The sequence below is a fragment of the Neophocaena asiaeorientalis genome, unplaced genomic scaffold (assembly GCF_003031525.2).
Source record: "Neophocaena asiaeorientalis asiaeorientalis breed wild unplaced genomic scaffold, Neophocaena_asiaeorientalis_V1.1 scaffold5, whole genome shotgun sequence".
Taxonomy (NCBI): domain Eukaryota; kingdom Metazoa; phylum Chordata; class Mammalia; order Artiodactyla; family Phocoenidae; genus Neophocaena; species Neophocaena asiaeorientalis.
Genome location: NW_020174698.1, coordinates 13,020,510 through 13,079,552, shown reverse-complemented (window position 1 = coordinate 13,079,552; position 59,043 = coordinate 13,020,510). Strand labels below are relative to the sequence as shown.

The following is a 59,043-nucleotide window of genomic DNA, read 5'->3' as shown; positions in this document are numbered from 1 at the left end:
AAAAAAAAAAAAAAAAAAAAAAAAAAAAAAATATATATATAGGCCCTCTTTCTGTGTTCACACAAAATATCATATAATAGTGAGTGTAATAACTGTGCAAGTCTTACTAGAATGGAAGGCTGAATATAGTTAGTACACTGAGAGAGAGATCACTTTTGTATAAAGAAGGTTAGAATTATAGAGCATGCTGACATAATCTTATGATCTCTTAATAAGCCTTCTAGGAAACAAAAGTAAAGAGAACAAGTTGCAAAACAGACAAGTTGTTGTACCTCATTGGTGTAAAATATAAGAATATTTATGTATTAAAATATGAGGGAATATCCTCATCTAAGTCTCGATACTGGCTACCTCTAGGTAATGTTAGGAAGAGTTGGGGGCAAGCTCTTTATTGTTTTACTTTCTTTTGTATTAGCATGTATTTCATTTATAACTTAAAATTGATCAGGAGGATAATGAGTAGGAAGAAACTGAAAGAGAAAAAGAAAGGGAAAGAAGGAATTTTTCTCATCTGAACATTTGCTCCTCCCATTTCTTCAAGGCCCAACAGAGGGCCTGAGGTCTCAATAGAACTCTGAACTCCAGAGGTATTTTACTTATTGTTTACACTATGTATTTGGGATTTAGAAAAGTCTTCCTTGAAATACTAAACCCTGGGATAGCAGGGTTCTCAAGAGATGTTTATCATGGCAATACTAATACGTTATATTTGCTAAAAATGGATTGTTCACAAAATAGCTGTACCATATTGTCTACCACAAAGAGAAGAATAAAGAAGATCCTAATTTGAAAAACACAGACCTTAATTAAGTACCACAGTCTTAAACTTCTGGGTCAATTAGTCATCAGAAGAAAACAAAAGGCAACCTTAAAGAATTACTCAGATTTAATAAAGATTTTAAGGGTTATTTGAATACTGCTACCTCTTTTAGAAAACTTAAGTTTTAAAAATTATTAAAACTCAGATTAACACCTAAAAAAGGATTCTGTCCAGCCACACCAGTCCAGTGCTCACCAATCCACTGCCGTACCATTTCTTGCAAAAGCCTGCCCTGCACTCTTGTGGTAGCTTCTGTCCTATGCAACAAACGGAAGAAAATTAATCCAAACTGTATAAACCGCTGCATTCAGACTTCCCGTATCTTTCATTGATGTTAGGGAAGAGATGGGAATTACTTAATGTATATGAAGGCACAGCAGCAGAAAACACCTCTAAGAGCTAATATGAAGTACTTGAATGTAGATTATTTTGCATTTTACATTGATAGTGGTATGGTTAATGATGGTAATGATATTTGAAAATGTATGATTCACTTGAAATAACTAAAAGAAATGGATAGGATATATTACATTTTTCTTTACTGAGGGCTAGAAATTAATTTTATAATAATACCAAGGAAAAAATTATATCTGCATTTTAGTATACTCCAAGCAGTTATTGTAATCATGCTACTATCTCAAAGATATGACAAAATGTCATCTCAATTATTAAATTATAATAGATAGAGAAGATTTGATTTTATTCAGATGCAAGATAAAATCGAGAAAGGCTTTAGTTTTCTATTGATTTTCCAACAACAACAAAAAAAACTGTGCTTTGTGCACCACCTAGAGGAAATATGTAAAATTTATATTGAACATAGTTGCATTGGTTATAGAGACTGAGTGAAAAATCTCATCATTAGAGTTATAAAATAGAAACTACTTTCATCTGCCTGAGGTGATTTTCAGGCAGTCCTGCTGGAATATGACTTCCAATCTTATCTAGATGATGTAGATGCCAGTTGGAGTCTAGCATAAATACTTATAGTTGCAGTTACTAAAAACTTTTTCTTGAACATAATTTAAACTCGAATTTCCCTTCGTAAATTGGAAAGCCTACAGCTAGATTTTCTTCTAACATTAAACCAAAGTCTATCTATTTAAAATTAAATGTAACACTTGTGTTACCAACAAATAATTTAAATAACAAGGAAAAACCTCTCTCTCTTTTATTCTCCTTACCAAAAACAAAACAAAACAAACTGTATTACTGAAAGGGAAACTGAAATGCAGATTATAAAAACTTCCAAACCTAAATGTTTTATTACCAAAAAAGAGAAGGAAAAATAACTGAATTTCATGACCATTTTTACCAGATATCTTTCTGGGCCTCGTAGCCTCTATGTAGCAAAGTGTGTTCAATTAATAGTTACACTAACCTCTATGAGTAAACATTTTTAATATGCAACTCTGTCTTTATGGCATATATTCAACTTATTTTCTAGAAAAATTATTGATATTACTTATAAACACAATTTTTTTAAATGAGAAGAGGGTCCTTACTATACTATATTGAAAATACTTAATCAAGACTAAAACGCTATGCCTTCAACTCTTCTCACTTATACTCTCTTCCTAATTAGTCTCATTCAAAAATAAAGTCTCAGTTAATAGTTTTACGTTATTGACTCCAAATTAGTATCCGTATACAGTATACAGATCTTACATCTACATGTTCAAAAGCCAACTCAGTATCTCTATTTGCATATCTCAAGGACAGTTCAACTCAACCTGTTCAGAACCATTATGTTCTTTCCCCCCCAAGCCTCCTTCTCTTGCAGCTCCCCTTTGTTTAGGCTATGACACCATGAAACTTGAAAGTCAACCTTAAAAACTGCCTCTTCCTTGCTCTTCAAATCTACTCCACTGTCCAAACCACTAAATAACTCTGAAATCTGTTCACTCCTGTCCATGTCCACTTCTGCAGCCCTGGTTCAAACAACCAACACTTCTGAATTGGGCAGCTGTCCTAAGGTCCAAACTCATCTCCCTTCGTCACTCCCACCCAGGCTCAGTTTACCACTCAACAGCCAGGCCATTCTCATCACACTGCTCCCATCCCCGAAACCCTCTTATAATCCTTCAGTGGCTTCCCAGTGCTCCTAGGGATCAATACTCCAGTCTTAAATCTACCTAAGAAGGCTAGTTTCACTGATCTTATCTGGCCAGTACCTGCTTTATCCATCTCAGGTCACGCTGCTCCCCTTGTCCTCCACATTGTAGCCACCAGAATTCTTTCAGCTCCTCTAAGTGCCATTCTCTTTTCCCAGCCTGGACCTTTGTAAATAACTTTTGCTTTTTCTAGAACATGCTTCCTCTTACCCCATTTTAATCTAATCACCTCATTCTCAGCCTATTCCTCAGATCTCAGCTCAAATTCACTTTCTCAGGGAAGCTGCCCTCTGAGATTAGGCCAGATCCCCTCTCTTATCTGCCCCCTTTGGTGTCCTCATGAGCATAGGAAAACTCTCTGGTTTTGCTTATCATTGTATTTTCAGTGCATGGCATAGAGTTAGCAAGCACTTAATATTTCTTGAATGAACAAATAAATACATGAACGACAAAGGCCATTTTTGTCTTCATTCCAAGAAAAAAAAATCAAGATGAAAGACAGAGTACCTATGTTTATCTCTTCTCTTTCCCAAGACTCAATAAAAGTAATATAGAGGTATACACAAAAATGATATACATGGACAATGAGAAAGAGGATCAAAAGTATGGCACTCACCAAATGATTGCAACAAATTTTGGGAAGACTGAAAGCAGATGATGATGAACTAACGACTGATAAACCAAGGCAAAGGAAGATGCTGTAAGTATGCACACAGAGTGAGCTGTAGAAGAAAGCTAATCTGCCCGGTGGAATCCAGATGACTGAGAACTTTGAAGTGCCAACTACAGTGGAGAGCAGAAATGAGGCCTGGCTATAAACGAAGAGATTCATTGAAAGACTTCAGAGAAAACATGTTATCTCCCCCTACACCCTCCTCTCTCAGCCAACATCTTTCTCAGAAGGTCCAATTACCTAGCATTCACCCTCATCCCAAAGCTGGGTGAAAGGAAGAAAGAAAGAGGAAGGAAGGAAGGAAGGAAGGTGGGGGGAGGAAGAGGGAGAAAAGAAGAAAGGAAGTAGTAAAAGTAGCCATTCTTCTCTATAAAAATTGAATACAGTGCTTGAGAAGAAGTAGGGCAGCTTGTGTAGGAGTAGGAACTCTGACATTTAAGAGTCCCAAATTATAATGTTCATCTCGGCACCCACACACCTTCAACAAGGCTTGTCAGGGCAGTACAGCCTTTGACAAAAACTCGCTCAGCTTTTCTATTACCTCTTTCTAAAATATAAACGAACAAGCAAGAACCACCAAATATCTGAAGGAAAAAAAAAACCTGCACTATGAATGAGAAAGATCAAAGTAAGCAAAAATGGGGCTTCCCTGGTGGCGCAGTGGTTGAGAATCCGCCTGCCGATGCAGGGGACACGGGTTCGTGCCCCAGTCCAGGAAGATCCCACATGCCGCGGAGCGGCTGGGCCCGTGAGCCATGGCCGCTGAGCCTGCGCGTCCGGAGCCTGTGCTCCGCAATGGGAGAGGCCACAACAGTGAGAGGCCCGCGTACCACAAAAAAAAAAAAGCAAAAATGACTCTAGGAAAAACAGAGCTAATTCCTCAACAAGGGGATTTAAAAAAAAAAACTTGTATCCTCAGAAATATTCAAGAAGATACCATATCTATTGCATGTATAAAGCAAACAAAAAAACAAGAACAGGATACTATTAAAGATTAAATATCAGAAAGCAAATGTGTTACAATATATGTCAAATTAAAATATGAATACTAAAAATCTTCCAGCATAATAGAACTAAAAGTCAAGAAATAGAAAATATAAAACAAGATGCCCAACATTAGAAAGAGAAAACAGATATCATAGAAGAGAGGTGATAATAATAGTAAATACTAATAATCATCCTAGAAGAAATCTCCTACAGCTAAAGTACTTCAGTGAAAGTCTGCTCAATGATATGTCTGGCTCAATTACTAAAAGGAAGACATTCACTGAGGCATAGCATTTTAAAACCTCAAAACAATAAACTAAGAGAATACACTTTAAATTTCTAGTGTGGAAACAAAAACAAATTCCATAAAAAGGAACAAAAACACAGACTGTCATCAGAATTATCAGCAGTCCCCGATGATAGAAACCAGCGGATGAATGTTTAAAATTCTGAGGGAAAATGATTTTCCACCTAGACGTCTGTATACAGCAAAACCACCCATGAACTGTGAGGGCAGAAACAAGGAATATTTTCAGACATGTATGCAGTCGGAAAGTTCAGCTACCATGGTGCTTTCTGATGAAATTCCTTTTAGGATATATGCCAAAAAAAAGAAGGGATAATCCAAGAAAAAGTAAAATACCAGCAAAGAGTAGCTTCTTCTCAGAAGGGCAGTAAAGATAAGCCGCAGGATGACAGTGGAGCACCGGAACAGCAAGTCATACTGGCTAATCATGAGGATGGTGGAGGGCTCCAAGCAGGAGAGCTTGGCGGGAAAAAGTGTTCACAGTATCATGGACTGCGTGATGGGTAGTTTGAACAAAATGTAAAATATAGTAAAGGTAAATGATCAAGGGAAAAACAAAACCAGTTAGAAACCCTACAAGAAAGAAACAACTGTAAAAGGAAATATAAATCGAATGCACTACTTGCCTCTTCAGGGAATGACATTTATATTTTACACAATCATTAATAACATGAACAGTGTCTACTGAACTTTATATTTTAAAATCAACTTATGGACAAAGTATAAAAACATCGTGGTTATAGCGTAGAATGTATGTGGTGTGAACCGTGAAAAAAGTAAAAGTGCAGTGACAAAAGGTGAAGGCGGAAGGGAAACTAGGAAAACTGAAGAACAGGGCTACTGTTTGTGTTTATAGAAAAGTGTCAAAAGATACTCTATAGTTGCAGAAACAAGAAATCAAGATAGTAAAAATATTATACTAGCTAAACTAAACTAAAGCTGCTACATAGAAGATTAAATTTTTGATAAAAATATACTGAGAAGCAGGGGAATACTGGAAAGCTTGGCAAAAATGAGCTAAATCCTGATCTATCATAGCAAGAAGTTGATAAAGAATAAAACTGATAAATCTAACAATAGATATATAAGCATATTTTAGCAACAGAGATTTACTGTGTGAGAGCTAAATTAACTTAACCACTATGCCTGTCTCCTCTTCTGTAAAATAAGAACAATAATAGTACATACCTCATGGTGTTTATCGTGAGGATTAAATGAGTTAATATACGTAAAATCCCTTACCACCCCTCGGTGTCTTCAGGGTATTAGTTCTGGAACCTCCTGGGATATCAAAATCATACTCAAGACACTCAAGTCCCTAATATAAAATGATGTGATATTTGCATATAATCTACCTCATCCTCGTGTATACTTAAATCATCTCTAGAATACTTATAATATCTGATACAATGTGAAGGCCATGAAAATAGTTATGTGTGCATGGCAAGTTCAAGTTTTGTTTTTTGGAATTTTCTGGATTTTTGTTTCTAATATATATATATATTTGTTGTTGTTGTTGTTGTTTTCTTTTGTGCGGTACGTGGGCCTCTCACTGTTGTGGCCTTTCCCGTTGCAGAGCACAGGCTCCGGACGCGCAGGCTCAGTGGCCATGGCTCACGGGCCCAGCCGCTCTGCGGCATGTGGGATCCTCCCGGACCGGGGCACGAACCCGTGTCCCCTGCATCAGCAGGCGGACTCTCAACCGCTCTGCCACCAGGGAAGCCCTATTTTATTTCTTTTAACAAGAATAAGTATCGCTCTGATAACAGGAAAAGTACTTGTTTAAAATAGCTTTCAAAATCATGTCTTACCATTGATTAAGGTTAATTCCAAAGCTTAGAAAAGCCAAATTTAAATTTATATGATGAATTTTTAAGCTCTCTCATAATAGTAGTAAACATCTCTATAAAGTCAAATTGAATTAAAGGATTAATATGAGTGCAACTAACCCAAATTCTCATCCTTCTATGATCTTCCAGGCAAAAATGTTTTGGTGCTCTATTCCCCTTTGCTACATACACCAGTTGTTACTTTCTTTTTCCCCTTCATTTCCTTTCATTCCCCACCCCTACCCCTACCCCCAGAACCCACCCATCTGTTTTTCTCTTTCATTGTCTTCTCTCCATCTATACTGGTTGCCCTGCCTAAGCATTAGGATGTTAGTGGCCTGTCTTACAGTGCTTATTTATCCCTCTTGGGGGTATTTAATACTCAGTGGATTGGTGACCATGGAAATAGTTTGCTCAGAAATTAAAATTTATATTGATAATATAACATAGTTATTGTAACACAAATTATAAATGCAATTTATTCTATATTATAGTGCTGGTATCGTTTCCTAGGATCTCAGAAATAACCACACTTTTAAAATGTAAGAAAATAACCTTTTAAAAATGTTTAAATAAATATTAACCATACTCTAAGGGTATTACAAAACTCTATTGTTCTAATGAATCATTGAAATACTCAGAGAAATCATGTGCCTTTAACATCATGTAGACACTTTAAAAAAAAAACCTACAAATAGAGTCACTTGCTATGCATTCATGTCTTATCACTAAGTATAAAACTGATACGAACCAAGGTGAGAAAAATCTGATCCTAGGAAACAACTCTCTGAAGTACAATATTCAGTGATGTGGCTTTGCTAAGAATGAGCAATTCTAGTGCTGGGATAGTGGAACTTAGGAAATTAATCAAATTAAATACCATTTGGGGCCTCTTAAACTGAGATTCATCTTTCTTTAATAGACATTTTTTCTTATAAGTAGCCTTTTTCTGCTGTATGTATTTTTCACTGAGCGGCCAAAAATAATGCGTGGATTCACAGGTCGCAGCAGTAATGCAGCGTGAACAGCAGAGGGAGCTAGAGGCACAGGCCAACCTGGGAATGTCAGTGAGCCTAGTGTCTCACCACTACAGCTGAACCATGCTCGAACTCCTAGGAGGCATGCATATGCAAAACTCCGCACCGTGAGGGTGTACAGTGCGTACTGGTGGAAATAATTGAGAGATTTCTTTACTCTCAAAAATAGTATGAAAATTTCAAACTACCCTTAATGGAGCTCATTCTTGCCAAATATTATTTCTTAGGCAAATATAATTAGGAAATTATATTTTTTAAATATTTTGGAAACACAATTAACAAATATTTCACCACCTCCGTGATCGTCATTGTGAGTATCATCAATCAGTGCAGAGTCTGGGATACTTTTATAAAGACTTGACGCCCTGGTGGGGGAATTAAGCCAAAACAAATCATCTGACTCATGACTTCTACTAAGAAGTACTTGCTAGAGTGGCCCGGTTACAGATTTATTCCCACAAGTGAGGCAATTTAAAATGCCTATTCACTACTCTCTATTGTCTCATGTTTTTCTCACTTATTTTTTCATATATTTCTTTTCCTTTGTATTTTACTTCTTTTAATCTTTCTTTCATTTCTACAACTCCTTTTCTCCAAATGACACCTATGTTTTCTTTTCTATTTTTATCCTTTGTTCCAATCACATTTTATTTCAACCCCTATTTTTTTTTGGCGGTACGCGGGCCTCTCACTGTTGTGGCCTCTCCCGTTGTGGAGCACAGGCTCCGGATGCGTAGGCTCAGCGGCCATGGCTCACGGGCCCAGCCACTCCGCAGCATGTGGGATCTTCCCGGACTGGGGCACAAACCCGTTTCCCCTGCATCGGCAGGTGGACTCTCAACCACTGCACCACCAGGGAAGCCCAACCCCCATTTTTATTGCTCTTTAATTTCTTTTTCATAATTTGTTCCTTTTTTCATTCATCCTTTTCTTCCATCTGCAAGCTTCCCCTCTTTTATAATCAGCCATTGTTTCAAAATTTTTCTTTTCCTTTTTCTCTTTTCATATTTATTGAAAAAGCTACCTCTTTTCCACTTTTGTGAAATGGGAATAACAAAATCTGCTGCTGTAATCACTGATTTACTTATTTTATAAATGCTTAAGGCATGCCTACAGTATGAAAAATATGTAGTAGGCAACAGGGTTGCAGGGCGGGGTAGCAATAAGGAATGAATGAAAAAAATGAAAAAGACATTATTCATTTCCTTTGCTGCTCATAATATAATAAGAAAGAGACACAAATAAATATCAAGGCAGTATAATATCAGTACTATCAGGAAAATATAATATTTTTCTATGGGGATATAAGGGATTAACATGAAAACTTTCTAAGGACACAACCTCTGAGGAATCTTGAGGGATGTAGGGTTATCAATGAGTGTAAATGGAGAGAACAAAATGAATAATAACACGAGGTGAGAGAGGGAGAAGTTTAAGCATGTTAAAGAATAACTGGGGGTTTTGTACGTTATTTGTCAAACAATGAGGATGGTCCGTCTGCAATATTCATAATAGACTCTCCCTTTCAGTTAACCTCTTCCACCTTCCTGTAGACTTGGTAGGAAAGACTGAATATCACAATTACTAATCCTCACCCTTCCTTTGCCTCTTTCCCCCTTCATAAAATGGGATTAAAATAGTACTTAATTCATAGGGGTTTAGTGAGAATTAAGTGAGTTAATAAATATAAAGCACTTTAATTGTTCCTGGAACATGTTAAGTGCTGTAAAAGTATTTCTTACTGTTGGTGTTTTTGTTATATTAAGAGTTAATTGAGGCCAATTCAAATAGTACTCTACACTCTTTCCATGAAGTTTTTTCTAATCTCTCCAACTCACTCTGACTTTTAATTTCACTGTACTCCTAGACACTGTTACCCAGTTAATATTTATTCTCTAATTATTTTATGTATTTTCATTTTGTGTCTTCGTTGGATCACAAGTTCCTTTTGGCAGGTCCCACAAAGTATTGTATGCTTGCTTGATTTGTCCATGAAACTAATATAATTGAGGACACCTAAGAAACACTCAAAGAAGCATCAGCTAAACTAATGAATGTATTCCATGTCTTAGAAGTGAATAAGTGACTAGTATGACATGTAAGCCTGCACATTCGTTAGTGGAAAGTGAAAATTATAAGTAAGCTCAGAAGAAACCTGAGAACTGCTCAAATAAATAAACAGTATTTCACTGTTTCAGGGTTATTTGACAGTATCAGGGAACATTTGTCAGATATTTACTCTTACATACCTATTTATCCACAATGAATTCATTATTTAATTGAATTTTCACAACCACCTTATGAGATTTTGTGAGTGAGGCTCAGAAAGGTCTACAGTCACACTGTCATTAATAATGACAGAACTGGGGTTCAAATCCGTGTCTACCAAACTCCAAGTATGAGCTCTTCTATAACATCTTCCATTAATAGAAGTAAGATAAATTGGAGAAATAATTTTTTTGGATTAAACAGTTATATTACACAGGCAAAACAACTATGGAAATACTGATAAAGTGAGAATAAAAAATCAAAATGCATATTTCTAGAGTTATCCAAGGAAATTTAGCAAGAATTATCAAATGTCAAAAATTAACTAATATAAAACATTAGAACTCTGTAAATTTATTGTAAAGTCTCAAATCATTACTACTGAAAATTTTTTTACAAGTGGTATGGAAAATCTTAGATACATGTTTATTGAGGGAACAAGTAATAGCAATACAGTACCTTGATTTGTATTTCATGTTTTTAAGGGTCAACCTAAACTCTTTATTGACCCCATTAGTGGCTCATTTCTTTGATAACTTGGAGTAGGGTTAATACATTATTAAATGGAGCCTGTCTTTCTGCCAGTTCCATTTTTTTCTTTTTACATATCAAGTATTGCTTATTCATTAAACCTTTTCAAGCTAATGACAAATATCGCAGAGTAAGGTGAACTTCTTCCTTACCTGGGCCAGGACTGATGCCCAAGAAAGCGAACTCAAGGAGTAGTTGGGGTGCTGTAATGCTCACCTGAGGTATAGTTTGCTAAAACTGCCATGACAAAATATCACAAACTAGATGTCTTAAACAACAGAAGTTTATTTTCTCACTATTCTGGAGGCTAGAAGTCCAAGATCAATGTGTTGGCAGGTTTGGTTTCTTCTGAGTCCTCTCACCTTGGGTTGCAGATGGTCACCTTCTCATTATGTCCTCACATGCTCGTCCCTTGGTCTGTGTGTTGTCTGTGTCCTAACCCTCTTCTTATAAGGACACAAGTCATATTGGATTAGGGCCCATCCATCTGACCTTATTAATTACTTCTTTAAGGGCCCTGCCTCCAAACAGTCACATTTTGAGGTCCTGGTAGTTAGAATTTCAACATAGAAATTTTTGGCAGGGGCGGTGGGGGAAGACACAATCCAGCCCATAACACCTAGCATCAAGATCTGAATCATCTATCCGGTTAAAGCAAGACTTGAACTGTAGCACCCAATTACCTAACTAAGCACTAGGCAAAGCAGGAGAACCAAAACATGTTTTTGTTTGTATTTTGGGGTGTTTGTTTTGTTTTGTTTTTGCAGATTTTGATATTTTTAAAAAGCATCAAAGCAGTCATCATGGAAAAAGCAGAACTTTTTTGCATTTTCTTATACTTATTATAACTTACTGTTATATACTTATTATACTTATTGTACTTATGTTATATATACTTATTATACTTATTGTTACTTGGCCTCTAAGGGTCTTAGCCAGTCTGTGGCCAATCCTGGCTAAGGGCTAAGGGACCAGCCCAGGTAAGTGGATGGGCAGCCAAGGCAGGGCTCTGACCTAACATGGGAATTAGAATGCAAATCAGAAGTCTATGACTGAATTCCAGTTATAGGGTCCAGAGGAGTTAAGAGAGTTGAAAGGGAAGGCTGCCACTGTGGACGGGGAAAGCCACACCCTCACTCCACACACATCAGATAGGAGACCTGGGATACCAGGTTTGGTTTGGATTTCTTTAGAGTCCCCGAAGGGTAAATCCTAAACAAAGTGGTGGAAAGACATCAGCTTTAAAGTGAAAAAGTTCTGAAGCAAGACACTAAATATGAATCATACTGTTTGTGAATCTATGAAAATGTGATCACACCTCTTTGGGTCTCAAATTCAGTAAATATCTCCATAAACACTAGTTCTTTTTCTTTACCCTTTTTGCACAGCTGAGTGGGACTGGAGGAGATAATTACCAATTACAAATGTAATCTAGTGAAAAGTAAACCAGAACTAAACTGGGCCAGTAGCAACATGGAATGTATCTTCAGCCACCAGTGTCACAAAGTCACATGTAATAAATCTACAGTTTCCTGACTTTGCATTAATATGTTATGGAAGTATCTAAGAACAAAGGTGTCTCCTTTAATGTCTATCTAATAGTCAAAACTTCCCTGAACACCACATATTAGAGTATTTTCTGTTAAGCTTAAACATTTGCTTATTGCCATAGTAGCGTGGTGTTGACATTTCTGGTTGCTAGGAGCGTCATAGTGTTGGGTACGTATACAATAGCATCTGTCAGCTCAGATGTGGGACCTTTTAATCAGCAGGACTTTCTTTTTCTATGCTGGTACAATAATCAAATGTATAGATTTACCATGCAAATTATACATGAATATCTGAACTCACTAATCCAGAGAAATAAAACACGAGTATTTAATAACTTATATTTAAGGATTTTTTTCAGCATCTTTTAGAGCGAAAGAATAAATAAATAAAAGCCTTGAAACAAAGTGGATGCCCGCCAGTAACATAATGGCTGAATATATTGTGCTGCACACACACCACGGATACCATGGAGTCAGTAAAAGAAGTAAATTACAGCTACGTCAGTTGACTTGAAAGAATTTCCACCCTGTGTTGTCAAGTGAGGAAAGCAAAATGCATAAAACTATGTATCTATAGTAATGTTCATAGCAATGCTATTCACAATAGCCAAAAGGTGGAAGCATTTAAAATTTGATTATGTAATTCTTAATATTTTATAACTTTAAAACATATTAATATAACCTTAATTTTAAATACTTTTACATTTATTTTAAAATACATTTTGTAAAATATATTCAAATTTGGATTTTAAATGCAATCATGCTTTGAATACAATTACATTTTTAATTATTTGATCATTACCATTAGAACACAGATTATGCAAAAATCTTGATCTTGACAAGATCAAATCTTGACAACCTAACTAATGATTTTGTTAAAATAAAGGCAAGAAAAAAAGTTTATAGAATAAACATATAATGATTTATGAATTATATATGTCTTTATTTTATTAGTCATCTAAAGCACTTCCTATTCAATGGACACCAGACAAAACTAATTAAATTTGGTCCTTTGGGTATTTTGCCAACTTATTGTCATTATAAAACTGTAGTTTTACATATATCTTTCAAATGTTATTATGAAAATATATTTGTCAAGGTAGGAAGATTTCTACCTTGTTTTTAGCTTGTTAACTTGATTTGTGATGTTCAAAGGTTCTAAAATGTATATGCGGGCCTCTATTTTTACTTTTGACCCAGGCTACCCGAATCTCCTGAATGGGCCTGGAAAGCACTCTGAATACAGGATTTATGAGAGTCCTAAGGTTAGAGCACCCACGGAACAGCAGAGGCTACTGGCTCAAGATATCTTGTTACTCAGTTCAGTTGAGAGTGGAGAAAGCCTGTTGGCTTTCTGTTTCTAGTGGATGTTTCTAGTCGATACATGTATCCTGAAGTTCATTCATTTCGCCAAGGAAAAATCACGTCCACATCCATTTTCCTAATTAACAAAACTTTTGGTGTTGGTTAATTTTTTTTTTTGAATGAAATTAAGATAAAGCCTTCAGAGAGTGAGCTTTGCTTAAGCTTTCAAGTGCTAACTAACACCCCCGGAGTCTGCATACCTAACTAGGGTGATTCAAATGTTAGCTAACTGCCCTTAGGGTGCAAATTACACTGAACTATCACACTATATACCACTGTTTAAATAGCAGTATTTTAAAGTAAATTATAGCAAATGTAACAATCACCATATATAAGGGCTTTATAATCATGCGTTCTGCCATTAACTAGCAGTTCTTTAATGTGTTCTCGCATTCAGACAATGCCCAGACTTTTCTCTGAAAGGTCAGAAGTCATTCAACTCTATCCTAACAGACCTCAATTTGATATCTGCTGTTCAGAACCCACACTGTGAGCCCAGAGACTAGAAAGGACATCTCCCTTTCCAGCTGGTCCCTCGATGCTGCTCATAGTAATTGGCTAAACTGTAAACAGGTTAGAAGTGGTTGCCACCTCTCCCTACACACCTCTTAGATCATGGCCCACATCTCTGACAGTGGTACCTCCTCACTGAAGCCAATTTCTCCAGTTCAATCTTGTGTTCAAGGTATGGGTAAATTTCTGTACACAAGCCATGTAACCCAACACATTTACTCATTGAGGGGGCTCAGATCTCCACCATCAAATGATTTGAATAAAATGATCATTTAAACCCCACTATCTAGAAAGATGAAGTCCAAACACCTATCTTGGCTACCACCTCCACGTGGAGCAAAACCAGTCCCAAGGGAATGGAAACCGGCCCCCTAGCACGATGCTATTCTAGTGGAAGGCTTACATCACAGGCCATGTCGCCAATCTACTACATTTTTCTAATGCTTCCAGTTCTTTTAAGTTTTCTGGCCTTGAGTTCTCTTCCTTATCAATATCTTTCAGCTTGGGTCTGGGCCTCCTCTAGGATATTGGTTTGTGGGATACATAGATTCCTTCTCTTTATCAGCTATCTGTTGGGGTGCCTGTGAAAGAGTACCTCCACATTGCTTCCAGAAAGGCTAAGAACTGCATTAAAGTTGTAGATCTCTCATTTGTGCTAGCTGCTATACAAGTCACCTGGCTTAGCTTGATAAATCAATGCTTCCTGTCCAACATCAGTAGCTTGAAGAGGCTGGAGTTACGGTGACGAACCATCCTGGTTTGCCTGGGGCTGAGGTAGTACCCGGGACATAGGATTTGCAGTACTAAAATGGGAAAGTCCTGCACAAATCTGGACCAGTTTGTCACTGTCGTTGGGTGATTGGCTGGATTTTAGCACATGTGGCATACAATGGAAGTTTCATGTACAGCAGTGCCAGCCCAAGGCTGGTACAGTGATACTAACACATTTCCTACTTAAAAATCTCCTCCGGCCAGTCCCTTTTACATCCAAGTTGTAGCCTTAGAAAGAAAGAAGACTCTTCTTTGACCTTCCTGAAAATTTTAAGAAATTAACTTTCACAGTCTCCTAGCCCTCTACTTATTCAAAAGCCATAGGGTCTTTAAACATTTTGCTGCTCTCGCCAAAGGTTTGTTTGTTTCAAAGACAAATGACCTCAAGCCTGGGACTCTATGACATTCCATCAACGTCTGGCATTTCCAGGATTCTGATACTTATTCCACAAATAGCTCCTCAATCACATACCTTTCAGCTGAGCTATCCTTAAGCTCCCCTTCTCTTCATTTTCTTCTCCTATAAACTAAAAAGTTTGTATGGACTGAGCCCTAATAAGTTGTAAGGTGTTTCTTTATTATTAAGTAGAGTACATTTTATGCAAAATGTATCAGAAACTAAAATTATTCATTAACAAATATTTATTGAGCTGTTGCTATATTATAGCACTGTGCTAACTGCTAAGGATGCAAGAGTGAACAACGCAAGCACAATCTGCTAGGCTAGTGAGGGTTGCTGAGAAGTAAATGAGCAATGCAATGTGGCAAATACCATGAGGGTCAAGTTCCACATGCTATGGGGGCGCAGGGGAGGAACGAGTCATCCAAATTTGGGGGTCATGGAAGATTAAATGGTTGGTTAGCACTCATCTGTTCACATATTCATTGCTTAATTCAATATTTATTGAGAGTCTTATGTGTGCCAGCACTGTGAGAGCCATTTTAGATGAGAATAAATGTAAATATGACTTAGTCTTTATGCTGAAAGTGTTTCATAGCCTAGTATGAAAAAAACACATGTAATAAATGACAAGTAGTTATTTATTTAGTTATTAATAAATGTTATTATAAAGGCCTCCAGGGAGAGTTTGACTGAAAGAGGTGACTTCAGTATGGAATTGTACTTGACCTTGAAGGTTAAGGAGGAACTTTCTTTTGGGATAATGGGGAAGAAGAAGGGCTCTCCACACAGAGGCAACAGCTCATGGACATACGTAGAGGTATGGAAGCACGTGATCTGCAAGGTAAGTACAAGATTTGGGTGTGGCTAAGGGTTAGGTGTTTGTGGAGAGTGGTAGACAATGACTGAAATTGTAGGTGGCATCAGATCACGGAAGGTCATTTTATGCCATCTTTAAGGGGTTTGGATTTATTCTGAAAATAATGGGAAGCCGCTGAACAGTTTTAAGTCAGGAAGTGACCTTTTCAGATTTGTGTCTTGGAAAGATCTCTGTAAAGATTGTGAGCGTGGACTGGAGGAAGAAGCAGTTTATCAAATTCTCAAAACCACTCTGTGAAGTGAGCATAACAGGTATTTTTACTCACATTTTACATGGAAGAATTTCCATGTAAAAAGAGATTTAGAGGTGTCAAGTGATTGGCTTAAGGCCCCATAGGCCATTCCAAAATTGACGAAAATCAACACTTGGTCCAGATAGGAATATAAATAGCTGGAAACCTCTATGCAGTTAGCCTTTGGCTTCAGTCTTGCTATCCTTGAAAATAATAATTACAAGCTAGTTCTGGTTGTAGTGCCAACTCCAAGTAGTTCTGCATAATAGATTAGATAGAATTTATACAATTTGAATCAGACACTTTGAAGTTTCAAAGCACACCACAGTATGCTTTTCTATTTCCTAGGCAAAGGCCTGGGTCACTCATATTTTCTAATGTTATTCTATATCTTCTAAATCTTACATTCCAGGCTGCAAGTGAGCCATGGAAATATTCCAACTTTTCTAATTTGTAGCCAACAGGAGGCAATTAACTTTAAGAAAGTGACATTTTTATCCTCTAATATTGTAAACATTTCAAAATTGTTGACACTGGCTCAAATATGTTTCTTCTGATATTTGTGGGATATTGTAGGTGGCAAATAATTGTGAATTAGTTTGATTTGGTTTTCTTCCCTTCTCAGTTTTATATTTAGGTGCAAACGAGCCAATAGTGATTTTCTTTTCCCCCAAATGTCTCTAATCAGTACTTAAAGTTTTCAAAGAGTTTATTAATTACAATCAATATTAAAGATTATGTTCATAGAAAAAGAAAACACAGTAGTTTAAATTATTCCTGGAAAGTCTGGATTTTGTTGAGGTGAAGGGTGAGTAGCAATAAGTCTGTAAATGTTAGTGAGGGAAAGTCAGTTTACTAATTTTTCCTATATAACAATGATTCTCAAAGTGTGGTCCGAGGGCCAACAGTTTCTGCGTTACCTGGGAACTTGTTAGAAATACAAATTCTTAGCCTGAACCCCAGATCTACTGAGTGGAGCTGGGGAGTGGGGGAGAAGAAGCAGTCTGTTTTTTCAGAAGCTCTCCAGGTGATTCTGATGTAGGTTAAAGCTTGAGGCACATTGGTATAAAGGAAGAAAGCATATGTTTCAGACTATGAAAGACATGGTTTCCATTCCAACCCCAGACATTTGATTTTAGACACATCATCTATTTCCTGGTGCCATCATCACATTATCTGGTTAATAACCCCATAGCTGGCCTTGTGAGTATTATAAGTGGTAACTGATCATCTGTTATATTGACAGTCTTCCTCCTCCAAGTGATTTGGATACATGCTTAAGTTTGAGAACCACTGGTCTATAAGTGTAATATATTGGAAGCAGACCAGCTATGTAATTTGAGAGGCCCAAAGCAACTTGAAAATACAGGGTCCTTTGTTCAAAAACTAAGAATTTCAAGATGGTGACAGCAGAGCATTAAACCAAGTAAGGGGCCCTACTAAGCATAGGCCTACAACTATACAGGTTGAATGCCCAAGAGGAGTTTTTGCTTGTATCTAACCACACCATTTTGTTTTGTTTTTAGATGGAAACAATACAATGCCATGAAAGTGGGCCACGTTTTCTCCTCAGACACTATCTCCTGTGCTGTCAATCTCCACAGGCAGACGGTGCTTATTGGCCTCCCCATCTTTGCTCAGTGCTGTTTTCTTTTTAGCTAGCCAAATGCGTTTGTACTTCAAGACCCAACTTAAGGTCCCCATCCTCCGAGAATTCTTCCCTTACGACCTTAACTCACTCAACTCTGTCTTTCTAAATGTTTCAGTACTAGTTATATGACAAACTTAGCTATTTTTAAAATATTAATGATTGCTCATCATTGTGTTCGTCTTGTGTCTTAAGTCAGAGTATAAACATCTTAAGTATTGAGATGGTGTCATCATCATAAAACGGAAAGAACGTAGGCTTTCGAACTCAATAAAGCCTGAGTGTAAATACCCTCTTGTTTACTAGCAGTGATATAGGTAAACTTGCTCTTGAGTCTCAGAATCTTCATTGGAAAAACGGGATAATAAGACCTACTGCACTGGGTTGTTGTGAGGATTAAATGATATAATATATGTAAAACCCTGGGCATATTTAAGTGCTCATCAAATATTAGTTCATTTATTGGATGTCTCCCACCACACATCTGATTTTGTTTCAGCAAACAGATCATTGCTAGACACAAAGTCAAACACAAATTTCAATAAATATATGCTTGTTGGAAATTGTATGTATTTTATTTTTTATTGTATTAAATTACATGTACCCAGGAGGTAAACCAATCCTATGTTGAATTTCTTATAAAATGTTATTATCTCTGACTTGTTTGTACATTCTTATGTTTACATTCTGACTCATAAAATATTTTAAATTTTGTACAATTCTTTATATTTTCAAACCTCCTATGTTATTAATGTTATCTTAAGGGGTGAAAAGAGAGACAGTTTTATTCCCAATGAGGAGGTGGGAAAGACCGGCACAGACAGATTAAGGGATAGCTCTAATTACACACACTACCAGTGTAATTAAATATCCACTAATGTGTCCTTGAAGCTGGGTCTAAACTCATATGCTGACTCCTTGTCCAATATTTTTTCCACTATACCAAATCTGTAAAGGACATACAGCGATAATTATCTTAAGAACATACCTGTAAAGTACCTACAGGAACAATTATTTTAATTGATTAAAACAGAATAAATGATACTATTTCTTTTTATGCTGCGCACATAGTGCGCATTCCATGTCTGTTAAACAGCATGTAAGCTGCCTATTACAGGTCTTGGTTCACTGTAGTACGTGCTTAGTAAAGAGTGACTTACTTAAATTCCTCTATTTGATAAATGTGTTTTATAGGAACGATTTTTTTCCTAATGAAAATTTAAGGACAAGGTTCATTATTATTAACACAGTTTCAATTTGGGGCCTAGCAAATCATGCTTGAAAGCTGTTTTTCCCCCCCGTGTGAAGTATTACACTCCTTCCTCCTGCCTGACTGGCTCAACCCACACTTTGCCTACCAAACTTATGACTCAAAGGCCCCTGAGGACTTTCTGTAGCCTTCCAGCCATAGCCCAAACAACCAAAGCTGCTTCCACGTGAAACAACCAAACACAGTCCCCCAAGCAGAAGATCCGCTACAGCGAGATCTCCTATAGACAGGGAGAATGAGAAAGCAGCGTCCCCCTTTGCTCCCACCCCTCCCCATCTGCAGCATCCAATTGCTTTCCTCTGTCGTGCGGTCGGCTCCTGGGATTGGTCGGGAACGGGACCGGCGCGAGACCAGTGAGCACAGGCCGAGCGGGGAGACTGGTCAGTCACGTGCGGCCGCCCGGTTACCCCGCCTCACTGCGCGCCTGGCGGGGCGGGGCGGGGCGATGTGGGCGGGGCCCGGGAGCTGCTGCGCCTGCGTTGTGGGCGTTTTCGGGGAGCAGCTGCTGCCGCCGCGGCCGCCGCCGCCCCCGCCTCCGCTGCCGACGCCTCCGCCTCCGCCGCTACCGCCGCGTTTGGGTGTAGAATTAGGAATTCCTGCGCCTCGTTAACAATGAAGCAGAGTTCGAACGTGCCGGCTTTCCTCAGCAAGCTGTGGACGCTTGTGGAGGAAACCCACACGAACGAGTTCATCACCTGGAGTCAGGTAAGGGTGAGGGCACGGCGGCCTCCGAACCCCCTAACTAACGTCCTTCTCTCTAGCTCTCTCCCGCGGGGTTGTCTCTCGCGGCCTGCGGCTCAACGCCCTCTGTGAGGCCCGCGGCGCGGGGGTGGCGGGGTGGCACGGGCCTCGGCGTGCAGCCTCGCGGAGAACCCCGGTATTGTTCGCGCGGGGAGCCGCGGGGGTCCCGGCCGGTGCCGCTGGCTCAGGCCGCGGTGGGGGAGGGGTGGCCCGCGCGGGGCGCCGCGGCCCAGGAGACCCCGTAACGGTCCGATCCGGGCGGCGTTCGGAACCAGCCCGGCGGAACGAGGGCGGCCGACGAGCCGAGGGAGCGGGAGCCACGTTACTGCACACTCATCCTCCGTCCTCCCGCCGGGCTCGCGGGCTGCGGCTCGCTGGGGGCACGGGCAGCTCTGGCCGGGATCTTCAACGCGGGGTTTATGTGAGGCAGTTTTTACCTTCACGACCTGATTCTCGCCGCTAAAACAGACACACAGTTCGCCTCGCATTTGAGATCTTTATGACGGCAGTCAGGGAAGGAGGCACATGTTCAAACGCAGGTTACTGCTTATCAGGAGGCTTGAAAATATTATATAGAAAATGGTACGTTATTCTTTCGCGATTCTGAGCCATTTTTATAAACGGATTTTTATGATTATTTTAATAAAAGTGCCAGTAGACAGGTGTTCAGTAACATAGTGGAGAGCAAAAACGAATCACTGAATTTCACTAAACAGTTGCCGGCTGTGTGGTGTATAGATGTCTTGATTATTGGTTTGATCCCAATTCTGCCACTAAACAGGCTCCTTATCTCGTCTGACCCAAGTGTCGTCGTCCATAAGATGAATGGGTTACTTAGGTGATCCAAGACCCCCCTCTAGTTCCAAATACTGATTCTAATTAGAATGATTATTACATAAACAGAGCATTTGCGTTACAATACACTTAGGCTATTGGAATCGTTTTGTGAAGGGGAGTGGAGTTCTCTTATTGTAGATGGTCATCTGTTTTGGATATTATCTTGTTTAGAGGCCTGGAAAAGAGTAAGTGAAAACTACCTGCACAGTGCCTGGCACCTGTTAAGTGCTGAGTAAATGTTATCTCCCCTCTTCCTCACTTTCTTTTCTGTTTCCTATGCTAGGAACCCTCAGTTTTACTATTTTATCTTAACAGGGAGCACTATATTGAGTACGTGAAGTTTTGACTACTGTAACACCACAGTCTGCCTTATATTGCTGTCATTTGTTTATTTTCTTTATCTCCCTCTAGGACTTAATTTTCTTGAAGGTCAGTAGCATCGAGTGGATGTTGTGCATTAGGCATTTGATGAATTCTGTACAGTTGTACAAAGAAGGGGTGGGGTGAAAATAAGGAAGCCAGCCACCAGTATACACTTAAAAATAAACAGATGTCTCATGCTTTTCATCAGTCATAAGGATTAAAAGTTGACAAGGATGGATCAGCACAGACTGCAGTTACTCAGCCTTGTGCATGTGTAAGAGATTGGACTGAGAGTCTCCCCACTCCCAAGCTGACTTTATTACACCTATTTGTCTTGGGTGGGCCTTCTTGTTTTTATTGCCTAGAAATGGTACCTAAATATATTGGAAATTGGTTTTAGTTAAGGGGTATTCTGTCAGCAAGTCTAATAAATTCTCATTAGCCAACATATTTTAATAATACTTTAATTTTATGGGCAGTATCAAATGTGTAGAGTTTCATACTAATCCATAAATGCATCATTTTATGAATTTTAAGCTCAATAAACCACTGAAAAATCATTATTATTTTTTTTCCATTATTAAGTCTAAGCTTATGTTTTGGCTTCTCATTTTTTAATACATAGTGGGAGAATTAAAATATAAATTCAGGGCTTCCCTGGTGGCGCATAATATATATATATATATATATATATAAAAATTCAGTGAGGACAGGGACAGTATCTGTGCCAAGGGATACAGTAGGTTCTTAATAAATGTTTGATTAAGCAGTGAAATCCTTGGACTATGTAATGGAAATGGTAGGAATGATAAAAGTGGAATGATGCCTGAAAACAATCTCAAAGATCATCTGGTTTAGCCTCATTATGTAGATTTGAAGCTTAGGTTAGATTATTTATCTATAATTACAAAGCTAGCATTATCGGAGGTGGGGCTCTAACATAGATTTCTGAGCTCCCAGATCATTCTTCCATCAACGGCCCTACACTTAATACAGGTCGTCACAATATTTAGTTTTTATACCAAAATGTTACTCCTCCACAAGTCAGTGGACAATTCTGGATTAATGTCTTAGGCAATGCTTAGTTGCCTAAGGAAGTTGTCTTACATTCCCACAGATTTTTCCGAAAACAGTGTTAACAATGAAAGGTAAAACTTTAATTGAACAATGATGTTAGATGGAAAAACCAAAATAATTCACTCTCTTCTTTTAGAAGTTGCTATTTATGGTTGTTTCTGGTTTCCTTCAAATTTGTTTTGCTGGACTTCTGTTGAGGTAATTTAGCATTTATACTCTCTGAGTGAAAATCATATTAAGACCTTTTAGAAGTAGAAGATGTTTTGGAAAGGAGGCAATCTTTTATGCAATTGTTTTCACTTGTGGAAAATAATTTACTCTAGCTAGAGTGTAAGGCAAGGGGAGAAAACTTACCAACTGCAGTTTGAAAAGCTTGGCTTAATATTCCTGAAGACATATAACTTTAGTTTTCCTTGAAATTTGTAGTATGACAGAAATGAACTAATACCCCCATTGATGTCATTGATTGTAGAAATATAATACTCTGAACAATCAAAATAATACTGTTATAAACTCAAGTAATAGAAATGTCTTTAGATTCTGAGTGTCTTTAAAACATACAGTACATCCCCCAAATTCCCCACTGATATTTCTTCTTCCTTTCTTTTTTGTCTGTTTTTACGTTTCCTATAGCTATTTTGGCTCTGGTAGGCACTCTGTTACCAGAATCGAGGACAGGGATAGTACTGTTGAACAACCTAAAGCTGTTTTAAATGTAACAGAGTCCTCAACAGAGGGCACAGGTTTAGCTTGGTAGCAACTGGGGAAACTTGATCTTCAGGGACAAGAAGTTGTGGAAGTTGAATGGAAGTTCTTGCAATTGATCGTAAGGAACAGCCTTTACTGTTACTGATCTATGATACTCAGTGTATGTTGAAGTGAAGCAATATTAAAAAAAGAAAGAACTGGAAAGTCACTGTTTTACCAGTGTTACTTCCTTTGTCTCAGCTCTTCAGGTTGCTTGAGAATACCAAGAAGTGATTTCCACCAAAGACTTCATACCCATCGGTTCCACCTTTTTGTGTCCTATGGCAGTCTGTACTTCCCTATCCATCTCAAGTCAGCAGAGACAGATCAGGAAATAGGAGGGAAAGGGAGCAAAACCAGAATTTGTCCAGTGTTTTCTAGCTGTTTTGGATGAATTTGAACAGTAGATCTTTAGACTTCCCAGTGTTATGGTATTGTTTTGAATTTCCCAGCAGTACTCTCAAGTGAAAACAAGAAAGGCCACAAGTGTGGCAGAATAGGGGTTAAATCCACATTAGATGGACCTACAGAAAAGTTGACTGATTCACAGACAAGTATTTTTTATTTGTATACGTAAGAGAAAGAGCTAGAGACTCACAAGGAATGGTTGGTAAACATTAAGAAATTATAGACGGGTTGTTTAAAAAAGAGACTTCTATTTTGGAAACTTTTAAAGTAATGGGGCTGAAGTATTAGATTATTATTAAGAGTATTTTGGATGTTTATAACCAAGAGTCCCAGTTTGAGCAGAAACAATTACTATTTGGAAGCTTGCTAACATTTATGGGTTAGGCCTAAAGAGAAGCTACCATCCTTCTCACCCTACTGAGTAATAGTGGCTTTTTGTCCCTTATAAAATGCATAGGGAGAGTTCTGTGTTGCAGTGCTTAAGCTTCACAGGTTTAAACAGCAGTAAGGTAGAAATTTTGCACTCAGAAAAGTTACTTATTAATTTTGAAGTAGCGAGTGAAGGAATACCATAAGCAGAGACACAGAACAATATTAGTGAGTTAGGGTTGTGTGTGTTTGAGAGAGAGAGCAATGTAAACAAGATGCATTCATCTCCTCATTTGATATATATAATCCAAGAGTTGAAATTCTAAAAATATAATTTGGTCCACTGTGATCAAAGACTCATTTATTGTCACTCACAATAGTTGTGACTCTGTTACAACCAGACAGTGTGCCAGGTAGTAGGAATCCATTCAGTAGTTAACAAAATAGCTGCCTTCATAGATCTTACATTTTAGTGAAGGATACTGATAATTAAAAAGTAAGCAAACACAAATAATATAATTTCAGTTAGTGATAAGTAACAAAATAAAGCAGGGTAAAGAGAGAGTGCAATTAGGAGACAGAAATCACACAGTATTTTGAACAGAGAAAGTTTAATAGGATAACTATATTAGGAGAATTGGGGTAAAGAAAACTCTAAAGAAGATAGGAATAGCAGTTATAAGCAGCAGCCATCACTGGTAGGCCTAAGAGCGAGTGCCCAAATAAGAGCCCTTCCCCGAAGTCTAAGACCTTGTTGGAGAGAGAATGACCATATTTCACTGAATGGCAAAGACTTCAGTGATGCCACACTAGTGGGACTTACTAGAAATCCATCCTTCAGAACTTGCCGGGAAATATGCTTTCTAGGGCAGGGGTTGGCAGATTATGGCCTGTGGGCCAACCATGTGTTTTAAAAGTAAAGTTTATTTGGAATATAGCCATGCTCAGTCTACTTACATATTGTCTGTAGTTGCTTTCTTGCTACAGGGGCAGAGTTATGACGTGCAGGCCTAAAATATTTATTATCTAGCCGTTTAAGAACACGTTTATTAGCCTATGCTCTAGGGTACCCTAGAAAGCTATTCATGGAGAGATGTCTGGCCAGAGATACTCTGATTTGAAGCCTCCCAAGGGAGAGGGGAGTGCTGGGGGAAGCTGCTGGCCTTAGGGTGCTGCTGCCTTCTGTGCACTGCAAGAGCTAGGTGCTGGAGAACCTGCCTGCACAGCAGGAACCTGCCAAGGACACACTGGAACCAGGAAAGGTAATCCCTTCCTCTTGTAATATCTCTCTAGTATCTTCTATGACAAAGCTTAACACCATGCTCGAAAAGAAAGATGTTTAAGACTCAGCTCCATATTTGCAGAGCCGACATCGAAGAATGAATTTGGCGCAGTAAATTCATAACTAGCATGTAAAATGACTGGAATCTGTTGTATTTTAGGTAGAGTGACGATGAAGCCTCTTTGGGGAGGTGATATGTGAGCAGAGATCTGAATGATTAGAAAAGATGGGTCTGGCAAAGGGGAATGGAAAATGTAAAGGCCTTGAGCATAGCATGTTCATATGATTGCAGAAGGCCTATGTAGTTGGATTATCTTTAGATAACATGAGAGTGAGGTCAGAGAGGTAGGCAGAAGCAAATGGTATAGGGCCTTAGGGCATGGTAAGGAGATTGGAAATGAGGGAACTAGTTAGAAGACTATCACAGTTTTCCACTATGGTATTGAAAATAGCGTGGTTGAGACTAGGGTAATAGCAGTGGAGGTGGTGAGCAGCAGATGTAATATCTACTTTGAAGGCAAGGTCACGGATCTTAATGATAAATTTTCTGGAGTTGGAGGAGAGATAGAAAAGAATTAGAATGACTCATGTATTTGGCCTGAGCAATGGATGGATGATGGTACCATTTGCTGAGATGCGGGAAGATTCGGAGAAGTGCAGGTGGGGATTCTGTTTGGCCATGTTAACTTTGAGATTACAAATGGATCGCTAGTATTACTTCAGACGTGTTTTGTTTTGCTTGCATTTCACTGACCACACTTGGTCATATGACGACACCTTATTTCAAAGGAGCTGGGGAAGTGCAGTGCTGGAAAGGAGAACAGCATGAATGACTTCTGTACTCCAAGACCTTCAAGTGGCAATGTTGAATAGGTTATTTAGATAATGTAAGACTGGCATACAAGGTGGAGTTTGGAGCTTGTGAGTGGTAAAGCCATGGGACTGGATGAGATCATCCAGGGAGACAGATGAAGATAGAAGGACCTGCAAGATAGGGTATTCTAATATTTAGAGAGTATGAAGACAAGGAAAAGCCAGCAAGAGAGATTGAGAAGGAACAGTGAGAAAGGAGAAAACACAAGGGAGTGAGGTCATATAAGTTAATGGAAGAAAATGGTTCAAGAAAGAGATGATCAACCATGTCAAATGCTGTTATGACTTTTCTTATACACCTCTTCTGGTGTATATAAGCAAAAATTTCTGTAAGGTAGTTAAACCTACATTGAGGAGTAGAATTTCTGGAAAATAAGGTATGGCACGCTCAACCTCAAGATCAAATTTTCCGAAAAAAATCAGCTTGTACTCCTTTTAGCCGTGCATGAGATTTCCCATTAATTTGTCTCTTCAAAACTTGATATTTTCATTCTTCTGAGTTTTTACCAATCTGGTGGATATAAAATATTATATCAATGAGGTCTTAATTTATATTTCCCTGATAATTAATGTGTTCAAACACCTTTTCATATTTATTGGCCATTTGTGTTTTGTATTCTATGAAATGTTTGACCATTTTTCTATTGGGTGGTTTATCTTTTATTATTTGTAGGAATTCCTTGTAATTCTGCATCTTTTTGGATGTACGTGTTGCCTCTGTCTTCTCCTAGTTGTGGCTTATCTTTTTTACTTTCTTTTGATGAGTATAAGTTATTAATTTTAATATAATTTAATATATCAGCCTTTTTTGTGATTCATGTTCTTTGTTTCTTCAGGATGTTTTTGCTTTCCTACGCCAAGGAGAGAGAAATACTTTTCCATCTCTTTTTTTTTTTTTTTTCTGAAAATTTTAAAGGTTTGGATTTTATATCTAAATCTTTAATTCACTGAAATTGATTTTTGTGTGTGGTATAAGGGATCCTGTTTCATTGTTTTCCATATTTAGTTGTTTTAACCCCTTTATTGAACAGTTTCTTCTTCCTCTAGTGATTTGTGTTGCTACCTCTGTCTTATAAGCAAAATTATATGTAGATTGTGTTTTTGTGTCTAGGTTCTCTATTTTGTTCCACTGGATAATTTATCCTTTTTCTTGTATCACATGTCTTAATTACTGTAGCTCTGTAAAGCTTTTGGGAGGGCAACGTAGTCTTCAGGAGTGCCTTCACTACTATTGGTCTTTGCTCTTCCATATATGTTTTAAAATCAAGTTCCATTAAAGAAAAAAACAAAGCAAACCTATTAGGATTTTTTTTTTATTGGAATTGTACTGAAACTGTAAATCAGATTAGGGAAAATAGGTATCTTTATGATATATATTCATGGGAACAAATCATTTTTCTAAATTCATTTTGTTATTTAATAAAATTTTATATTTTTTGCAATTAGATCTTGTACAGCTTTGTTAGATTTCATAGATATTTTAAGTGGTATCCTTTAATGAAAAATAATTGCTGTTGCTGGTAATTAGAAACACAAGTAACGTTTGTATATTGATAATAAACCAGTGAGCTAATCATTTTACTGATTTGGATTCTCAAAGTGTACATCCATAAGTGTCTGGATATGACAGTTTTGTTCTTATTTTGAGAACCTTATACCTTCAGTTTCATTTTTTGCAGTGGCTAAGATACCTCAGGGTGTCAGATAGAAGCAGCAATCATGGGATCCCTTTCTCTTATTTTTAAAGGAAATGTTTTAAATATTTCCCCTTTAAGTTACTAGCTGTTAAAATTGAGAATTTTTAGTTTGCCTTTTTGTTATTGATGACAGGATTAATTGGGTAGCTTAGAGGGGACAGGGCATGCCGGGATGGAGAATACAGGAAAAAGTTGACTTTGGAGGAGTAGGATGATGGGTTTGAAATAGACAAGTGAGTGAGTCAAAGAACATTGTGTAAAAATGTTAATGATTGAAAAATTCAAGTGGGAAATTTGATATGGTCAGGGGCAGAGGCATAGTTGTGATAATCATTATACATAATAAAGTCAGTAATTAGAGAAATTGGTGTGGATGAGACTGCCTAAGGAAAGAGTATAAAAGGTATCATAATCAAGGATAGAAACTTAAAAAACCCACTACCTCTTGACAGCTGGAAAACAATTGAAAAGAAACATGAGAGATAGGAGACCCATTGTATAGTTTCGAAGCCATAAGAGCAGAGCATTTAAGAAGGGGAGTGTCAGTAGTGCCAAATGAAATGCCACAGAGAGGTGTAGGAAGATGAGGACTGAAAAGAGGGCATTGAATTTGGCATTTGACATTTTAGAAAAAACAGTTTCAGTAGAGACACAAAAACTGAAACCAAATTTTAGTGAGAGTAAGTAGATGGCCCTGAATTGGAGAAGAGGGCTTTAAAATATTTGTCAAATTTTGCAGTGAATGAAAAGACAGATGGGGTGGATAGATTGAGAGGAAGTAAGGTAGAGGGAAAGTCCTTTTAAGATAGAAAAAGATGTATGCATTTTTAAATTTTAATAGCTACTACCTAATAACCAACAGTGGTTATTTTTAAACTTTAAAAAATTTGCCAATCTAATAAGTGAAATTCATTATTTTACTGTACATTTTATTATGAATGAGATCTGATCTTCTAAATTTCACATTGAGTGTTTCATCTTACTGATAGAAAATTTTTAATTAATGCAGTTAATCGTTTGTCATAAATGTTGGATATATTTTTATGTTAGTAAGCTTTCAACTTTATTGAATTTTTTAAATGTCTGTTGTCAGTTAAGTTTAAGTTCAGACACAAGTAATAGAAATCCAGACAACAATGGCTTAAACAAAATAGAGATGTACTGTATAGAGATGTACTCTTACATCTGAAGATGTACTCTTACATCTGAAGATACTGAGTCACCTTCTCAACCTTTCAGCCATACTTAGTTCCTCTACTTCAGTCATTACTGGAGCTCTAGCCGTTGGCTCCAGGTTCTGAGCAGGAATATGAGATGTAGGAGTTTGACACTTTGAGTCTTTTCCCTTTTAGAAGCTTTTGTGGAAGCTCCGCTCAATCCATTTTGCTTATATCTTGTTTGCCAGATGTGTTATTTGGCCACCTCTGTTTCTAAGAGGGACTGAGAAATGTATTTGTAGCATCAGACAAAATTGTGTTGTTAGTAAGAAATTAGAGGATCATCCATGTTGTTGCAAGTGGCAGAATCTCTTTCTTTTTTAAGGCTGAATTATGTTTCATTATGTATGTATAAAATATATCAATATATGTATAAAGTATGTATATATCTCACAATTTCTTTATTCTTTCTTTATTGGACATTTAGGTTGTTTCTGTGTCTTGGTTATTGTGAATAATGCTGCAGTGAACATGGGAGCACGGATATCTCTTAGAGATACTGATTTCATTTCCTTTGGGTATATACCCAGAAGAGGGCTGCTGGATCATATGGTAGTTCTATTTTTAACTTTTTGAGGAACCTTCATACCATTTTCCATAATGACATTACCAATTTACATTCCCACCGACAGTATACAAAGGTTCCCTTTTCTCTACATCCCTCACCAACACTTGTTGGTTTGTTTTTTTAGGAATAGCCATCCTAAAAAGTATGAGGTGATGTCTCATTGTGGTTTTGATTTGCATTTCCCTGATGATCAGTGATGTTGAGCACCTTTTCACATACTTGTTGCCCATTTGTATGTATTCTTTGGGAAAATGTCTAATCGAATCCTTTGCCCTTTTTTTTTTTTTTTTTTTTTTTTTTGTGGTACGTGGGCCTCTCACTGTTGTGGCCTCTCCCGTTGTGGAGCACAGGCTCCGGACACGCAGGCTCAGCGGCCATGGCTCACGGGCCTAGCCGCTCCGCAGCATGCGGGATCTTCCCGGACCGGGGCACGAACCGGCATCCCCTGCATCGACAGGCAGACTCTCAACCACTGCGCCACCAGGGAAGCCCTCCTTTGCCCATTTTTTAATTGGGGTGCGTCTTTTTGCTGTTGAGTTGTGAGAGTTCCTTATATATTTTAGATATTAATCCTTTATTAGATATGTATTTGCAAATATTTTTATTCCATTAAGTTGTCTTTTCATTCTGTTGATTATTCTTGGCTGTGCAGAAGCTTTTTAGTTTGGTGAATTAGCTTGTAGTAGTCATTTCACTGTGCATGTGTGAATATATGTTAAATCGTCATGTACACCTTAAATATATACAATTTTAGTTGTTTTTTTTGTTTTTTGGTTTTTTTTTGCGGTACGCGGGCCTCTCACTGTTGTGGCCTCTCCCGTTGTGGAGCACAGGCTCCGGACACGCAGGCTCAGCGGCCATGGCTCACGGGCCCAGCCGCTCCGCGGCATGTGGGATCTTCCCGGATCGGGGCACGAACCCATGTCCCCTGCATCGGCAGGCGGACTCTCAACACTGCGCAACCAGGGAAGCCCCCAATTTTAGTTTTAAAAAATAAAAAAGAAAGAGAAATCAAGATAGAGTAGGCACTAGTAGTCTCCGTGAATACATTTATTAATTTTTACCTGTATGACTTCTGGGGTTTTTTATGTGATGCTTTCAAAAGCTTGGTTATAAAGAGTGAGGTAACATTGAGTTAGCATTGAGCTTTTGTTTTTTCCTTCCAAATGGAAAGTTTATTAACTAATCCTTTTCCCTCCTGATTTTTCCTCCTGATTTAAATGCTGCCCTTATTACCTATTAAATTCTCAAATAGATTTGCTTCTGCTTCTGTTCTCTCTAGTCTGTCCATTCAGCTATTTGAGTATCCCTTCTTTAGTACCAAACTCTCGTAGACACTCTAATTCTGTTGTCTGCGTAAGGTGGGGTTAACACCTCTCTCTCCATTGTTTTCAGTATTTTCTTACCTATTTGTTACATAATTTTTATGAAATGAACTTTAGTACCTAATATTTGGTTGTGTTAGCATCTATTCACCTTGTCTCCAAAACCTTTTTTTTAATTGAGAGAGAAGTCAACGTACTGGTTAACTTAATTAGACTTGACATCTTTACAACACTGTCTCTCTGTAGTTTAATATTTTCTTAAAGGCCTTGTGTATTCTTAAAATTTATTTTTAGATACTTGATATTTTTCTATTGTTGGAGTTTTTTATTCCATTTTAGTTTTAGGTTTTTGTTGTAAAATACATATATCTTAAGATTAACCATTTTAACCATTTTTACATGTACAGTTCAGTGACCTTAAGTACATTCACTTGTCATGCAGCTGTCACTACCATCCGTCTCCAGAATGTTTTTCATATTCCCAAATTGAAACTTCATACTCATTAGACAGTAATTTCCAATCCCCTCCTCCTTAGCCCCTGGTAACCATTCTGCTTTCTGTCTTTATGAAGTTAAGTATTCTAGATACCTCATATAAGTGGAATCATACAGTATTTGTCCTCTTGTGACTAGTCTAACTTAGCATAATGTCTTTAAGTTTCATCCACATTGTAGCATGTGTTCTTCCTTTTTAAGGGTGAATAATAGTCCATTGTATGTATGTACCACATTTTGTTAATCCATTCATCTGTCAGTGGACGTTTGGGTTGCTTCCATCTTCTGGCTATTGTGAATAATGCTACTATGAACATCGGTGTACAAATATCTTTTTGAGCCCCTGCTTTTAATTCTTTTGGATATATATGTAGAATTTTAGGATCATTTAGTCATTATGTGTTTAATTTTTTTGAGGAACCACTGTACTGTTTTCCATAGCAGCTGCACTATTTTATATTCCCACCGGCAGTGCAAAAGGGTTCCAGTTTCTCCACATCCTGACCAATACTTATTTTTTGGGTTTTTGTATTTTTGTTTTTTAATAGCCATCTTAATGAGTGAAGTGATATCTCATTGTGGTTTTGCTTTTTATTTCCCTAATGATTAGTGATGCTAGGCGTCTTATGTGTTTATTGGCCATTTGTGTATCTTTTTTGGGAAGAAGTATCTATTCAAGTCCTTTACCCTTTGCTGATCAGGTGGCTTGTTTTTCGTTGTTGTTGAGTTGAAGTTTTTTTAATGTATGTTATAGGTATTAACCCCTTATCAGATGTATGATTTGCAAATATTTTCTCCGATTTTGTGGGTTACCCTTTCACTCTCTTCATAGTGTTCTTTACGCAAAAGTTTTAAAGTTTGAGGTAGCCTCATTTGTCTGTTTTTGCTTTTGTTGCCTGTGCTTTTGGTTATCCAAGAAATTTTTGCCAAATCCATTGTCATGAAGCTTCTCCCCCTTGTGTTTTCTTCTAAGATTTTTATAGTTTTAGCTGTCCTGTTTAAGCTTTTGATCTGTTTTGAGTTGATTTTTGTATATGGTATAAGGTAAGGAGTCAACTTCATTCTTTTGCATGTGAATATCCAGTTTTACCAGCATGGTTTGTTGAAAAGGCTGTTCTTTTTCCGTTGAATTGTCTTTTTTTTTGGCTGAGTTGGGTCTTCGTTGCTGCGCGCGGACTTTCTCTAGTTGCAGCGAGCAGGGGCTACTCTTTGTTGCAGTGCGCGGGCTTCTCGTTGCAGAGCACGGGCACTAGGCGTGCAGGCTTCGGTAGTTGTGGTACACGGGCTCAGTAGTTGTAGCTCGTGGGCTCTAGAGTGCAGGCTCAGTAGTTGTGGCACATTGGCTTAGTTGCTCCACGGCATGTGAGATCTTCTGGACCAGGGCTCGAACCCATGTCCCCTGCATTGGCAGGTGGATTCTTAACCACTGTACCACCAGGGAAGTCCCTCCATTGAATTGTCTTGGCATCCTTGTCAAAAATTCTTGGACTGTATGTATGAGGGTTCATTCCTGGATTTTCTATTCTGTTCCATTGATTGGTCTGTCTTTATGTCACTACCATATTATTTTGATTATTTTAGAAGGAAATTTCAAATTGTTTATTTTTTATATGGAAATACACTAGTGACTTTATTTTTTTTTTAATTTTTATTTCATGTTGGAGCATAGTTGATTAACCATGGGTTAGTTTCAGGTGTACAGCAAAGTGATTCAGTTATATGTGTGTCTATTCTTCTTCAATTTCTTTTCCCATTTAGGTTGTTACATAATATTGAGTATAGTTCTCTGTGCTATGCAATAGGTCCTTGTTGGTTATCTATTTTAAATATAGTAGTCTGTACATGTCAATCCCCAAATCCCAATCTATCCCTTGCCTCCCACCCTTCCCCGTGGTAACCATAAATTTGTTCCCTGAGTCTGTGAGTTTGTTTCTGTTTTGAAAATAAGTTCATTTGTATATTTTTTGGATTTTGCATATAAGCAATATTGTATGATATTTGTCTGACGTAGTTTACTTAGTATAATAATCTCAGGGTCCATCCATGTTGCTGCAAATGGCGTTATTTCATTCTTTTTGATGGCTGAGTAATATTCCATTGGATATATGTACCACATCTTATTTATCCATTCATCTGTCGATGGACATTTAGGTTGCTTCCATGTCTTGGGTATTGTAAACAGTGCTGCAGTGAACATTGGGGTGCATGTAATCCTTTCAAACCATGTTTTCTTCTGGATATATACCCAGGAGTGGGATTGCTGGATCATATTGTAGCTCTATTTTTAGTTTTTTTAGGGAACCTTCATACTGTTGCCCATAGTGGGTGAACCAATTTACATTCCCACCAACAGTGTAGGAGGCTTCCTTTTGCTCCACACTCTCTCCAGCATTTATTGTTTGTAGGTTTTTTGATGATCATCATTCTGACTGGTGTGAGGTGATATCTCATTGTTTTGATTTGCCTTTCTCTAATAATTAGAGATGTAGAGCATCTTTTCTTGTGCCACTTGGCCATCTGTATGTCTTCTTCGGAGAAATGTCTATATTTAGGTCATCTGCCCATTTTTTGATCGGGTTGTTTGTTTTTTTGATATTGAGCCGCATGAGCTGTTTGTGAATTTTGGAGACTAATCCCTTGTCAGTCGCATCTTTGCAAATATTTTCTCCCATTCTTTGGTTTGTCTTTTTGTTTTGTCTGTGGTTTTCTTTGCTGTGCAGAGGAGTTTAATTAGGTCCCATTTGTTTATTTTTGGTTTTATTTCCATTACTCTAGGAGATGGCTTAAAAAAGATATTGTGATTTATGTCAAGTGTTTCGCCTATGTTTTCTCTAAGAGTTTTATAGTATCTGGTCTTACATTTAGGTCTTTAATCCATTTTGAGTTTATTCTTGTGTATGGTTTTAAAGAGTATACTAATTTCATTTTTTTACATGTAGCTGTCCAGTTTTCCCAGCACCATTTATTGAAGAGACTGTCCTGTACTGTATAGTCTTGTTTCCTGTGTTGTAGATTAATTGACCATAGGTGCATGGGTTTATTTCTGGGCTTTTCTATCCTGTCCCATTGATCTATATTTCTGTTATTTTGCCAGTACCATACCATTTTGATGACTGTAGCTTTGTAGTATAGTCTGAAACCAGGGAGCCTGATTCCTCCAGCTTCATTTTTTCTTTCTCAAGATTGCTTTGGTTTTTCAGGGTCTTTTGTGTCTCCATACAGATTTTAAGATTTTTTTTGTTCTAGTTCTGTGAATAACACCATTGGTAATTTGATAGGGATTGCATTGAATCTGTAGATTGCCTTGCATAGTATAGTCATTTTGACAATATTCATTCTTCCAATTCAAGAATATGTTATATCTTTTCATCTGTGTCATCTTTGATTTCCTTCATCCATGTCTTACAGTTTTCAGAGTACAGGTCTTTTGTCTCCTTAGGTAGGTTTATTCCTATGTATTTTATTCTTTTTGTTGCAGTGGTAAATGGGATTTTAAAAAAATTTTTCTTTCTGACCTTTCGTTATTAGTGTGTCAATTAGTAGCTAGATATCTTACTGAATTCTCTTGTGGTTTTTCAGTTGATTGTACAAATATATAATTATGTTTATTGATAAAATATGACTTTCTTTCAAATTTTATCTTATTTTTGTCTTAATTGCATTGGCTTTAAAACATTGTTAAGTAATTATACTAGCTACGTACTGTATTTTATTAGTTTTTGATTAGAAGAATGGAAATCTTTCTAATATTTAACTATAAAGTTTGATGCAGCTTTTGGTTTAATACATACTCCTAAACTTTTGAGATTGACATCAAAAAGTTTAATTGCAGTTTGGAGCTTAATTGAAATTTGTAACTTAATTGCAGTTTGTTTTTGCTGCTATTAATAGGAATAAAATGATGGTCTGAAGGTGTCATGGAAAGACTGCCAAGTTTTGAGGTTCATATGTATCACCTAATTTCAGAGGATTTAACTAATTGACGTTTTCAATTTTTTTCAGAATGGCCAAAGTTTTCTGGTTTTGGATGAACAAAGATTTGCAAAAGAAATTCTTCCCAAATATTTCAAGCACAATAACATGGCAAGTTTTGTAAGGCAACTGAATATGTGTGAGTATGGATAGCAGTTTAATTGGAGTACTGTCATCAGTCACTGATTAAACCTTTTCCACCATTAGGATGATAAAGGAAAATATATTCCATAGAAGCACCATTAATTTTTTAAGTTTTTACTTTTGTCTATTTAAAATTTTATTCAAAATCTGAATTTTGAATCTTTTTCAGATGGTTTTCGTAAAGTAGTACATATTGACTCTGGAATTGTGAAGCAAGAACGAGATGGTCCTGTTGAATTTCAGCATCCTTACTTCAAACAAGGCCAGGATGACTTGTTGGAGAACATTAAAAGGAAGGTGAGCTATTGTTAACGTGATTTAATTAGGGCGTTAACATGTAGTATACTTGGCCAAGACATATTTCATTTGTTGACATTAAGAAGGTACTGAAATACACAGGTTTTCTTGTTGGGACAACTTAGACTAATAAAGCTTTAATTATTTTGCCCTTTTTTTTTTTTTTTTCCTCTGCGCTCAACTGTATGGAGGGCTCAGTCTTTAAACACTTTTTAGAGGAAAGGAAATGTTTACATTCTGACTTAGGATAAGGAGTCATCTATATGGTGATGGCTCACTCCTTATAATTTAACTTAAAAAACGTAAGTTCCTACTAGAAAGTCAGCTGTCTGGAGGGCGTTTTTCTTTGGTTCGCTGCTGAATATCTAGTGCTCAAAATAAGTCCCTTATATATAGTAGGAATTTAAATAATACATTTTTGAATGGATGATATGTTTTGCTGAAATAAGATATTTTGACTAAATTCACAAGGTGGGGTGGGGGGCGGTAAAAGGGTAGTGGACCATGAAAGAACATGGTCTTAGTGTGCAACTATTCCGCATAAATTTAATTAAAAGTGGAATGCAATAATAAATAGGCTTGGGGAAATTACTGGGAATTTGACAGAAGAAAATGAAAACAAAAAAAAAAGCCCTTAAGTTGCTCCTGCTTATGGAAACTTTTCCACATTAAAAATAAATAAATAAACTGATTATTCCTTATCCTCTCTTTGAGCTATGAAGTCTATTCTTTTCCTGGGCTTTTGGAACTAAATCTCACTTCCTGGACAGGCTACAAAAACGTCTTATAACAGGGAAGTTTTGAATTATAATCATGGTGTTTAGTATTTGTTTAATTTCCTACATTTACCTTTTGAAAGGTTTCATCTGCAAAACCAGAAGAAAATAAAATTCGTCAGGAAGATTTAACAAAAATTATAAGTAGTGCTCAGAAGGTTCAAATAAAACAAGAAACTATTGAGTCCAGGCTTTCTGAATTAAAAAGGTAAAGTATTATTTCCAAATATAATCCTAATATGGGGGTGGTGTGTATGTGTGTGTTGAGGTTTGGAGGTTGGTGCTTTAAGTACCTAGATTACATTGTTGAAGCCAAGATCAAAAGCCTTTTTCTTAAGTATTGATTCCCTTTATTTTTTATTTGTAGCCATAAACTTTACCCCAATATTGTATTTTCATGATGGTGTTGAAAGAATATATAAACTTGGTCAGTCAAAACAATTTGATTCACAAGTGTTACTGATGAAATAATAGATTATTAAGTTGGTGTAGGAAACTATGATTCTACTTAGGTTGACTTTCATATGTTTACACACATATGAGGACCATAAGCCATACTACAGGGACTTCTCTGGACCCGGTGGACCCAGTGGTTAAGACTTCACCTTCCAATGCCAGGGGTGTGGGTTTGATCCTTGGTTGGGGAGCTAAGATTCCACATGCCTCGCGGCCAAAAAACATAAAAAAACAGAAGGAATATTGTAACAGATTCAATAAAGACTTCAAAATTAGTCCACATAAAAAAATCTTTTAAAAAAATACGTTACCTATCCTTTCTTTTATAGAAGTTTCTTAGGACATTTTCTATGTGGCCTATCTTTTAGGAAAAAATAGGACACAAAAAATAGGGAAAAAAGGACACTAGAGGCTTGTCCTACTTGATACTTACTTTACATAGACTTGGGAAAGTGATATTCAAACCTTTTATCTACAGAAAAGTGCTGTATTTTGTTTTACTACAATTTTTGGCAGCATTATCCTAATGCCACAGTAACAACTTGTGTATAGAGTAGACCTATATTTCTCTTCTTAGTAAGTAGTTGGAATTCTCTTATAGTAAATAGGCGCCAAGGTCTTAAGAGTATTTATTTTATGTATTGTCTGTCCCATTTCATTTGTGGGACGTTAGTCTAGCTATTCTTAACTCAAGTATCTTCATTGAGAGTAACCTTGGACTTTGATTCCCTTTCTTAATAAGCCTTAATTTGAAGCTTGCTAGTTTTGCATGTTTTATTTAAGCACTTATGTTGGTTTACTCTATGTATCTTGTGTCTGTTGAAGTGCCCTTTGACCCAGTTCCTTGAATCTCAGATTTAGCTTTTAAGGAGTGGGATCTCAAATTCATCTTGTAAGTCTTAGTGGTAACCATTCTCCTACTTATCTTTAGTAGGCAGGTGACGGTATCTTTATATTTCTGAGTCAGAAAAAGTACAGTAGTTATTCAGTAAGTATCAAAATCTTATCTTCTGTGCCCTCTATATTTAAATTCAGTCCCTTTTGTAATAGTTTGGATTGAGGAAGATGGCTTTTGTGTAAATTAACAAAAGAGCAAAAATTAGAGCATTTAATAGAGGAATTAATCTTTCAGGCCTTCTCAAAGTTATCATTGCTGCTAACATTTAATAACTGCAATTTCAATGGAAGATGGTGAATGAAGGAAAAAAAACTATTACTGCTGGGCATATAATTGGTTTGTCATGTATTTAGATATGCTTTTAAAAAAACAGATCTTTTAATATGCTTTAAAAAAACCAAACATTTATATGCTTGTGTTTGAGACAGATCTTTAGACAGTTTTAGAGTCTTACAGACTTTAGCTCGACATCAATACTTAACAAATTGTCTGTGTGATCTTGGGTAAGTCTTCTCAATTCTCTGAGTCTCAGTCTCCTCATCTATAAAATAGAGATAATTCCTTTCTTGACAGATTTTAGAGAAGTTTAAGTAATACACATAAAATGTTTAGAATAGTGCCTGGCATAGCAAGTGTTGGGTAAATGTCATTTCCCCTTTAAGAATTGTTTCCTAAGCACAAGTCCTGAATTCACATGGTAGCCATAGTTGAAAAGTTAGCTTATTTTTTAAACAGGAAGTAATGAAGCAGATTGTCAGAGGAGTAAATGGCCTACTATGTATGGATGTAAGCATAAATCTTAAGTTTTCGTGCATACATTGCCATGAGTAGAAGATACTACAGTTATGAAGGAAGGATTCTGGAGTTGTGTCAAGGTTAGTTGCCATTCTGTGTAATTGAACCAAAGTTTTCCTAGTCTCATAAAAATATATAGTAAAAACTAGTTCAAGTCTGGTGTTCTTAATTAAAGATATTGAGGTCTGGCTTATCTGACTGAATTTTTTTATTTTTATTTTTCATAAATGATAACATAGTGAGAATGAGTCCCTTTGGAAGGAGGTTTCAGAATTACGAGCAAAACATGCACAACAGCAACAAGTTATTCGAAAGGTAAGCTTTTTTCTCTGACTGTAATCTGCATTTGTTTAATGAGTACCATTTGTGACCCCACCCCCGGCAGAAATCTCTATTGAGTAGTCAGTGATTGATCTTAGTTTCTTATGTATTGGGTACACAGAAGTAAAACTATGAAATCAAACAAATTAAGCCAAGTGTTACATATTCTTTGTAATAAAAAAAATTTCTTATTAGCTAAATGTAGTCATTCCATACTTCCAGATAATGTTTCATTAGCTTTTAGTAAAATATTTTTGCCTGATATAACAACTTTATTATACTTAATTCTTAGGAGTATAATCAATATACTACCAATTTCTTAACATTTTATGTAAAAGACATAGCTTTACTGTGTGGGATTTTTTTTTGTTTTTTGTCTTACTATTTTTTATTCTAAAAGGCATAGATATGGCCTTGGAAGATAAATGACTAATATTTTCAAGTCAGTCGATCAAATTATGTGTTCAAAAAATGAGTTATAAGTGTATGCCACTCTTAGTATGTGCAGAAAAGCAGTTAATGTAGTGTTGTAAAATAAATCCTAGATTTTAGTATATGAGCTGAAAATTACTGGGGGAACAGAAAATCTCTCTGCTGCAATTGTGTCCTTGTGATTTAATCTTCTCATATCAGCTTTCATATGTTAATAAGAGGTGAAACATAAAAGTAATTAAGGCAGCTATTTTTTGCTCATGAGTAAACTGGACTAAGTTTAAGCAACAGGTTTTATCAGGGGAGGGAGGGTGGGAGAGCTTCAGTTTGTTCCTAGTCAGAGGCCGTTAGCTAAAAATAGTGTTATGACTGAAAGGATATGGGTGTAGTGGAGCAGGCTTAGAACACAGAGATGAATGGTAGCTGTAGCCTTTGGCCCATAGTCAAAATAGGTATACTGATTTTTAAAAATAAGTATGCAAGTGAAGGTTGAATGTAGGATTCAACTTTAAGTGTTTAGTCCAAGTACATGTATTTTTAAAACTTTGATATTTGATTCCAACTTGAAGCCCTGTTTAAGAATACCTGATTTTAAATGATAGGTGTACCTTAACCTGTGCTTTATTTTTAAAATCTGTTAATCTTTTTCAGAAAACAATGTTTTGGTTAAATATCAACTCACAATACTCCATAATTTGTTGGGTTTTTTTTTTTAAAGCAAGGATAGTTGATAAAATACTTATTTAACATTTCAGTTTTTCATGAAATCTAACATTCTTTCTGCTCAAATTTGAGTTTGAATCTATGTGTTTTAGTGGGGTTAGGGAGTTTACATAATGCATGATGACAGGTGATAATTTTTTCTCTATTCCTGGAATTTGTTTCTAATTCTGCCATTTACTGTTTGGCCTTGGATTAATTGGAATAATATATGGGAGGTGTCTGTTATAGAACTTGTCAGCTAAAGAAGTCCAATGATGTAAATGTTAAATGCCTCATCTTCTCCTTCAGGAAACGAACTCTATAACATAATGCCAAAGTGTCAGAAGAGAACTGAAATACACAGCAAATTTCAGGAGAAATTTAGCCAGAGATTCATGTTCTTGTAAATTCAGCCAACTAATGTTTTAAGAATTTTCCCTAACACTTTTTTATAAATTAACAAAAGTAATTGGACTATTTCGTAGATATCTTTAAGGTTAAATGTTGTCTTTTCATCAGCTGTCAGCATTTTCTTTTGAATAAGCAATTTAGTGGCTAACCTCCTTTTCATAGACTCTAATGCTGTTTAACTCTTCAACTAAAATGTCTATATTTTTCTCCACGGCAAAGTTAATACTAATTGTAAGGCAAACCATTTAGTAGCCTCGTTTGGGGGAGAATGTACAAAATTAAAGCTATACGGTGTGTTTTTTCAATGGACAATTCTCTATTTTAATTGTGTAATTATATTTCATAAAGCTTGTACAAGGGACTCTTCTGCAGAGTCTAAATAGTCATCAGTCACTTGCCCTTTATTCATAACATCTCAGTGATATACTGCTGCTTTTTTTTAAAATAAATTTTTAAAAAAAATATATATCTTTGGCTGCCTTGGGTCTTCATTGCTGCACGCGGGCTTTCTCTAGTTGTGGCGAGCGGGGGCCACTCTTTGTTGTGGTGCTCAGGCTTCTCATTGCGGTGGCTTCTCTTGTTGTGGAGCACGGGCTCTAGGCACGCAGGCTTCAGTAGTTGTGGCTCGTGGGCTCTAGAACGCAGGCTCGGTAGTTGCAGCGCACGGGCTTTGTTGCTCCGTGGCATGTGGGATCTTCCTGGACCAGGGCTCGAACCCGTGTCCCCTGCATTGGCAGGCGTATTCTTAATCACTGCGCCACCAGGGAAGCCCCTATACTGCTTTTAATAGTTTACTTTTTTAACTCCTTTAGGCAGTATAATTTCAAGACATACCCCTAAACCAGTTCTCACATTCATATCAGTATCACCTGGAGGTCTTGCTAAACAACACATGTTGCTAGACCTCATCCTCAGAATTTAAGATTCAGCAATTCTGGAGTGAGGCAGAGAATTTGCATGTTTAAAAAGCTCCTAGGCCAGTGCTGCTGTTCCATGGACCACACTTTAAGAAACACTATCATAAAATATGAAGTATTGTTTGCATGTCTTGATCTGTTTAATAGTCTTTTTCTAAATTTAATCAGACTCTGAAGATTAAATCAGCTTCCCGTGATTGTCATCAGGAAGCTTTGACAGATGTTCAGTGTCTCAATAATAATTTTTCTAGAGTTAGCCAATAAACTTTTTCTAACTTGAAAATAGTAAGATCTATTCTGAGAGAGTTGGCAGTTTCTTTTGCCTCTAATTGTATTACCTGGTATAAGAAAAATATCTGTCAAACATCAGTTTTCTTTTCTGCGTCATAATCTTCTTGAAAGAATTTTAAGTAAAAATAGGGATCTGTATCCAGGCATGCTTGGTACTTATCATCAAGACAAATAATTGAACTGAATATTTAATAGATGAATAGGTGGATGGGTGGGTAGGAAGCTAGATATAGAGATAGATATATGGGTAGATGGATGTCCTAGGTACCTCTATATCTTAGGTAGCAGCAACTTTATCACAGGTTGTTCTTCTGCCTGGATGCTGGTACATTTCTTTAAATATCATTGTAAGATGCATCCAAATTTAAAATGTTAATATGTGAGAAACTATGTGACTTAGAATAGAGGACATACAGTACCTGCATTAATTTTATAAGACTTGTAATATAGACTAAAGAATTAAGAATCTATGATGGAATATTTCTTATTTATATTTTCCTTTTAGATTGTCCAGTTTATTGTTACATTGGTTCAGAATAACCAACTTGTGAGTTTAAAACGTAAAAGGTAAGATTTTATGATAATACATTTTGACCTATCTATAGACAACCAAACGTTAGAATTTAATCATGAATGGTCTACATTTGCTGAGTATATGCGTGTTGTCCCAGATGAACAGTCCTCCCTTGTTAAATTATACTTCTAACATTTCAAGAGTGGTGGTGTTTCCTACTATTGTCATCTTGCTGTTTTTGAGAGATTAGAATAGCCTAAATGGTCATTTTACATACATACGGTTTATAAAGAGTTCATCTTTCATTCACATTAGCAAATTATTGTAGCATTAGTCCTCAGTGAGAGAAACTCTTAAAGAGAGGATACATGCTGAAAAAAGCATAAAAAGTTTTTACTTGATGTCTCATGTTTAATCCACTCACAAGGGTCTTTAAAAACCTGTACATTGACCATGGGTTGTGATACCCATAAATGTCAGTAACTACCTTTGTCACAATTAAAACATAAGGAAAACAGTGGACAAAGGAATAGGTAGAAGGAGAAAAAGATTATCTTGTAAGGCAAAGGATTTTAGCAGAGCTTGGTTATACTTACAGCTTATGCTGTAGAATTAACTCTACTTCCGCTGAGTCTTTGTGATATTACCTACTTTTTACTATGTAAGAACCATAAAGAGTTATGTAGTTCAGTCAGCAATGAAGTATATTTGGGGAGAGTAATTTATAGTGTTTATTATAACAAAGATAACACAGAAGAATGGAGAAGTAAAAGCCGTGGATACACTATCCCCCATACCCCTCCAAAGAGGTAATCGTTTTTAAGAGTTTCTTGTGTACTGAAATTTTTTATTCATTATTAAAATGAGTGTGTTTATATGTGTCTAAATTATTAGAAGCAATTTAAACTCCATGTATGTTTGCTCACTGAACTTCATGTATATCTTCTGATTTTCAGACCTCTACTTCTAAACACTAATGGAGCTCAAAAGAAGAATTTGTTTCAGCACATAGTGAAAGAACCAGCTGATAATCACCATCATAAAGTAATTTTTTAAATTCTGTTTTATATTTATTATCTCAAACTAAATTTTATTACAGCAGTATGTCATGCATTTGAAAAAGTTTAGTGAATAATCTAACTGTTCATCCTCCAGCTTTTAAATCATGACATTTTTTATCATTTGCTCTAGATTATTTTAAGAGATAAACTATTACAAATACAGCTATCTCAGTTACCTGTTCCCAAGTTCATTTTTCTCTCCCTCTCCAGTCTCCCCTGTCACCCAGAGATAAATCACTATCTTGAAGTAGTATGTGTCATTCCCATGGCCGTTTGATGTGTGAATCCATAAACAATATTTGGTATTATTTTGCATATGTCTAAGCTTTATATAAATGATATTATTTTGTACATATCATTTTGCAGTGTGGCCTCTTTCACTTGGTCTTGCTTTTGAGATTTATTAAACATAGAGATTTAGTTGATCTTAACTACTATATGAGATTAATTGAATGTTATGATAATGTAATTATGCACTTGTCCATTGGTTATTTTAAGTTGTTTCTAACTTTTATTATAAATGTGTACAGACCTAGACTCTTTTACTGTAGCAATTTCAAAAAATATTTTTGTTTACCTTCATTTTTTCACAAGCTCTCTGGGTAAATTGTCAAACTTATACCCAGTGGCAATTAGTTGAGTCCAGACTTCTTTTAATATCTGATTATCATTGTTACTTTCAAATCTTAGAATTCTAAATACTGCTTTAGATTTATTATTAAAGTATTGAGATTTTTGTTCTCAGGCAAGTCAGAGTTAACCTGACATCTGGTTCCTCTTCCCACTGTTTAAATTATCAAGCATACCTGTTTTTAGGATTGAAGACTCATGTAAATGGGTGAAGATTTCTTAATTTAACGTGATTTGCATCTTTTGCCTCTATATTATCTAGAGTTGAAATTGATAGAATTTTCTATTATAATAATGACTTTAGTTTGCTTTGGAGAATTGAATGTTTTTTTATTAGTGTATCCATGGTCTGAATATAGCTGTAGCTGAATTAAAAAAAATAATAATTGCTAAAATGCCAGACTGACATTTAGCTGTGGAATAGTTGAAGTGTTTTTTTCCCCCTTTTAAAGAAACCATTTAATGAGTAAGAATAAAACATGGCGTCAAACAGAGTAGCTTGAGATGAAATAATCCCCATCAGCCCAGTGGCCATCTGGTTATGTTCGAGATTTCTGATGAAGTCCTAAGACTTTTTTACTCTTTGGGTATAAAAAATCTTTAAAATTTGAAGATCTTTTCATGGAAACATTCTGAGGCATGTCATCTTTAAGGTCCCTTACAGTAAAAGAAATAGTTAAGTAGCATGCAGATAATACATGTCATACCTCTGTAAATTCGTACTTCTAATACCAATTTAGTGTATAAGTCCCATAAGGGCAGAAAACATATCTGTTTTGCTTACCATCATATCTCAGTGCCCAGTTAACATTTTTTAAATGGTATGTTGTTTGGTAGTCAAAATAATTTCAGTTTTTTGATATATTTTCTACCTGATTTTTTAGGTTCCACACAGTAGGACTGAAGGTTTAAAGCCAAGGGAGCGGATTTCAGATGATATCATTATTTATGACGTTACTGATGATAATGCAGATGAAGAAAATATCCCAGTTATTCCAGAAACTAATGAGGATGTTATATCTGATCCCTCCAAGTAAGGAGATTGTGAAATACAATTTTTGAAAATATTACTCTTTTTTTATCAGAGATCTAAATTTAAAACTACTTTATGCTTCGATAAACTAATATCTGACTCATATTTTAATTATTGAACTGAAAAATTAAGCCAAATTATTCAAGCACATAACCCCCCTCCCTCCAGCGAAAAGACTCCCAGCAAAAAGTAATGAGAATTCATTCTTATTTTTAAAGTTTGGAGTTAAAGACCTTTAACTGATTCTTTGTGGTCTTGTATTATATGAAGTATCAATATTTTTCATTAAACTACACACCCAAGAAAAGCCTTTTGACAGGTGGTTTGGGGAGAGAGTTTCCATGGAGAGTGACTGGATAGGGTGAATTTATTGAATTAGTCTGAGAATGTGATTGGTTATTTCTCATATTGCTGATCTAGCTGTAGCCAGTACCCTGATATTGTCATTGTTGAAGATGACAATGAAGATGAATATGCACCTGTCATTCAGAGTGGAGATCAGAGTGAACCAGCCAGAGAATCCCTAAGTTCAGGCAGTGATGGCACCAGCCCTCTCATGTCTAGTGCCGTCCAGCTAAATGGCTCATCTAGTCTGACCACAGAAGATCCTGTGACCATGATGGATTCCATTTTAAATGATAACATCAATCTTTTGGGAAAGTGAGTCTCATCTAAAGGTTGTCTAAGTTTATTTGCTTTCTTTGTTTACTTCACATGTTCTTTTTCTCTTTGAATTGATTTTCCTTTCAGGTTATGAACCTATGTAGTCAACCTTTCTGTTCTGGCTAGTGCTGAGCTCTGCAGATGGTATTTTGAGAAAGATTTAATTATCCCAAGAGCAGTCTTGGGATCTTCTTGTCAATTCCTCAGATTTCTGTAATGAAATACTTGGTTTTGAATGTCTTAAAAAAGTGTGTATGATTGTGTGTATTTGTGTTTTTATCAGGACTGTGGAATAATACAATCTCTATGAAGGAACTTATTTTATAGCAAAAGAAAACTAGAAGTTAGTAGCAATATAACCAGTAGTAAGAGGTTAAACATTTTATAATTTATAGTATAGAGGAAAAAGATAAATCAGACTGGGTTATTGCAGAACCTTTTTTCTTTAAATACTAAAGTTTTGTATAAAGGCTGTGGGTTCTCAATTAACCAAGTTTTTTTGAATCCTAAATAGTGAATAGGATCTCTTAAGGTTAAGAATTGGTAAGGATTCAGCAATTGCTAGGAATATTTTGCCTAGCTAGACTGCAGTGTGATTTTAAACATAAAAGCAAGGAAACCTAATATTTGATTTTTTTTTAAATCTTTTTTCCTTAGGGTTGAGCTGTTGGATTATCTTGACAGTATTGATTGCAGTTTAGAGGACTTCCAAGCCATGCTGTCAGGAAGACAGTTTAGCATAGACCCAGATCTCCTGGTCGATGTAGGTACTTTGAATATTCTTTGTTGTACCGGCAGTTTGTGTATTTATGTATAGTATTTATAAATCAGTGCATCATATTCTTGAATTCTACACTGTTTTTGCAGTTTATTTTTTTTAACGAATGCTTTTGTTTATTAGAATGAACAGATGGGTTCAGGAAAGTGAAGGAGGGAGATCACTATTTGTCTCTGAGTAGAAGTTCAGTTAATCCCTGTGTAACAACATATCAACTCTGTTCAACAGTACTGTTAAATCCAGGTCTTGTCTGGACTTGTTGCTGTGTTATGTTTTGCTCTAGAGTAAATTGTCACTGAATAGAAATCAGTGCAAATAGTATAAATAATTAGCCAGGAAACAGCATGCAGGCACTTCTTAATACTTTGGGAATTAATGTTTTTCAGTCAAATGTATTATATGTTATTATATTTAAATTTTTTTTGGATTGAGTCCTAAGATTCCCCTATTCCAGTCCTCACCACCACCTATATGAACTTGATTCCTATGTTGTCTGGACTTTGAATCCTTGTCTACCATTTCTGGTACTAACCTTGCTCTCTTTTCTCTTGTTCCTACCACTCCTCTCTCTCTTACCTAAAGCTTTCTATGTGGCCTGGTCTCATCCAGATGAATCTTGTTCTTTCCCCTATTTCCATTTTCTGTTGTGTTATTTTTTATTTTATTTTATTTTTATTTGCGGTACGCGGGCCTCTCACTGTTGTGACCTCTCCCATTGCGGAGCACAGGCTCTGGACGCGCAGGCTCAGCGGCCATGGCTCACGGGCCCAGCTGCTCCGCAGCATGTGGGATCTTCCCGGACCGGGGCACGAACCCATGTCCCTGCATGGGCAGGCGGACTCTCAACCACTGTGCCACCAGGGAAGCCCCTGTTGTGTTCTTTTACTTGAAAAGTTTTGTTGTTCTTTGTTTTGCATTTTTTTCCTTAAAATACAGCTTCTCTCACATCAGAGGATTCTACAGTTTGTCAGTGTCACATGACTTATTTTTCCTAAATCATCAGTACCTCACAGGATGGATTTCACCTTCTTTGAAGATTTCCTTTCCATGTTATTCTCTTAACTGAATTCAACATCCATGTTAATGACCTATTTGGACTTGTTTAACAGTAACTTGACAGCCCTTCTTGATTCTATCAGTCTTTGTCCCCAATCTGAATCCAGAGACCTTTTAGAATATCTCTCCCTTAGATCACTAAGAAGGAAATAAAATCCTGTAATTCTGACTCTACAAATCCTCACAGTCTTCAAGTAGGTCATTTTAATTTAACTTTGGAACAGTTATCACGTTCTTTTGTCCTCACGACCTTATCCAGCCAACACTTCCCTATTCACAGAGCGTAATTCACCATGCCCTGATACTCTCATCAGCTGTGGAATCTCATATCCTTTCTTCTTAGAGGAAGTACTTCCTTTTTAAAGCCAGGTTGTACACCTGCCCCCCACCTCTCTGTTTTTCTCTCTCTATCCTTGATCTTTTCCAACTGCCTTCAGTGGGTACAGATCATCTCCGTTTTGATGTGTTGCTCTGCTCATTTACCATTCTGCTTCTCCAATCCTTTTACTACAAAACTGTAGAAATGAGTGGCTGTATTCGTTACTTTTTTTTTTCACTCTATATTTCCTTTGAAACCCTGGATTGTCTTGCTTATTTACTCAAAGCTTGTGCTGTCTTGGTATATCCAGTGTAAGTAGCCTGCAGCATTTTTTTTTTTTTTCCCTTCAAATTAGGCCACTGGGCTAGTGGAAGAAGGTTTGTTTTGAATCAGACAGATTTGGGTTCCATTTTTGGCTCATGTTACTTACTAGCTAAGTTATTAATCTTGGGAAAGTTAACCTCTCTTGCTCAGTTTCCCCATCTGTTAAATATGGCTGATGCCTGACATGAAGGGCTTTTGTAAGGATTATAAGTAATTAACACTATTACTGTTTAACACTATTGATTTTCTACTGTAAAACTTTTCCTGTTGATTTTAAAGGCACTGGACCTCTTTGTTCTCTTCCTATCTCCCTAACCATTCTGTTTCCTCTAAGAGCTTTTCTTTTTCTTGCTGTCTTCTACTTGTGGATATTCCCCAAGGTACCCAGTCTTTTATCCTGTTTTTTCCTACCTCTCTTCTTTTTTCTATCCTGCCTCTCTGGAGGGATTTTGGCTTGTAGGATTGCTCTCAAATGTATATCTCCAGCTCTTAATATTTTTTAAAGTAACCTTTGCTTGAATTCTGATTCCATGCCTTTGGGATCATCAGTTAGATCTTGCCTTAAATTATTTGTTTTTAACACAAAACCTTTGTTTATTTTCTAAACTAGCTACGTTTTTAAGCTTTATTTTCTGTAGTGGTATCAGTCTTCTGTTACCCACACAGGATAGTAATCACAGTAATCTTGGTTTCTTCATCTCCTTGTTCACCAAGCCTGTGTATTTTCCAAAATAACATTCACAAACCATCCCTACTTTCTTTTGGGTTGGCCAGAAAGTGCCTTCGGTTTTTAAGTAAAAATAAGACAATTTTTCATTTTCACCAAGAACTTTATTGAACAATGTATTCACCATTTTGTTCCACTACCTTCTGCCATTTTTCATACACCTTCATAATTCCATCTTCCCAAAACTTTTTATCTTTTTGAGCAAAGAACTATTCCAGGTGCCTTTTACAGTCTTCCAGGGAATTGAATATTTTTCCATTAAGAGAATTCTGTAAAGATCGAAGTAAATGGAAATCTGAAGGTACAATATCTGGAATATGGCTGATGAATCCGAACTTCCCAGCCAAGCTGTAACAGTTTTTGCCTGGATATCAAAGAAACATGTAGTCTTGCGTTATCCTGATGGAAAGATTATGAAGTTTCTGTTGACTAATTCTGGATGCTTTTCGTCAAGTGCTGCTTTCAGTTGGTCTGATTGGGAGCAGTACTTGTTGGAATTAATCATTTGGTTTTCCAGAAGGAGCTCATAACAGAGGACTCCCAATCCCACTATATACACAACATCACCTTTGGATGAAGACAGGCCTTTGGCGTGGTTGGTGGTGGTTCATTTCACTTGCCGCATGATCTCTTCTGTTCCACATTATTGTACAGTATCCACTTTTCATTATTGTATGGTATCCACTTTTCATCACAATTTGTTTTAAAAAGGAATGTTTTCTTTACATTTAAGTAGAGAATCGCATGTAGAAATATGTTCGAGAAGGTTTTTTCACTTAACATAGGTGGAACCCAAACTTCTAAGAGATTAACATACATATTAACATAACAAACTTCATAGTGACTTTCAATGCTCAATTTGAATATTTTGAATATGTCAGCTATCTGCCACGTGGTGTAATGTTGCTTGTTCTAATTAATGTCTCGATTTGATCGCTATCAACTTCAACTGGTCTACCCAACCGTGGAGCATCGTCCAGCAAGAAATCTCCAGCACGAAACTTCTCAAACTACCTTTGACACGTTCAGCAGTCACAGCGCCTTCTCCATACACCGCACAAATCTTTTTGTGCGTTTCAGTTGCGTTTTTACCTTTCTTGAAATAGTGAAGCATAATATGCTGAAAATGTTGCGTTTTTTCTTCCATCTTCAATATTAAAATGACTACATAAGAATTCACCAATTTTAATTTTTTTTTTAAATGCACGCTGATATGACAGCTGTCACAATACAGTCTAGCAAGATTGTTTCAAATGAAGTTAAAGACAACTAAGTGCTGCTAGAGCCATCTTACAGAAAAACCAAATGAACTTCTGGGCCAACCCAATATTTTCACTGTTGCCTCTCATCTAAGACCTTCATTGTTTATTTCATCCTTGAATTTTGGGGTATTGTCATAAATAAAAAATCTACCCATAGGTTGCCTTATTCTCTGAGATGGCAAAGATGGTACGAACGTGTGTGAGTAATAAGTATGCTGAGAAGCTCATAGCTTCTTGCTGCAGAGTTCAGTACAAGTGACCCAGTGTGGAATCAGTAGGAGAGACTTGACCTTAGCATTCAACTGTGTCACCTCCTCATACATGATCTATTTTCCTACTTCAGACCATGTGTCTGCTGGGAATACATGAAGGTATCCCTGAGTCAGTGGGTAGAGGGATTGAGGCAAAGAAGGAGTGAGGAGTTTATACTGCTGGTCCTCCTCAGATGCCACTCTCAGTAGGGACAAAATCTGGTCAGGCCTCTGAGGCAAGTACAAGCTGAACTGGTAGAGATTGGCAGTGATGTATAGTTACCTACTCTTAAGAAACTGAGTCTCTTCCTCTTCATGGATCAGTAGGAGGAAAAGTTATGAAAGGAAGAAATGTTAATGAAAGGAAAAGAAGAGCTGGGGATATTTTTAGGGCTACAATGAACGTGGAACTTTCAGGAGAGGAATCAGTGTTTAGAGAGGGTGGAGGAGTCTCTGCATTTCATTCTATCCTGCAAACCATTTGGTGTGCTCATTCTCTTAAAATGCTTTAGTCAGTATATTTCATTACTCAGGCCACTCCCAAGTCTCTTATTGCTGACAGAATGTCCTGTCCATTCATTGGCCTTGCCGTACCTTTTGAACCTTATGTATACAACTTACTATTCAACTCAGGACTTCTGCATTATTTGGACTTAACCATCTTATTTGTAGAACTTACCTCACAACCATTTCTTCCTCTCTCTTGTTGCTAATGCTGTAACAATGTACTCCTTCATACTCTCCTTTCTAAGTCCTAACCGTTCTCCAGGAACTACATGTCACATAGTTTTATCAAGACTTTTTGTTTTATCTGAGGGACAGGGTGTGTGTGTGTGTGTGTGTCTGTTTTCCTTTCTCTTAGCTCCTTAGTACTTTTGAGCCCCACCATCCATTATTATTGTAATACTGGATTGTATCTGATCATATGTTGCTATTTGATGTTATTCTTATTTTGCCTTTTAGATTGTAAGCTCCTGGAGAGCAGGAATAGTGTCTTCATCTTGTATTCTTCATGATGTCATTTTCTTAGATGCTCAGTAAATCCCTGTGGACTGGATGACTTTGAAGCTTATGACATAAACAAAAGTTATGTTTGTAAAGTGGCTGGTCTGAGGAGTGCAGTAAGCAGTAGGCAGTGGTCTTTGCATTTATGGCTTCGCTTGCTAGGTGAGGTGAAAAGAACCAACATGGAGTTAAGCCATTTGGTCAGAGGGCTCTACTTGAGGTATAATTTAGGAACCACTGTCATAGAGCAGATTCTATAAGTTTATCACATAATTAGCAGGTAGTCACTGAAGGCTCTTGTCAGGGCAAGGGACTCAGCCCTGGGTGCCATTTAAGGCCAGAGGCTTTTAGGGAGGAAAAAATAAAGGAAATGAAGGAGAGGGGAGGTGGGGAAAACCACTATTTGTCTCAAGTGATTTACCCTACTACTTTATAGAATAGAAATTCTTAAAACAGCTAATGCATGGGCTAGCTTGCTCTGCTTTTGTTCGTTTTTCTTTCCGCTTTTCTCTTCCAAACTTGCTTTACTATATGGAAACTTCCTAGTGCAGGAGCTACATCTTTTCACCCAACATGGCTGTATAGAAATTTTGAACACACAGTTAATTTTTTTAAAATATTTTTTAAACTTATCATCTTTCTTGTTTGGTCTTTCAGCTTTTCACTAGTTCTGTGCAGATGAATCCCACAGATTACATCAATAATACAAAAGTAAGTTTTAATTTGTGTTGCTCAGGACCCGTAGCTGTAAGAATTTGAAAACAGTCCTAGTAAGTAGAGAGCAGTATCACTCCCAGTTACAAAAAGCATTTTATATTCTTACCTAATAAATGTGATCAAGATAATAAAATTCTAGATGAAAAATTAGCTTTTGGTTATGGGGTGAATCATTGCCCAGTTCTTCTGTGCCTTGTGCTATTAAGTACCAGTGTGAAATCAGCCCTCAATGTGCTGGGAGATAAACTGACTAAATTTGGCATATTCAGGTATATCACTGAAAAAAATTATTAGAATATGATTTCTTCATGTTCTGTGTCTTCATTTTACATTCTTATTCCATCTATAAAAAACTTCTCAGCATTTTTTTATTGAAAATTTAAGGGTACCCATATTTTTAAATAAGTTCCTTCATTTTATTAGTATACAGTAAAAGCACAGGGATTTATATTATTTGTAGGTAAGGTGAGTTGAAACAGTGAAGTATGGATTTTGGACTTTTTTTTTTAAGTAATTGTTTTATTTTCTTAAATGTATAGTACCTGCAGTTGGGATTAGCAGATGTTAACAAATTCTTTAGAACTGGTTTTTAATGAGTAATAAGAACAGTGTGAAGTTGTTAGAGCAGACCTTTAGAAATCATTCTGTTTCGTTGTATAGCTTATTGTCTTGAGTAGGTATATACTTCATTTATCTTGTATTTATACCAACTTGTTCTGTAATCCCTGTTTTTCGTTGAATAAAAAGGTAAATCAGGTCCCCTGAAATGTGTACAAATTCTAGATTAGTGGAATCAAAATTTTTATTCGTGTTCTTTATAGTAAAAAATGAACACATATTAAATAAATATGAGGTATTAGAGTGAGGAGGTGGAATTTTTCTGACCATTGTCATGTGTGAGGATGGCCTGACCACATTTTCTACATTTTCAAAGTTATAGCCTGGGTAACTTAAAGTTGAAGGAATTTGTGAATTTTTGAACTAGAAGGTTGATTATACATTCAGTATTTGGATGATTTATATCAGGGGTTGTCATACTTTTTCTGTGAAGACTAAATATTTTTGGTTTTGCATGAAGCCAGGTGTTCTCTGTCACAACTAGTCAACTGCAATTTGTAGTGCAAAAGCAGCCGTAGACAATACATAAAAGAATGAGTATGGCTGTGCTTCTGTAAAACTTTACTTTCAGTAAAGTCAGGATGCTGAATTTGGCATTTGGACTATAGTTTGGCTAGGTTTATATTATAAGAATCTGTGGACCACGTCAGTACTGTGTTTCAGTAAATATATTATTGAATGTGAGACCTTAAGTTGAATTAACCCATATCATGCATTCATTTAGTGAATGTGCTGTACTGTTTGTTTATTGTTAGACATTGAGTCGTTCTCTATTCTTGAATCATCTCCTGTTCCCAGAAGCTTTTAGAAATAGCAGTTAAACAGCAAGTTTACATATTGCTCTATAGTACTATAGAAAAATTAAAATTGAGAGTGATTCTTTTTATCATAGTTTTAGAATCTAGATTGTTTTTAAATAATTGACACATCAGCTGTCATTCCCTTGCTCATGACAGGTATTATGTGACATGTATTACAGCACTCTTTACTAATGAGTCAGGATGCCTTATACTCCTCACTGTAGCAGTCTAAGTGGTCACTACTAATAAGCAACAGTTTGTATGGGAGATGAAACCCATTTGTCATCCTGGTTCTAATATGCATTTAGAATAACAAGAGTGGCATCCTTGGAAAATACCTATTTTAGGAAGTAGAAAAATACAGAAGGTATTATTTCATTAATGTTTATTTATTGTGAATGCTAAATGAGAAATATTTTAATGTAAATTTTGGTGGAAGTTTAAGTAGTTTTTATTATGTCTTGGAGTGATTATTATCTATGAAGCCTGGAAAGTTGTACTGCTTAATTTTGTGATGAATATCAGGGAAATTATAGGAATTAGTATGTTTGTTACATCATATATAGTTTACAAGTGTGCAGATATCCGGGACTTACAGCTATTCAGGAAAAATTGTGAACCTCAGCACCTCAGTTTGAACATCGTTGAAAAGAACACTGAAGAACTTAACATTTAAAGATTAATCCCCTTACAATCAGATGTAAGGAGAGAAGACAGTGGTTGAAAGAAGCAATTTAAATGACAGAAAAGAATTGAAAGAGCCAAAAAGGAAATGAAGAAACACCACCTCAACTTTGAGGCTTCCAAATATAGGGATAAATAGTTTGAAGGATGTTATCCTGAGCTACTGTAAACGTGTTCAGTTATGCTAAATATCCTGTTTGTGAGTGAAAAGAAATGTGTAATACATTTTAAATCAAAGCTGTTTAAAATGAATTTAATTGTTTAAAGAATTATCTCTTCATAAGCAATTAGAAACTAGCCATCTTTGATTCATTACCATCTTCTACTCTTGTCAAATTCTGTCTGTTCTAGTGCTGAAGTGCTCCCTCCTTTTTGTACTTAGTGTCATCCTAGTTCAGGTTCTTTGTTTCATCCACCTGATGACAGCAGTAGTTTTCTTAGGCAGTTTCATTACCTCTGCTCAAATCTCTTTCTCTCCCTAGTTCATCTTTCCTGATGCTCCCCTTTCCCATATATTTCAGAGAACATACCAATATTCTTATATTTTACCAGTTTTTAATTTTTTGCTATTTTTCAGGAACATATAAAATATGAGACAAGTATTTTTATATTATTTTTTCTCTTTTAGTCCGAGAATAAAGGATTAGAAACCAAGAGCAATGTAGTTCAGCCAGTTTCAGAAGAGGGAAGAAAATCTAAACCCAAAACAGGTAGGTATAAATGTAGTATTAGTTTTTTTAAATAAAGATTTCTATGTAGAAACTGTGGGCCAAGGAAGGTTTTGCCATGCTTAACAATTGAACACAGATTTGTATTAGTCTCAGTTCTATGCATAACGTATCAAGGTTCCAGCATATAAAGGACATTGAATTGGTGTAGTAATAGTTCTTAAAGATTGTCATTTTTCCCCCCGTATTTAACTTCAGGAGAACTGAAAGAACCCTCAGTTCTTAATTGTTGAATAAAAGTATACATTTTCTGACTTGTACATTTTTAAATTTACTGACACAAAGTGTGATATTTCTTGTTTGGCTATATAAGGGTAATGATTGCACATATGCACATCTGCTTCTGTTTTTTCCACCATATAGCTTGAACTCTATATAAGCTGGTGATAAAAGATCAGTCTTCTTATCTTTGTTATAGATAAGCAGCTTATACAGTACACTGCCTTTCCACTTCTTGCATTCCTCGATGGGAACCCTGCTTCTACTGTTGAACAGGGGAGTACAGCATCATCAGAAGTTATGTCCTCTGTAGATAAACCCATAGAAGTTGATGAGCTTCTGGACAGCAGCTTGGACCCAGAACCAACCCAAAGTAAGCTTGTTCGCCTGGAGCCATTGACTGAAGCTGAAGCTAGTGAAGCCACACTGTTTTATTTATGTGAACTTGCTCCTGCACCTCTGGATAGTGATATGCCACTTTTAGATAGCTAAATCCCCAAGAAGTGGACTCTACGTGTATATATTCATCAAAATGATGAACTATTTATTTTAAAGTATCATTTGGTACTTTTTTTTGTAAATTGCTTTGTTTCGTTTAATCAGATACTGTGGAATCAAAAGCACCTTTTGCTTTTCTCACTAACCACACACTCTTGCAAAGCTTTCAGATGTTACTCAGCTACGTAGGTACATAAGATTTGATGCGTTAAATCACAGTATTGGCATATCTTTAAGTTGGATTAAAATGGCCATTTTTCTCCAATTACAGCAAATTGGATTTGTTTTTTACATGTATGTTCATTAACCCCAGTTAAACTTTTTGTTTCTTTGTTTTACTTGTTGATGCTGTCTTGTTTGCATTGAGTGTAAGTCACTATAACTAATGGTAGAACTCCTAAAGCTTTCTCTGTTCCAGTTGCTTTTATTAAGTATTTTTCACTTGACTTCTTTATAAAACTGGGAACATAAAGTGCCTGTATCTTGTAAAACTTCATTTGTCTCTCTTGGTTCAGAGAAGCTCATTCATGTCCAACAGGAAAGGCAACGTGTACTTGAGTGCTTGCTGTCTGAGGCAGTTGCAGCTCCGTGTACATAGAAGGGGGGTGGGTGCCGTCAGCCCATCCACCTCGCTGGACTAGTTTTAAGTAAAAGTTTTCTGGTTTGTTTGTGTTTTTTTGAAGCATAATATTTAGTAAAATAAATATAATGAATGTTGCGTACTAGTGTCTGTTATGTGTCTTCTTTGGAGGTGACATCCATGTGACAGTTTTTCCTTTTCATAGGAAGTAGACTTAAACTGTAAACTTTGTCTGTTGTCCATTATTCTTAATATGAGTCATACTAAGATCTTTGTGCCTCATCGCAGAAGATAGACTGTGTATTGCAACAAGGAAGAAATTTAATGCCTCCAAATTTAAAAATTATGCTGGCTTGCTTTCTATGTTGCTAATAAAGAACTGAGAAAAGTATGCTTCCAGTTGTCCCAAATTAGGTAAGAACATTATCACTGGATGCCAAGGGCCTATAATTTTTTTTGCCCTGAGAGAAGATAAGAGAAACAGTTAAATCACTTCTTTCCTTTGGAACACTTGCTCAGAAGAATTAGACTTAATGCAAGGCCAGAGTACTATCACTTGAAGAATTGTACCTTCAAGCAGAGGACTGAAAGCAGTGAGCTAGTATCTGAATATCTTCTAGGGCAGTTGGATGAGCAATTGCCAAGATGGCTTTCCTGTTGGTTATAGTCTCAGTATCTTGGAACTCTCTTACTGTGACGTAAAATTTCAAATAAAGCGTAGCACAGAGGGATAAGAAACCCTTCCTTAGCAGATCCTAAAATACTTGGCTCTGACAGTGGGATCTTGGTGAACTAATTTAAGAACCCAGAACAGTTTTCTGCGTAAGGTTTAGAGATCACTTTCTTAGAGATTGTTAAGATGTGAAGAGTTTAGAGGCTGAGGAGAAGAGAGCTTCAGAGCCTTTTTCTTTTTCGCTTCCCTTCCTCACTGTGGGATATGATTAAGTTTCTTCTCCTTTGGGGATAACTCTAGAAGTATTTAAAAAATAATTTTGAAAACCTTATACCTCCTAGTACTTTTTAAGGTGACATTAAAATTTTTTAATCTTAAGTATTCGGGAAGAGTTTAGGATAGTGTTAATAAATACTGCCATTTTAAAAAATAGTTGTTAACGTGCTTTTAAATGTATTGGAAAGAATCTAAATACCATAGTGATTTGATGTTCTTCATCATCCATTCCACTTCCTCCAAAGAATTTTATCCTACTTTTATTATGCGTGACAGTCATACATTGAAGATAATTGTTGCGCTTCTCTGCAACAAAATTTGAAATTTTATTCTGTAACCTTAAGATTCTAAGCATTAAAGTTTGTCTCCAATTATAAATACACAGTTAATTAAAACAGTATAAACGTATGTGGCAGGGACTGTTAACTGATTGCTGAACCATTTCCTATCATGCAGTTAGATTATTTCCACCTTTGTAAACAGGGTAGCCATGTAATTGAATTCTAATAAATCAGGAAAAGTGATGTTCAGAACTTGCAGGTCTGGTCTGTGAACATCTCCCCCATGCAACCCTCCTCACCTTTTACCCATCTACTAGCTTGATGCAGAGGAGTATGTGGCTTCCGAGTATACACAGGAGAAGGGAGAAACCTGGCTTCCTGAATCGCCGCTTAGAGGAGAGCCACCCATCAATCCTGGATATTCATTTAGACTTCAGGTGGGAAGGGGTGGGGGGGGGGGAAAAAACCTTTTTTATTTTCTGTCTCTGAATTTGGGGGGACTGATCTGTTAGAGATTTTAGTGTTCGCTAATAGAATATAGTCCAAATTTTGATGAACTGTTAAACATACAAAGTAAAATTTTACCAGAAATACATCTTTTTGTGGGGTGAACAGATCTCAGGGATTTTTTTTTCCCCAGATGTTTTATTATCTGGGGGTAAGTTTATATCAATATATAAGAGCATCAATTTTTTTTGTTTTTATAGAGTCCTAAGAAACTTTTATAATATAAAGAGATTTTGTTACAGCAGTGTCACTCAATTATTTGAAGTCCTTCAGAATTCACTAAGTATTTTAAAATTTATTAGCTGGTAATTTCATTAGATCATCCTGATTCAATTTCATCGAAAGAAAAATCACCTAAGGATTTTTTAAACCAGAGTCGTTCTCTTACCAATATTTAAAATTGTCTCTACTTCTGTGTTTAGCGGTTTTATCCAAAGTGCCTTGGTATTAAGACTCAGAATGAATTAAGAGGTATTATATACCCTTTGTTTTGTCAAATGTGAAAAGAGTAATTGTTAAGAGGGATGATGCCTTGTCCTGAGGCATCTTTTCAAGCACATCAACTTTAGGAAATTTCCATGTACGTGTGGAAATTGAACATCTGGAAACTGATTCCTTTAAAAGTAACCTAACTTGTGTTTACTGCAGAAAGTCTGTGTGCTGTTTGGAAAACAAATAGCATAGTATGAATACTTTAGAGGGTACCCCTCATCTTCATCCCACCTCCAAGCTTCTTTTGCCTCAGTGGGATACAAGTAGGCCCACAGGAGAGCCTGTGACTTACAGCTAAGTGTTCTTTTGGGGTGTGTCACTGTGTGTTTCATAGGGATGGTATATACTCAGGAATTTAGAGGCTGAGTGTGAGAACAAAAGGTCCACAGACTGGGAAAATGACACATGATGAACATACATAAAATGCTACATTTGAGAATTAGAGCCTAATTGAAATATCAAGCATACATGAAATATTTTGAGAATCAGTTGCATATTAGGCCATAAAGCAAGTCAAATTTCAGGGAATTGGTTTCAAACAGAGTAACTACAATACAAATAAGCTAGACCTTGACAATTTTGAGGCGTTTTGATGCAAAGGTAAATGGGATTGTTTCTTTAATTTCTCTTCCTGATATTTCATTGTTATGGAATAGAGCATTTTATTATTATTATTTTTAATACTATCTATCTTAATTGTCAGAGGAAGCAGCATCAGTTTGCCACTCGGAAAAAATGCCT

General features: G+C 36.5%; 1 protein-coding gene across 2 annotated transcripts; it reads left to right on the top strand.

Moving 5' to 3' along the window:
- The first annotated feature begins 19,714 nt into the window (after window positions 1-19,714).
- On the top strand, window positions 19,715-56,215 carry HSF2 (heat shock transcription factor 2). 2 transcript variants are annotated; one of them, XM_024759125.1, is made up of 13 exons: window positions 19,715-19,900; window positions 35,197-35,305; window positions 35,480-35,607; window positions 36,467-36,591; window positions 38,772-38,847; window positions 42,112-42,173; window positions 43,077-43,164; window positions 44,696-44,844; window positions 45,265-45,504; window positions 46,165-46,270; window positions 51,887-51,940; window positions 54,677-54,758; window positions 55,195-56,215. In XM_024759125.1, exons 1-13 carry the CDS (start codon window positions 19,808-19,810, stop codon window positions 55,485-55,487), a joined length of 1,605 nt encoding a protein of 534 aa, XP_024614893.1. In that variant the 5' UTR covers window positions 19,715-19,807; the 3' UTR covers window positions 55,488-56,215. The 2 variants fall into 2 exon arrangements, with proteins under 2 accessions (XP_024614893.1, XP_024614894.1); XM_024759126.1 differs by lacking the exon at window positions 51,887-51,940 and having other exon boundaries at window positions 19,723-19,900.
- Window positions 56,216-59,043: the final 2,828 nt, after the last annotated feature.

Excerpts from the sequence above, each read along its gene's own strand:
- HSF2 (XM_024759125.1), top strand. The coding sequence starts at position 19,808 with ATGAAGCAGAGTTCGAACGTGCCGGCTTTCCTCAGCAAGCTGTGGACG. Across the intron at positions 19,901-35,196 it reads AGTTCATCACCTGGAGTCAG|AATGGCCAAAGTTTTCTGGT; the intron begins GTAAGGGTGAGG and ends AATTTTTTTCAG. Across the intron at positions 45,505-46,164 it reads AACATCAATCTTTTGGGAAA|GGTTGAGCTGTTGGATTATC; the intron begins GTGAGTCTCATC and ends TTTTTTCCTTAG.